This window comes from Numida meleagris, chromosome 3 (assembly GCF_002078875.1).
Source record: "Numida meleagris isolate 19003 breed g44 Domestic line chromosome 3, NumMel1.0, whole genome shotgun sequence".
Taxonomy (NCBI): Eukaryota; Metazoa; Chordata; class Aves; order Galliformes; family Numididae; genus Numida; species Numida meleagris.
Window position 1 is genome coordinate 108,585,151 of NC_034411.1, and position 69,634 is coordinate 108,654,784.

General features: G+C 48.8%; 4 protein-coding genes and 1 long non-coding RNA gene across 5 annotated transcripts; 3 read left to right on the top strand and 2 right to left on the bottom strand.

Annotated features, from left to right (window-relative positions):
- Positions 1,368-15,984, bottom strand: PAQR8 (progestin and adipoQ receptor family member 8). The gene is made up of 2 exons (XM_021392095.1): positions 15,895-15,984; positions 1,368-6,584 (listed from the first exon to the last, which is right to left on the bottom strand). The coding sequence occupies exon 2, from the start codon at positions 6,560-6,562 to the stop codon at positions 5,501-5,503; it is 1,062 nt and encodes a 353-aa protein (XP_021247770.1). The 5' UTR covers positions 6,563-6,584; positions 15,895-15,984; the 3' UTR covers positions 1,368-5,500.
- On the top strand, positions 28,922-39,111 carry MCM3 (minichromosome maintenance complex component 3). The gene is made up of 17 exons (XM_021392099.1): positions 28,922-29,153; positions 29,339-29,451; positions 30,027-30,235; positions 30,548-30,678; positions 31,164-31,402; positions 31,901-32,009; positions 32,620-32,773; positions 33,261-33,392; positions 33,852-34,060; positions 34,487-34,661; positions 35,027-35,153; positions 35,504-35,654; positions 35,895-36,035; positions 36,427-36,533; positions 36,797-36,879; positions 37,009-37,084; positions 37,712-39,111. The coding sequence occupies exons 1-17, from the start codon at positions 29,073-29,075 to the stop codon at positions 37,908-37,910; spliced, it is 2,436 nt and encodes an 811-aa protein (XP_021247774.1). The 5' UTR covers positions 28,922-29,072; the 3' UTR covers positions 37,911-39,111.
- Positions 44,903-47,280, top strand: LOC110396344 (interleukin-17F-like). Its single transcript, XM_021391952.1, has 3 exons — positions 44,903-45,086; positions 45,904-46,148; positions 46,757-47,280. Exons 1-3 carry the CDS (start codon positions 45,060-45,062, stop codon positions 46,992-46,994), a joined length of 510 nt encoding a protein of 169 aa, XP_021247627.1. The 5' UTR covers positions 44,903-45,059; the 3' UTR covers positions 46,995-47,280.
- LOC110396834 lies at positions 49,161-59,800 on the top strand. Its single transcript, XR_002437294.1, has 3 exons — positions 49,161-49,248; positions 51,483-51,541; positions 58,900-59,800. It is a non-coding gene; the product is annotated as an uncharacterized LOC110396834 (long non-coding RNA).
- LOC110396833 (interleukin-17A-like) lies at positions 53,080-54,839 on the bottom strand. Its single transcript, XM_021392700.1, has 3 exons — positions 54,813-54,839; positions 54,025-54,269; positions 53,080-53,335 (listed from the first exon to the last, which is right to left on the bottom strand). Exons 1-3 carry the CDS (start codon positions 54,837-54,839, stop codon positions 53,098-53,100), a joined length of 510 nt encoding a protein of 169 aa, XP_021248375.1. The 3' UTR covers positions 53,080-53,097.

Below are 69,634 nucleotides of genomic sequence, written 5' to 3' on the forward strand. Positions count from 1 at the left end.
AAGATTGCCTTGGGGTAAAAGAACCTCTTCTGAAGTAACTCAGAATATCTGCTGCAATATCAGGTGCTTGAGATCATAGCTTCTCTCTCATTCTCTCCTCTGCAACACGTGAAGTGAGCAGAGCAAAATGCTTTGTTCCTCTGACTTGGAAGCTCTTGTATGTTTTGCATTTGACTTCATCTGCTTGGGATAAGCCCATTCCCTCTTTTGCTAATAACTGTCCGTAGCTTTCCAGGCATCAAGGATTTCTATGCGTAAAATCAAATAGTAAAGGGCATGTAGTAAATGTGTTCCCTAAAGCAGCACTGCCAAGCAGCATACCACAAGCCTCTATTTTTGCTTCTTGTTAAGAAGGTTAACAGCCCTGTTGTTCCATTTTGGTATTTTGTCCCATTCTTCTTCAGTTTTTACTTCATGGAAACATAAAACCTTGGCCTAACTCGTCTGGCAAAATCCCTGTCACTTGCGCAGAGGGCGAGACGTTTGCAGAGCACATCCCTGGCTCGGAAATGCATCTCTTTGCAGGGCTGGCTGCACGCCCGCTTGAGTGGGAGCATTTTTTCCTAAGCCTGTCTGCAGAGCTCCAGCAGAGCCTGGAGGCTGTGCTTTCGTGGCACTGGGGCCTCGGCAGCCACCGAGGTGAAGGCATCTCGCCCTCTGCTGGGTGGAAGCACAATTGTGCAGATCATACGCAATATCATATTGCTCTGCATATGATACTAAGAAATAATGATTGAAATTACTCGTATCGTGCTAATAGAAGGAAAATGCGCAGACTTCTTAGGGGAGTGATATTCACACCGATGTATATCCTAGGGATGGGGTATGTATGTGATTGCATGTGATCCCACTGGTAAGGAGGGCTTTAAATCGGGAGTGATGGGAGAGAGAGAGTTACCAACAACCCAGTGAGGGAGTGATGGACAGAGCTGATGAGCGAAGGGCCTGGAGCTGTTGGAGCCACGAGGATGCTCAGAGTCTGGAACCCCTCTGCTACAGAGACAAGCTGAGAGTTGGCAGTGTTCAGCCTGGAGAAGAGAAGGCTGAGAAGAAGAGCGTATAGCCACCTTCAGGTACTTAAAAGTGGGAAAAAAAACCTTGAAAGATTAACACGGAGATGGACTCTGTCAGGGATTGAAGTGATAGGACAAGCGGAAATAGCTTTAATCTAAAGGAAGGTAGGTGAGAAAATAGTAACTATCACAGTTACTATGAAACCTGGAAGGTGCCTTGACAGCTAAAACCACATCCTATTGTTAATTATTGTTATAATTACTGTCCACTCCTACTGAAAGGCCAAACTTTCTTCCTAATGATTCATAACTTTCTGTATTTGTGCATTTGGGAACTTCACACCACACCAATCATTTTACTTTCACAGTTTGTGTTTTTTTTTTTTTTCACTAAAAGTTTTTAAATAATGATCAGTACAGTACAAAGCTTAAAATATTATCAATGTTTTCAACAATACAAAGTCAGCAGATGGGAGGTGGGAAGGGGATAGTTAATACCCATACCCTTCCCTACTTCCCAGGGGAAAAAAAAATACAAACTCTTTTGTCCTTCTGTTTAGTAACAAACAGTGCTTAAAAATAATCTTGTCAGTAAAAAATGTAAATTGCAAGGCACATGAGGAACCCGTCCTTGCCCTGCTACACAAATCAACTAGGCAAAAATACAAGTTTAAGGCAAGTTTAAGGTACCTCTCTCCGTCCTCCCCCTTCTGCTCCATACACCAGGGAAATCCTGTCCCCTGTTAACCACAGACCAGCAGATAACAAAGAGGCTGCCCCTGGTTCCTTCGGTATAAATCCCAGGAGGTAACAGCATAAGGCACATTGGGATGACTCTTCAGCTGACCTGTGCAGATCCAGATTGCGAGATCTGCTACAATACTGTCTTAGGACTAGAGATTTTTGGGGGAGAGGGTGAAGGCCTTCAGGATCCATAAAGTGCTCAACCCCCTGCCACCAGGACACCCAGCCCAGCCGCGCCTCCTCAGAGGAGCACCAGGATGGACAAAGCTGTACTCCAAGCAGCAAGCCCAAAGGAGAAGACCCTGGCAGGCTCTCAGTTTAGCACAGCTGCACTTTTACTGTCTCAGCAGCTCTGGTCTCCTCTAGATCAACAGCACGGCTCTCGGGAGGGCACTGGCAGCCACTTCCCAGTCCCTCCCCTCTTGAGGTGGAGCAGAGTGCTCAGCATGTTCAGTTTGCACAAGTAGGCAGCCAGGTGCATAAGGCACAAGTCCTGGGATGAAGGAACGAACCTCTTGGTTGGAGGAGGAGGAGGAGGATGGAAACAGAGATGGAGGAAGCTCCAGTGTAGACAAGTCCCATGAGACACCAAGGGTGCACCCTCACAGCAGCAGCGATCTGGGTGGCAGTTGCCTGCAAAATTGACCCATCATAGTAATGAGGTGGTCAGCTCCAGGTCTGAGTGCAGGGCCATGCACGCATGTGAGTGGCTTCACATGAGGGGTACCACAGGGGCATGCGGAAACACCACCGCTGTCACACAACAGTTGATTCAGAAGGAGAAGTTCCACTTCTGCTGCAGCAGGGAGGAGATGACATTTGACCAGAAATACCTCGGAAAATTCACGAAGCACCTCCTACCCTGCTGTGAACTGGACAGCATGACTGTAATCATCCTCCTTAGCCAAGGGCAGGACATGTCACATATTTTCACAGCCTTAGAGAAGCAAACGCCTGGGTGACCCCTGCCTTTTGTTACCAGTATTACTAAATGATAACAGCATGGTCTGCTGTTAACAGCAATGCCCACTCCCTCCGTTTTAGTTCAGAACAGAGCTATGGACCAGCCTGGAACTGGCTTTTTCTCCTTTATCTGCCACAAAAGCAAAGCAAATTTGTCTGTGAGAAGCAGCACCGCTCGCACTGGAAGTCTTCTCCCAAACTGAGAGGAGACCCACGTGTGCAGGCAGCACAGCTGGCCAAGTAAGCTGGCTGGAAGTTAAAACCAGCAGAAAATTACTGACATTTTTTCAGTAGGACTGGTTTTCTCCTGGTCCATCTCCCGGCCATTTTCTTGCTCCGTAGTCAGATTAACCTATGCACAAAAGATGGAGTATGAGGAGGTGTAAATCAATAAGCAGTGTAGAAAATGAAGTCATTAACAATTTTTAACTGCTCCTAAGCTGGGCTAGATGTGAACAAGGAAGCAAGCCTACAGTGATGGGAAAACGTGGACTAGATGACTTCTCCAGATTTCCCCTGTGATTTCTTCTCTTGTAATCAAAAATTGCTCTCCTCATCCTTTGCGCTTAATTTATCAATTAGGCCGGAGTTTCAGGTTTGTGCAGAAAACATAGGTTGCAGCAAAGAACCTATCAATAGGTGAGTTTTCAGAGATGTTGTCTGGCCACCATGCTTCTCCAGCAGCATGGCGTTACTTCCTTCAAGCTAATCTTGACCCAACTAGGAGGCTCTGTAGATAAAAAAAGCCAAAGGCAAAACCTTTCTGGATATTAAATCAGGCATGCATGCACATACACAAACACATCTAAATAGTTAAAAACCAGATCAAGTGCAGAAACCAGTGCTTGTCTTGACAAATCATATCCCCAACCCTAAAGTCTTCCTGCTCGGTACCAGCAACCACAATTCATTTGCCTGCCCTTGGATTCAGCGAGACTGATCTCTGGGTGGGGTAGATTCCACGCCTTCCTTGCTTTCAGCAAAGATTTATACGTCGTGGTATAGATGTCATGGCATTTGAGGCTTCAGGTCTTCTGTAAGAATACAGCTGGAAGGACTCAGAGTTTACTATGAAATGTGAACAGTAGGTTCAACAGAAGGTGTGTAGGCTGAATGAAATCTATCTGTATGGGCTCAGTGCATCCAGTCCTGTAAGTGCTACTATATTCAGTGCAATAATATGGCTCTATACCCCCCCAACCAAATACAGAAGAGATTCATCTAGCTGAGGACACCATAAACCAACCCTTCCTACTCTTTGGACAGCAGTGACCCATGGACACCAAGTGTCCCTGACCACTACATTTGCTACTTCACACTAGAACCACCAAGTTCCAAGGACAAACCCATTCCAAGATTACAAAAGACCTTAATTCTGTCAACCTGCTCCTGCCTTTAGCCATTCTACCTTCATCTAATGCCAATAAAAACATGCCAGATTCAAAGCCCCATAGGTCAGAGAACAGCACCCTTGCAGATTCGTGGCCAGCTTTCCCACAAGGCCCACCAAGGATTGCTTGGCATCCTGAAAAGAACCATTAAGAGGGGAATAAAGACTTAACATCCAGTTCATTTTCATCCCCTTTTGGCTATGACCATCCTAGAAGCCCCAGGAGGCCCAAGGCCCAGAGGCTGTCCCATACCAGACAGATCATACCCAAGTTACTTCTGCACTGCATGGCCAGAATTGGAGGTCAGTCAGACTCCCATGGCAGACGATACGGGATCAGTCTTTGCGGGAATGTATGAACATGTCACACAGGCAGACAAAAAGAGGCACTTCTCAGCCAACAAATGCATTTTCCCTCCCAGTGCCAGCATCTTGAACGCTGATGGTTGCGGGGGTGCTCAACCTCTACGACCGCTACTGAGAAAAGCTGTGAAAACCAGCTCCACACTAATCCAGGGCCAGCTCTTCAAAGGAAAGCACTTAAAATGGAAAGCAGGAGCCTTCGAAGAGCTGGGACAGCCTGCTTAGCTTTGTTAAGCAGTTCCACTGCAGATGGTGCAATTGTGCAGAAAGAAAAGATAGAGATGACCTAACATCCCCAACCGTGCCAGGGGTGGCTGAACCACAACAGTGCCTGGCAGACACAGAGGTCAGGTTCAGATCCAGCTGATCCTAGAGAACTCCAGGTCAAGTCTTGGTCTGCAAGCATGCTTTGCTGATGTCACCTCAGCAACCTGGTGTTGAGATACTCAAGAAGGGGATCACAGAGAAAATCTGTTTTAGCCCAGCTGGAGCTGGAAAAGGATTAGCCCCGCCACTGTAACACATACATCCTTGCAAGTGAACCCTAGAAATGAAACCTTGCCACTGCCTTTAATGTTAGCAGGTCTCCCCATAGACAGCAGAAATGGCAAAACCCAAAGAGGTCATCATGTCCACTCAGGGGCCTCATGGTGGTTTCTCCATTGTGCTGTGTGCCCTAGAAAACCGTTCTGCAGTTCCACAGCCCTCTGGCTACCTTCCTTCACGTTCAGCAAGATATCTCCCACAGGTTTACAAGAGAGAACAAGGAACCTCTGCCTATTCCAGTATCCTTGGTTAAGTGACTTTTGTGGCTTAAAACACCCCATGTCCCCCTGCATGGCAGAAGGCAGCCCCTGCTGTGAAAATGCATCCAGCATGAAGTGTCCAGCCCTCCACCCCAGTCCGAGGTCCAGGTTAGTCACAGTGTGTTAGGCAAATAAGCCAGTTATGCCTCTAACATGCTATGCCCCTTTTCTTGATTTTTTTTTTTTTTTTGGTGGTGTCATGCCCAACACCTTCACAACTCTCAGGAGTCCTTTTTAGCCAGGACGGCCTTGATCCTGCATCGCAGGATGTAAGCTGTGATGGCACTGCAGGCCACCAGGCCGAAAAAAGAGACGCAGGAGAGATAGATGGAGAAAGGCCCGTGTCTTTTTAGGAAAATCTCCTGCCTGTTCTTGTAATCCAAACAAATGGCCTCCAGCTGCGATAGGGTGCAGATAGCCAGGAAGGTGTGGAAGATCTGGTGGGCATGGCCAACGATATCGCAGGAGCCAGGGAAGTACTTCTCGGGGACTGGGCAGGAGAAGAAATAAGCACTGATAAGGAAAAACAGTATCTGGTACGTGTGGTACCAAGCAGCATCTTCCTCACAGCCCCCTAGGTGACACACGACCACCCGGTGAGCGACGGGACTGATATCCAAGATGAAGGCCAGCCCGGCTGGGATCACCTGGCACATTTTCCTCATGATGGGGTAAGGCCGTCGGTACCGGTATTTGGCGTAGCAGCAGCCGGCACACGACAGCCAGCCACAGAAAGCAGCTGCCGGGAGGAAGAAAAGCCAGAATTTGTCATACCACGCTTGGTCGGAGCTGTAGTAGAAGTGGGCCAGGGCGCTACCGTACTGGTAGATGCTGACTCCGACGTAGTCCACGAAGTAGAAAGTGTAGTGGTACAGCTCTGACTTGGACTGCAGCAGGTGGGCCAGGAGGCTGCAGGTCAGGTAGGTGACGGAGGAGAGGACAAAGATGAGCAAAGGCAGGGACCACGCGTCCAGGGGTAGCTGCTCGGCCTCCACAAACGCCTTGAACCTCAGCAGCACGGCCAGCGCCGCCAGGAGATGAGTCCAGACGTTGACCACCTCGTTGTGCTTCTGGAAGAGGCTGAGGAAGTAGTACCGCCAGTCCTGCCCGGTGGGACGGTACCCGGCGTGGATGTACGGCTCGCGGAAGAGCTGCGGCACCTCGCCCTCTGGGACGGTGCACGGCATCTTGGGGAAGCCATCCTCCAGCAGGCGGGGCAGGCGGCTGAGCTGTGGCCCGCTGAGGGACAGCGTGCTGAGGCGCTCCAGGATGGCCGTCATCATGGGGGAACGTCGTCCTCGTAACCTGCGGGGAGGGGAGAAGGAGGAAACGTTAATGGGAATGCACTGGGAAAAAAAGTGTGGTAGCGTTCCGGAGTGGGATACACCGTGGTGAAAATATCAGGAAGAATTTCTCCTCAGAAAGAGCGGTGATGCAGTTGGCACAGGCTGCCCAGGGAGGTGGTGGGGTCACCGTCCCTGGAGATGTGTCACTGACGGATGTGGTCAGTGGGTGTGGTGGCATGGGCTGGGGTTGTACTTGGTGATCGCAGAGGTCTTTTCCAACCTTCATGATTCTGTGGTGATAACGAGATGTGGGCCCTGCCTGTAGACGCAAAGAGCTTTTCTTGACTTGGCAGACCTAAATTCAGCATGGAGGAGGATGTCTCTGTGGTTCGGCCTAGATTAGACAGACACAGCAACATTACATCCTGCCCTTTGTCCCCGCCTCCTTGGCAGTCCCATGGGGCATGTTTAGGGCTAGCTGCCAGTAAGGGGGTGTGAGAAGCAGTTAGAGGAGAGTTAACAGTTCAAGGGAGATTTAGACTGGATATTTTTTTTACAATAAGGGTAGTGAAGCACTGGAACAGAGTTGTGGGTGCCCTGTCCCTGGAGACACCCAAAGTCAGGCTGGACGGGGCTCTGAGCACCTGATGGAGCTGTGGGTGTCCCTGTTCCGTGCAGGGAGTGGGACCAAATGGCCTTTAAGGGTCCCTTCCAACTCAAACGATTCTATGATTCTAAAGGACCTGTGGACCCCCTAAAGGACCCCTTCCGCCAGAACAAACCACTCAGGGACAAAACTAGAATATAATGGCTCATCTAAGGGGTAACTTGCTTTTCTTTAAGTGGATTTGCAACCAAATCATGGAGGTTGCAAATAAGACTGGCTTCCCTACCACACAATTTGCACATGGGTTGCATGCCCAGGGCTGCAGCAATCAGTCAGGCAGAGGGAAGAGGCGAGAAGTCGACAGCCCTCATCCCTCCCTATGGAAGAGGCAGCAGGACCGGGAAACGACAGAGAAACGAGGGGAGTTGGACTAGATAACCTCACGGTGTTGAATTCACCCCTAATAACCTCTGTTTCCCTTCCACTCAAGATGCTTCTCTTCCCTGCTGGCATTTACAGTACATTAAAAAAAAAGAAAAAAGAAATTACACATGACTGGCCTTGGACTGAACTCGATGCTGAGGGACCAGACTCTGTACTCCTGTCCAGCCAGCACATGCATACTTGCAGGACTGGGGCCGGAGTCCTAAGCTCACATACACCCAAGTGCATGGAGATGGCCAGAAAATAAGTAAGTGGTAATGAGTATTTTTGCACGAGTGTGGGAAATGTTTTATTTTTCTTTTGTAGCATCTGCTGCGAGAGGCAGAGGACTAGTCTGAGCGGATGCACAACAGGAGGCTCGCAGCAGGCTGGTGACACTGTATGATGTTAACAACCAAGAGGAAATGAAAGCAGAGATGGGACCTGACAAACAGCCCCAGGGTGAGATAGCACAAAGAGCCGAGTCTGAGCAGACTCCGCACTGGCTTGCAAGTCCCACTTCCCCTCGCAACCCAAAGCTTCTGATAACAGACAAAATATTTTCACTTTACTTCCTAGTTCTAGCGGATGGGAGCTGTCATAACTGACAGTTACTGCATTTTCCAGCCAGTACTTTCTCCTTGTGCTTTCCAGGCTTTCTTTGTTAGCATCTCTCAGGGCTGTTGGCTTTTTTTTCCTTCTTTGCCACGGAGAAGGTGACTGCTGCATCTGCTGGAGCCGCCCTACAAGAGTTGGAAGGGAAGGTGGTTCCTAAAATGGGGTGATTTAGTGTCACAGCTGTGTAAGGCTGAAGGTAGGGCCCTCACTGAGGGTTTGACATTGGCAGATTCCCTTTATTTCTCTCCTAAGAGGGCACATCTGTGATGGGACACGTACTTCACTCAGCAGCTTGTGTATTCCCAGGGGATACATGCCAAAATGTGGGAAGGCAGATTTGAACTCTGAGGCACCCGTACGAGGGGATGGCGTGAAAAATGGACAGCACTATCTGTCCCCAGTTCTAATGTAGGCACATTCATTTGACGCAGTCTGTTCTGGCTCCTTAAAGATGATGGAAAAAGAAAAAGCTCATTCATTCAACTTAATCTAGACCTCAGCTTCAGGATGAGGCAAAGCCCAGGCAAGGAGAGCAGCTCTGGCTACGCAGCATTGCAGTACTCCCCCTCTATTGCCCTATACGTATGCTGTTCTAGCTACAAGTACACAGCACAAGACTATATGGGCTGCTGTGGGGAAAGCTAACTCCATCCTAGCCAGACCCAATACAAAGGTTAATGGTTGGACTCGATGACTTTGAAAGTCTTTTCCAACTTCAGTGGTTCTCTGATCCTATATCTCCTGGGGATGAGCTGGACAGAACTTGAGGCTGAACACAATGTGGTGGGAAAGGCAGGGAGGTTTTATGCACGTCTCTGCTGAGATGATGTTTGACTTCCTGGTCTAGATGCAAAGAGGCTACAGGAAGCCTGTGTGTATTCACATCCCTGGGCAGGCTCTGCAAAACTCCCCAGGAACTGGCAGTGTCCCTCCAGAACAGGCAGTTTTGAGCTATGGTAAGCAGCTTCTTAGGGTATACAACACAATCCCATGACCTAGCCACGATGATGCATTTTACAGCAACATGCCTGCTTCAAGGACAAGCTCGTAGGGGTCAGCATGCATCAGGTAGAGCCCCAACCCATTGCCAGTCATTGCAAACACCACCAGGCTACCCTGGTGCTGCAGCAGCTGACTGTATCTCTGTGCACCAGGCATCTGGTGATGGTTTGCAGGCTGTAGTCATAGGTTTTGCCCTGCAGAAAGGTGTGAGTACGGACTCTTAAATACTCTGGGTGTCCTAAACTCATCTACCTGTCAGTCCACCTGCCCTAATGCGTTTTCTGCCTCTCACAGAATGTGCTCTGATACAATCCAAGCAAGAGGGCTTATCATATTTTTCCTTATGCCCAATTTAAATTTAGTCTGAATCATTTCCCTCCATCCTATCACCTGTCTTCCAGCATTTGCTCTGATATAACCCAAGCATGGTGGCTTGAATTCCATCTCCCAGAATCCTTTTAACTAAGCATGGTCCAAGGACCTGGGTTTCCTGCAGGGGTTTTCCACGCTGCATCTTCACCCCAACTCATCCCAACACAATGCTAAAAAACCCTCCAGGAAGGTACACAGGCACGAAAACTGGTGCTGGGGCTCACGACGACAAGGCAGAGGGGGAAAGGGCTCCCAAAGTTCCCCAAATGATGGAGGAGACAGACTAACACTCGTGCTGACGCTGGGACATCAGGAACTGAAAAACCACTTGGACGTGGCCCGGATTGGACAAGCAAAGTGCAAAGAGCAGGGTGCAAGGATGCACATGGACGTAAGGGGCACACTATGTTTTCCACTACCCCTGGCACGCCTGCTTTGCATGCTGATGAGCAATGTGTGAGGGACAGCAGCATCTGTACCAGGCGCAGGCTGGCTCTGGCTTGCACACTAGGATTTTGCCATGGTCTCATCTTGGATACCGCGAGCATCGCCCTTGAGCAGAGCTAGGGGAAGGCTGGGCGTTGCTCTGAGAGCAGCGATTCTTCCCGGCTAGGAAACGCCAGGTTTTAACATGCAGAGGGAGGGGCAGACATTTCCAAACTGACGGTCCAAAATCACAAGAAACGCATGTGGTGCTCAGGCAAACAGCGAGTAAATCAGGAATCCGGCAGGCTTATTTGAAACCAAACTTGCGACACTGAACAGCGAGAACCAAGTTGGCAATTTCCAGCGATCATGTGACGGACAAAGCAACGAGCAATTGAAGAAAAGGGAGAGAGAAGGGGAATAAGAATACAAAAAAAGAGAGAGAGAGAAACCCCAAGGTCGGCACTGGCTGTTTTGCATGCACAGAGCCCCTATTCTTTCCCTCCCGCGGGGGTGTCGGAGCGGCTGAAAGCCACATTCATCGGCAGGGCGCCTCGCTGCCATCCCGTCCTTGCCCCCATCTCCGGGGGATTCACTTATTTTGGCTGCTCCCAATTAACGGCAACCAAGTATCGTTTGTTCAGGGACGGAGCTGCCAGGAGGGGGTGGACGGTGGCCAGGCGGGATCATCGCAGCCACAATACGAACCGCGGCCCAGAGGAGGAACGATCCCTTTCCAATTTTTCTCTCCCTTTCTTCGGAAGTAATTGGAAACCCGAGCTTTTTCCCAGCTCTTTTGCTTTTGGTCACAGTCTAATGGAGGGGTTTGAATGAGAAGATTTCCTGCAGGGTACGGCTGATTTTCCCACCAGCCCGGCCTCGGTGTTTAACTCTGTAAGTCAGGCTGCAGCAGTACAATGCATTGGCTTGCAGGACGCTGTGTGGGCATCGGGCATTTACACACGCACATCTGCTTCCAGACAGGCAGCAATGCCTGGGAAACAAAGCAGAAGGGACCAGAGAACTGAGCCGTGGGGAAGTCTTTAACAAATGCACTGCAGTCACAAAGAAAAGTGGCTGTGTACAGCGTGAAAGTAACAACAAATTCCCGAATTCCACTCTTCTGAGAGTTGAGCAAAAGCCCATCAGCTGCACTGGAGGTTGCTGTTTTGGAAAGGCTCCAAGAGAGATGGGAAATGGAGATCCTAGAATGGCTCATAGCAGCAATTCTGCGCCCTCTCGGCGCTATCAGAAAAGTGGAAGTCCCTCGAGTGCTCAGGAGTTCTGCAAATTGGGTTTCGACCTCCCAGTCTATCAAATGAGGCTGCAAATCCTCACCTGCCTGATGAGAGCTAGGTATTGTGCTCCTAGTGCACTGCTGCAACGCACCAAGCCGTGCCAGGACTGCAGAACAGAACACCACACTGAATATTTTATTTTCCTTGACACGTTTGTGTGCCCAGTAACATCCACATCAGCCCAGCAGCTGTGTTACGAGCGCTCACCCAACAAGGACTCTGCGTGGGTGAGAATGCTTTGGAAGGAAACTGGTGATGTAGAATCATAGAACCATCTAGGCTGGAAAATACCTTCAAGATCATCAAGTCATAGAATCACAGGATGGTTTGGGTTGGCAGGGACGTTAAAGCCCATCCAGCTTCTCCCACAGCCCAGGCTGCCCACAGCTCCATCCATGGCCTTGGGCATTGCCAGGAATGAGGCACCCCCAGCTTTCTGGGCAGCCTGTGCCACTGCCTTACCACCCTCATTATGAAGCATTACTTTGTGACATCCAATCTAAGTCTCCCCTCTTTTAGTTTAAGGCCATTACCCGTAGTCCTATCACTACACTTTCTGACAGTCCTTTCCACCTTCCCTGTAGGCCCCTTTAGGTATTGGAAGGCCACAATGAGGACTCCCCACAGACTTCTCCAGCCTGAACACCCCCAGCTCTCAGCCTGTCCCCATAGGAGAGGTGCTCCACCCTCTGAGCATCTTCATGGCCTCCTCAGGATGTGCTCCAACAGCTCCATGTCCTTGTGCTGGGGCCCAGAGCTGAGCACAGTGCTCCAGCTTGGGTCTCATGAGACCTCACCACCAAGTCTAACCATCAACCTGACCTACCAAGTCCCATCACTAAACCACGTCCCTTAGTGACATGATGGTAAAGTCACTGTCCCTGGAGGTGCTGAAGAACCGTGGAGATGTGGCACTGAGGGATGTGGTCAGCAGGCATGGTGGGGATGGGCTGACAGTTAGACTTGGCCATCTTAGAGGTCATCAACCTTAATGATTCTACGATTCACTGGAGACCTTGAAGGGCAAGTTGGAAAGCATCTTGAATTCTGCCAAGAAGCAAAGCAACCTTGTGAAAAACTCACAGAGAAGAGTATAGTCCAAATTCTACCTTTCTGTATACACTCACAGCACAGAGCTGAAGCAGGGTTTGTCCAAGTGTGTGTTCATCAGGAGATTAATGCCTGATGATAGCGGGACAGCATCCATTGAGGACGGCAGGAGATGGCAGGGTCCCTTCACTGCTAGCGGTGCCATCTCCCCTGCAATTTCTGGCCAGGAAAGCAGCTGGGCTGGCTGCCAGTCGAGCTGTGCAGAGCCATGAGTCCCTTTCAACACGAGCTCGACAATGCATGCACCTTGGGCTGGATCCAGGGGATGAGAGCAGCAGGGACAGCAGCGTGAGCATTGTGCTCAGAGGGGATGGAGCAACAAGCTCTGCAGCAAAGCTGTGGGGACATAGCACCCTGCCAAGGTCCTGTGGTGTGCTGGGCACCCAACGTTAGGAAACCAAAGACTTGGCTGTGGGATTTACTAAAGACTTGAACCCAGAGCCAGGTATCACGTGCAGGGGTTGGAAGGGACCTCCGGAGACCATCTAGCCCAACCCCCACTAAAGCAGTTCCCTACAGTAGATTACACAGGAAAGCATCCAGGTGGGTTCTGAATATCTCCAGAGAAGGAGACTCCACCACCTCTCTGGGCAACCTGTACCAGCGCTCTGTCACCCCCACAGTAAAGAAGTTTTTCTTCATGCTCATATGCAACTCCCTATGTTCCAGCTTGTGCCCACTGCCCCTTGTTCTCTTGCAGGGCACCACTGAAGAGAGCCTGGCCCCATCCACTTGACTCCTGCCCATTAGATATTGATAAGCATTAATAAGCTCCCTCCTCAGCCTTCTCTTCTCCAGACTGAACAGCCCCAGGTCTCTGTCTTTCCTCACACAGGAGATGCACCAAGCCCCTCATCATCTTTGTGGCCCTCCGCTGGACTCTCTCCAGCAGTTCCCTGTCTGTCTTGAGCCGAGGAGCCCAGAACTGGACATGATGCTCCATGTGTGGCCTCCCCAGGGCAGAGCAGAGGGGAGGATCGCCTCCTCTCCCTGCTGGCCACGCTCTGTGCAATGCACCCCAGGGGAACCACGGGCCTTCCTGGCCACCAGGGCACACTGCTGGCTCATGGCCAACCAGGACAGGCAGACTTTTCTCTGCGGAGCTCCTCTCCTGCAGGTCAGCCCTAACCTGTACTGATGCCTGCAAGTCAACCTGCCCTTGTTCATCCTCATCAGGTTCCTCTCTGCCAACTCCCAGCCTGCCCAGGTCTCGCTGAATGGCAGCACGGCCTTCTGCTGTGTCAGCTGCTCCTCCCAGCTCTGTATCATCAGCAAACTTGCTGAGGTTGCATTCTGTTCCTTCATCCAGGTCATTGATGTAGCTGATGAATGAGACCGGACCCACAGGTTTTCCTTCTGACCTCACTATACCTTTGCTCTTTGCACTTTCTAGATTTGCTCACCGGTTTCTTGCCCCCAACCCCCAAACACACACACCCAAAGCTTTCAGGTACGTGTGAGATACCAGGGAGCAACCTACACCCACCAGGTGGAGCACCCTGACCTACAGGCTTTGGGCTCACCAGCACCAAAAGAAGAGCAGGGCGTACTCCCCATCAGTGACCTCTGCCTGCCAGCTTGTTTGCCCACTCCTGGCACGGATTTGTTGCAGCCATCCACATGCAATTCGGTAACTCCACCTTGCTTTGGAGCAAAGAGGGTTTAGGCATGCAGGCAGCCATGCCCTGCCAGCGAGCTGTCATTCAGTCGTGCAGTGATGGAGTGGGGTGGCTGACCTGACCCGCTTCACACGCCAGCACTGGATTGAGATGAATGGTGCCACAGAAATGCCCATTTTTTTCTTCCCACAGGCTGAAAAGGGAATTTGGATTTGTTTCAGCTGCGTCTTGCTCTCACAACCTACATCTCCTCCCGCGATGTCTGTGCAGCATCCCTCCCTCCCATCGGTGTGCAGACAGCATCCCTGGGGCCACCCACCACAGGGTCCCGCTGATGGGCCACATCCTCCCATGCCAAACTGCAAATCCCTCCTGCTCAGGTCTGTCTCCTGATGGGACGAGCACCTGCCTGCAGGCAGAGAACCCAGCACCCAACAGGCTGTGCATTTTTGGGGATCCTGAGCATCGCTAGAAGATGTCCCAGAGCCTCCAGGCTGAGGCTGCTTAGCTTTACCACAAACAAGCCATCACCCGCAAAAAGCCCGTTGCCCAAAAACATTTCGAAGGCGGCGGATTTTCGAGCTTGGCTCATCAGAAAAAAATGCCCATCCATCACGTGCGGCACCGCCGCTGCTGCAGGCAGGGACAGAGGGAGGGAGGCAGCGGGCAGAGCCTGCAGCTGCGTGCCAGCCCCGGAGCTGCGAGCTGCCGTCCTCCCCGCGCTCCGAGTCCTTGTCCCCGTCCTCCGAGGCGAGAAGCGCTGCCCTTCAGCGGCACTAAGGATTCTGCTGGGTGAAAAATAAAACCATATACGCCCGGGGGACATAAGGCATGGCCACCAGCTCGCCGATCTCATGCGCAGCCCCATAAATCACGGCTCCCAGCAGCATTCCACGGCAATGTTTTCTTTCTGTGCTCTGGGTTTGCTGCTCAGCCCTTCGTGCACGGTGCCGGAGGGACACAACCATCTCCCTGGCTCCAAGCACAAGCTTTAATGTCAATACATCCAAGCAGCAACGCCTGCAGAACGGCGATTCCCGCAGGCCAGGGCCGTTAAACACCACCTTTGCGGGAGGAAATGTGCAAGGGCGTGCGGTCGGGCTCGGCGGGGCCGTGCTTCTAGGAACTGTTTGCAATACGCTGCACCCCTCCGAGCTGAGCTGAGAGCTGGAGCGGTGCGCTTGGCAGCTCGCCGTCCCCTCCCTGCCCCAGCAGCGAGCACAAACAGCCCCGCAGCCCGCATTCCGCTCCCGCAGGCATCCCAATGTCCTTTTTCATGACCTTCCCGTGACTACAGCATCGCGGCGTCGCCCACCTCCTCATCTTCAGCCCTTCGGGTTGCTGGCCATGCAGCGATCTCCCAGCTAAGTGCCCCTCTGGCATGGAGGGGTTCCATATAGAATCGTCTGAGTTGGAAGGGACCCTTCAAGGCCATCTAGTCCCACACCCTGCAATGAGCGGGGACACCCACAGCTCCATCAGTGCTCAGAGCCCCGTCCAGCCTGACCTTGGCTGTCTGCAGGGACTGGGCACCCACCGCCTCTCTGGGCAACCTGCACCAGCGCTTCGGTGGACTCATGTCCCAGCTTCAGCCATCCCACGGCACCCAACAACCGACGCACACCCCCGTCCCACGGTGCAGAACAAAGGCACCTGCAGTCTCCCCGCGGAGTGAGATGCTCCCGTAAAGGAGAACGCAACGCCCGCGACAGACAGCTCCGGGCGCGGGGAGCAAAACCCCCAAACCATCACCGTGCAAACCCGAGTGGAACCGGGAGCGGTTCTCCTCCCTCTCCCCTCGCCCCATGCTCGCCACGAAACCCACTGTCCCCGAAGCCGCCCGCCCGCACTCACCAGCACCGCACCGCACCGCACCGCACCGCCGTGTCCCACGGCCGCCGCCTCCGGGCACCGCGCGCATGCGCACAGCCCCGCCCCGGGGTGTCCCCGCCGGGCGGGAAGTGCGGCGGGCGGCGGTTGTGTGGCCGTGTGGTACCGCGGGTGCTGCGCAACCGGAGCTTCGGGGGGGGGCAAGGCTTTGTTTCCTTGCCCCGTGACCTGCTCTTGTCCCGGTACCTGCGCTCCCAGCTGCTCTGCGCTGCCTGCTCGGGGTACTTTACACCCTGAAATGAATCACCCGCTTCCCTCCCTCCGAGGCGAGCCCCAGGCGTGGTTGTGTTTGCTCTGGAGATTGCTCCCAGCAGGTTCAAACTCAGCCGGGGCCGAGCTGGGCTTTGCCTGCCCGGCCCCCACCCTCAGACAGGCGTCTCTGCAGGGGTAAAATGGATGGGAACCCCCTGTTTTGGGGGTGGGGACCCTCATAGAATGGTTTGAGTTGGAAGGGACCCTTAAATTCCATCTGTCCCACTCCCTGCAGTGAGCAGGGACACCCACAGCTCCATCAGCGCTCACAGCCCCGTCCAGCCTGACCTTGGGTGTCTCTGGGCAACTTGTGCCAGTGCCTCACCGCCCTGAGTGTAAAAAACTTCCTCCTTATGTCCGGTCTAAGTCTCGCTCTTTTAGTTTGAAACCATTTCCCCTTGTCCTGTCACAACACACCCTGCTAAAAGAGTCTGTCCCCTTCTTTCTTACAGCCCCCCCTTTTAGGGGTCACTCTCAGCTCTCCCCGCAGCCTTCCCTTCTCCAGGCTGCACAGCCCCAGCTCTCTCAGCCTGTCCTCGTAGGAGAGCTGCTCCATCCCTGGGATCATTTTTGTGGCCTCCTCTGGACACACTCCAACAGCTCCATGTCTCTCCTGTGCTGAGCACTTCCCATCTGGACGCAGTGCTCCAGGTGAGGACTCACAGCGCAGAGCAGAGGCGCAGGATCCCCTCCCTCGCCCTGCTGGCCACGCTGCTTTGGATGCAGCCCAGGATACAGTTGGCTTTCTGGGCTGCGAGGGCACAGTGCTGGCTCATGCCCAGCTTTGCATCCACCTGTACCCCCAGGTCCTTTTCGGCAGGGCTGTGCTCCATCCTTACATCCCCCACCTCGCGGGTGTTGCCACGACCCATGTGCAGACCTCGCACTCGGATTTGTTGAACCTCATGAAGTTCCCATGAGCCCACTGCTCAGCCTGCCTAAATCTCTCTGTATGGCATCCCATCCCTTTAGATAAGGCACTGAGGGACCTGGATTAGTGGGCATGGTGGTGACGGGCTGATGGTTGACTAGAAGATCTTAGTGTTTTTTTCCCTACCATAGTGATGCCATGATTCGATGACTGCACCACACAGCTTGGTGCCATCTGCAAACTGCTGGGGGTGCACTCAACCCCACGGTCAGTGTCATTGAGGAAGATATTAAAGAGCATCAGTCCCATGACAGACCCTAAAGGGACACCAGTGGTCACCGATCCCCATCCAAACATTGAGCCATTGACCACCACTCCCTGGCTACATCCAAACACCCCACGTCCACGCTGTCTGCTGCTCCGGCAGAACACAGCGACTGTGCACCTAGTCAAGGAGGATATTCAAACCCCCAAGTGGGAATGCAGAAAGCAGAAGGAGCCACCTGCGTTAGGCTGCAGGAAGTGGTAGCAAAGTCTGGTGTCACAGCTGGGTAGAAGTCCTGGGTCACCAACCAGCCAGAGGGAAGCAGTGAACGCAGTGAGTTTTACCACCTTCCATTGTTCTCATCACCACGGACCACGTTGCACAACTTTGGGCTCAGGGCTTTTCTGTCTCATGGGGCTGAGCACACGCTGTGACAGTCAGCTGAGGATTGCTAATGTGCTGGCCTCACATTGCCACACATGCAGCTTCCCATCTTCCCAAGCCGGGCACCACTTCTCTAAGTGACGATCGGGTCCTGTGGCCAAGGGCTGGGATCACTCCTGGTAAGTGCAATCCCATCCCTGGTGGGTGCAGAACGATAGTGCTTTGCGTGCAGATGGGTGATTTCCAGGCAGGGAAGAAAATGAGGAATAAAAGGAGCCAGCTGTCACTGCCTTTAGTAACGGCCAGAACTCATGATAACAGATGAGCAGACAGAAATAGCAACGCGAAACCTCCGGGGATCTAAATTTGGGCTGTTCAGACCTCTCTGGAAATGCAGTATTATTCATGGCTCTGTTTTTCTTTTGCATGACAGGAGAAGGGAGCAATTCAGCCGCAGCATCCTGGAGGCACTGGGGGAGCTGAGCATCGGATGCAGGACCACAGGGACGCTTCACCAGCTGTGTGAACACGGAGCTGCACCCACCAGGCTTTCTGCTCTGGGAAGCAAGAATGTGGCTACAATGCATCCCAACCCGCTGGAGGTCAGAGCCTTAACTTTTTACCTCCTGGCTGTGCTCTCCTGGTGAGATACAAGCAGCTCTCAGTGCCCTGAAGTAAAGAAATCCTATTAAGATACACTGCTAGCTGTTTGTTTTCCGTGTTTTGCTTCCTAAACAACAGGGAAAAAAAAAAAAAAAAAGCCAGTAGCCTGTTTAAAGATTTACAGAGTGCATGGGAATCATAAATACTTCAAGGAAATGAGGTTGGAACTACCTGAGATGATGCAGATTCGAGCAGGTGACATTCCCCTGCCTATGGCATGTGAATGGTGTGGGAGGTAGGTTGTGTTTTTGCAATGGAAGTGTCCAGCATTTTCTGTATATAGTGGAGGCCCTTACTGAACTCATAACCTTCCTGTGAAAGAGTTAAAACTGAAGAATAGAGTGAAGCTGAGGATGGGAAGATTAGGAAGGTATGCAGGATGGGGGGAGCCCGGTACAGGACAGTATAACAAATGGGCTGACTTTGAAATGTTGCCTTCCTCTCAAAATACGACACAGAGCAGATGTGCTTCAAAGCACAAAGCGTACCAAAAAGACAGCAGTTTGGTAACAGTCCTTTTATGGAGATGTACCATAGCAACAGCACTGGGAAGATGGTCAGCCTGGGATGCTCGACCCATGAGCATCAGGAGAGTTATTACCTGCATCGGATCTAGGGTCTATAAGGGTTGGGTTCACCGACTAGGTGCGCAGTTTCTCCCTTGCCAGTAGGGGGTGTGCGCCCATGATTGCAATCATGAGTAAACTTTGCTGCTGTCGCTAAGATCTTCGCCTGAGCGGACCTGAGGCTGTTTTTTAAGAGGCAAGATCTGTGAACAGCTGGGGGATATAGAGACGGGCAGCGGGCACTGCGGCTCTGTGAGATGGAGCCGATAATTGCTGGCAACTCTGTGCACAAGACCGAGGTGAGAAGAATTATTTGTGATTTAGTGCTGCCTTGGAGGTCGGGGTCCGGGACTCTTACGCTGTATGCATACGTCTTGCAAGCAGGTTGCTTGATGGTACACCTCATTCTCTAGATCCGAGAGTTGGGCGTGCATGATGCTGCAGAAGGGCGGTTTGTGCCGTGGTATGACCATAGGTTGCTAAGAGAAATGGGGAATAATAGTTCCAAGGGAGGGGACACAGACAGTGTCCCCGGAGCAGTGCCTGCTGGGAATCCCTTAGGAAGCATGACGAGAAATTGGAAGAGAAATTTGAGAACTAGGGACAAGGATAAACAGAAAATGATTAGGTATTGTGTTGTTGTATGGCCTAAAGAGCCGATTGTAGGGGAGTCTGTGTTCTGGCCAAAGCACGGATCTGATGAGGATTGGATTTGGCAGGCTTTGAATGTGCACGTATACAGTAAAATTCCTTGTTCGGAGGATGAGGCTGCATATGCTGTGTGTTGGATTCAGGGAGTGCAGCACTTAATCACGGTCAGGTGAAATTCCCTAGATAAGGAGGAACAGAGAAACCCCAGATGGGATCCTTTAAACAGTTTACCCCTTCTTGGACCTGTCCCTAAGATGGGACAGCATCCTCCCCCTTACTCTCCTGGCCCCAGCTCAAGTCCTGTAACTACAGGAGAGAAGCTGGAGACAGCTGACAGAGTAGAGGATATTGCCCCTGATCACCCCCCTGACAGCCCACCTGAACAGAGCTCTGTGGTTAATGCTGATCCCGAAAAGAAACAGCTCAGGAAAGAATTGGAACAATGCAAAAGGGATATTGTAAATTTCCCCTTTCCCGAAACCAACTCCACTAACCCCCACTAACACTGCCAGGTATCCTCTTAGGGAAGTTCCAGTGTTAACAGGAATAGGGTTTGTGAACGCCCCACTTACCAGCGGAGAGGTGAGATATTTTAAAAGGGAAATGAAATCTCTAATGGAAGATCCTATTGGGTTAGCGGAGCAGTTTGATCAATTCTTGGGGCCACATTTTTACTCATGGGACGAGGTGATGTCCATCTTGAGTGTGCTGTTTAATGGGGAGGAAAGAGAAATGATTAGGCAAGCTGCTATGAAGGAATGGGAGAAAATGCACCCCCCAGGTCCAGATGCTGTCCCAGCTGGGGTAATATACCCGTTGGGACAGTAATAATGATGATGAAGGGCACGTATGAGGGATTTCCGAGAAATAATCATTTTAGGAATTAAGCAGGCGGTGCCTCGGTCCCAGAACTTTGCTAAAGCTTTTGAAGTTCATCAAGGTGAAACCCCGAGTGAATTCTTGGAGAAACTAAGAGACAGAATGCGGAGGTACTCAGGGTTGGATCAGGAGGATCCAGTCGCACTGGGCATATTGAGGGTCAACTTTGTCACTAAATCCTGGCCAGACATACAAAAGAGACTGCAGAAAATAGAAGGGTGGCACGAGCAACCGTTGGTGAATCTCTTGATAGAGGCACGGGAGGTATACGTTAGGAGAGAGGAAGAGAAACGAAGACAAAAGACAGAAATGACGGTTGTTGCAGCGGATCGAGTGATAAAACAGAAAATGGAGAAGTGGCCAAAGAGAGGTCCCCGAGGGAGTCAGCATTTGAGGGGCAGCTGGGATAAAGGGAACGAAAACAAAAATAGAGGAGTGAGGAGGTCGTTTCCTGGACCTCCACGACAGAAACAAACAAGAAAATGCTTTCGCTGCGGAAAAGAGGGGCACCTCGTAAGGAGGTGTCCTGAATTAGAAATGGAAGAGCAGTTACTCGCTGTTAGAAACGAAGACTAGGGGTGGCAGGGGCTTCCTGAAAGCTGGACCCACAAGGAGCCCTTGATGAATTTGGAAGTGGGGCCCAACAAGGAAGAAGCTGTATTTTTGGTGGATACAGGGGCAGCTAGGTCATCATTAGCTTATAAAATACCGGGACTTAATTTAACTGGGGGCACAAGAATAACAGGGGTCGAGGGATCGGAAATGGTAAGTTTCACTTTTTTGAAATCACTGAATTGAAATAAAATAGGGCAATTGTTATGTGTGCTGGAGGCTGGGACCAATTTGTCAGGGAGACATTTAATAGTTAAATTAGGACTGTGGTTGAAAACTTGTGAAACAGGAATAAAAGTGTCAGTGAATTTGTTCCCAGCTGAGGATGGAAAAGAAAGAAACCCAAAGGTGTGGGCAGGGGAAGGAAAAGTTTCAGGTTGAAGAGGGAGTTGTGTTGTTACAGCACGTGGATGGTTTGCTGATTTGTGCAACAGTCTAAAGTAAAAGAGACTACAAATAAACTGAATTTCTTGGGGGAACGTGGGCTAAGGGTGTCTAAAAATAAACTGCAGTATGTGGAAAAAGAAATCAGATACCTTGGGCTTCTGATTTCTGAAGGGAAATGGAGAATAAACGCTGAGAGAATGCAGGGGATTGTGCAGCTCCCTCTGCCCTGGAACAAAGAGGGAGTTACAAAAGTTTTTAGGTTTAATTGGATACTGTAGATTATGGATAGAGGCATATGCACAGAAAAGAAAAAAAAAAAAGAGATTGTATCTCAAAGTATCAGAGGGAGAAGCCAACATATTGAAATGGACAGGAGAAACAATTAGTAGAAGGATTGAAACGGGACTTCATCGCAGCACCAGTGCATATTTGTGTAAGCTATTAGACCCGGTATCTCAGGGATGGCCCCAGTGTGTCCAGGCGGTAGCGGCAACTGCCTTAATGGTAGAAGAAAGTAGGAAATTGAGCTTCAGGGGGCAACTGATGGTTGTCACTGTTCATCAAGTAAAAATGATTCTCGCTCCGAAAGCTGGGAGATGGATGATGGATTCTAGGATACTTAAATATGGAACAATATTGACTGAAAAAGATGACTTGACTGTAATTACCGACTCTATCACATATCCTGCTTCCTTCTTAACCAAGGGAAGTGCAAACACCATGGATGTGGGGCATAACCGCCTGGACTTCATAAATTTTCAAACAAGGATAAGGCTGGATTTGCAGGATGGACCTTTAGATGAAGGGGAGATTCGGTTCATAGATGGATCATCCAAAGTGATGAATGGGAAGCGGTGCAGTGGCTGTGCAGTCATCGAAGGAGCAGAAGGGAAAGCAGCAGAAATGAGAAACTTGCCAAGCAATTGGTCAGCTCAAACCTGGGAATTGTTTGCCTTAAAGCAAGCACTGAGACTATCACAAGGAAAACAAGGAACTATATATACAGATTCAAGATGTGCATATGGAGTGGTACCTACATTTGGAAAAAATTTGGGAAGAGAGAGGTTTAATAAACAGTAGAGGGAAAGAATGGGCACATGAAGAATTAATCAGACAGGTTTTAGGAAACCTGTTACTGCCTGAAGAGATTCCTGTAGTACATATACAGGGGCATCACAAAGGAGATTCCCTGGAAGCACGGGGAAACAAAACTGCAGACGAAAAAGCAAGGGAAGCTGCTTTACAGTCAGAAAGAGCAATGAAACTGTCACAGCTGCTTGGGATAAAGCCTCCTCCTGATAATCAAGTCTTCACTGAGAAAGAGAAAGCAGTTTTTAGAGAATTAGAAGTAAAAGAGTCAGGAGGACGGTGGATTCTCCCTGATGGTAGGGAAATGGTAAACAAGTAGTGAGAGAAATTTTAACTCTTTCGCATCAGAGAAGTCATTGGGGAGTTCAGGCACCGTGTGATGCTGTACTGAGAAAGCATGTGTGTGTAGGATTGTATACAATAGCCAAGCAGATAGGCAACAGCTGTGTAACATGTCAGCGAATTAACAAGAAAACCATGAGAAAACAACCCCCGGGTGGATGGGAACCAGGACTTTGACCCTTCCAAAGTATACAAGTAGATTTTACTGATTTACCTGAAGTAGGAAGTATCTGCTAGTATTGGTAGATCACTTGTCGGGTTGGGTGGAAGCTTTCCCCTCAGCATCAGCAACAGCTAGTGTAGTGACAAAGGCAATTTTGGAACGAATAGACCCTAGGTGCGGGATTGTGCAGAACATAGACAAGGAAAGTCACTTTACTTCACACATCCTACAGGAGCTAATGAAAACCTTAGGAATAGAGTGGGAGTTCCATACTCCATGGCACCCCCCCTCTTCGGGGAAAGTAGAATGAATGAATCGGACGCTGAAAAAGCACTTGTCAAAGTTGATTCTAGAGACCAAATGACCATGGGCAAAGTGTTTACCTTTAGCCCTCCTCAGAATACAAAGCACTCCCAGAAAAGATCTAGGAGTATCACCCTCAAAACCAAGGGTAAATTTCTTAAGAACTGTATACTCGGGTTGTCTGCTTCTCTGTTATCCCTCAAGGAACATGGACTGCTGGCTCAAACTGCACCTCTGGAATTTCCAGTGCACTCATTCCATGCTGGAAACTGGGTCCTAGTACGCACCTGGAAGGAGCTGAAGCTTCATCCCAAGTGGAAAGGACCATTTCAGGTACTGCTGACCACTGAAACAGTGGTGAGGGCTGTGGAGAGAGGCTGGACCCACTACACACGAGTAAAGGCCTCTGCACCTCTTGATATTAGAGAAACCGAAGAGTCGTCAGGAAGTAAGGATTAACAGACTAATGAATATAACCTGTGACTGGGAAGAAGTACTGACATACACTGAATGGGAGTGTCCTCAAACGGGGCTGTTAATGTTCTTGACTGTTCGTGTGTTCGTAGTTGGGGTGCTAAGTTGTAAACCTAAAATTTCCGAGTTTCTATTAAGAGAAGGTGTTAGAACAAGATATTGTAAACCAATCTGTTGTTTCAAACTACAAATTGTGAAAAATTGGACAAACTACATTTGCAGTGAGAGAGGCAATATTTCTGTTAATAGGGAAAGTTAGTAGTCAGAGAGATCTGACATGGCCATGGCAACATGGACATACACGATTCACTGCAAATACAATGATGATTAATCCAGCCAATACCAAATGCAGGGATTTAAGCTCAATCACTGTAGTCATGCATGGAAGTAAAGTATACTCGAAACAGGAATGGACTTGGGATAAAGCCAAGCACATAATCTCCTTCATTGGAAAGGTTGGAGAAGAAATCCAAGTAGGATGCTGAATGAAAAATGGAACTACTCACAAAAAGGCATCCCAGATAACAGTAATCTCTGTAGGGAATTTTACCAAAGACGAGATTGGTGACATAACTTCACACTAACAGATCAAAATTTGCAGTTTGTCACTAGTCTAACCAGAACTTTGGGCTATCGTTTATGTTTAAAATGGATGTTCTCTTAATCACCCCTGTTCCCTCCATGACATTATCCTTTTGGGAAGATATCTTACCCTCAGAATTCAGATCGTTCGGGTCATTTGTGACCAACAGAGTTTCTGAGTGGCCCTGCTCCCATGCACATATCAATCACACCAGAACTATGGGAATGCATCACAGCGATACAGATTTGAACCTCGCTATTGTAGCTATGCACGGGACTGAAACGTAATCGGAACAAGAGTGGGGATGGAATGATACCTATCAAACAGCCAAACTTCATGCGGCACTGGGAGAAAATACAAATTGGCTGCCAAGTGATTAATGGATCTGCCTATCGCAGACCCATTGAAATTGAAGCCTTGTGTACTGATGGGTTAGACCAGAAAATCCTAAGAAAGAATACTTCTATTGTTACAAGATGACAGAGCTAGAACAAGACTAATGATATAACTTCACTTATACAAAACCGCTATTTATATATTGCAAACGGGGATATAGAGGTTCAGAATTAATATTTGATTTCACGGTCGATACCCGAGATGTATGGCCCCCGTGTGCCACAGGATGGCCGTGGACTGATGCCTGTGTTGCCCAAGAAAGACAAGTGCCAATCTTGTCTGCAGTGGTACTGAGAAATAATAACACAGTCTCTAGACAGGAATGGAAAATAAAGGAGGAAGATGAACATGGACAGATTCCATCTTTGACTGGGAACAACAGAGAGACTCTTTCAATGGGGTGTCCGACTGAAAACAACACTGAATGTGCAGCTGTGTCTCAGATTACTATCAAGGATGACGAAGGCGAATTGGAAGATCAAATACACATTTGTCCTTTTAAACGTGAATGCTGGTATACCTTTGCCTCGTCACATCCAGTGTTAATAACATGTCTTTGGGTGAATTCCAAAGTTCATCCCAGTTTAGCATTACAAATGAAAATTGAAGTCGAGTCCCCCCTACCTACTCGACCTCCTATGAAATTAATTCCTCATATTTTTAATACAGCTCCTTATGTAATTAAAAATGTACGACAGCAGAAGATGCTTTTCAATCCTTTATGGTCCCTTAAGTGGATGAGACGCAATATTTCTGCCACCCAACCTGCCTGTGCACCATTTCTGAGGACCATTAGCATGGACAACTTGGATATGCAGGCAAACCTTCTCAGGGAGTGAGGGTAAGAGAGATGTTGGTGGTTTTCTAGCAACAGGACTGGGCATCCTATACAGCATAGACTCAGAACTGTTAATAAGTAAGATGTCTGCAATCACTATGGCCCTGAACCGACTGGAACAGCCCATACGCCCTGCTCTTTTAGCATTGGGAAATAATCAGTGGTTACTGTCAGATATACTGCCCCAGTGGGAAGAATTTAATGCACAAGATCATCAGCTGATAGCTAAAGCGTTGGGCACACTTCAGACAAACATCTCTGTGTCTTTGAGTTGCATACAGGCTCAATTATGGATACAGACCATGGGGTCCACATTAGTAAGGGAAGAAGAAGGTAACTTATCCAAGGAGGTTATAAAGATCATCTGGGACAATGCTAATGACTTTGAAAGAAGGTTCCAGTCTTGGTGGAATCTGGTTAATTTCACCAGTGACCCAATACAAGATTCAGTCACAGCCTTCGTGATGACCGTAGCCCTGGCATCGGTATACCCTATGTATCCCATAATTGCCTTAGGTATAAATCATGACGAATCTGTTCTTTACCCTATTGAACACCGGGAACGGGCCTATCATGAAGCTGAGAGATGGCAAATGGTTGATGTCATTGCCTGTACAGCAAGAACCCAGCAAGGATTCATTTGTGAAAGCAACACCAGCAGGGCCCGGGACATTTGTCTTGACACAGAACACAACCTGTGTCATTTTGAAATCCATCCTAATGAAAAACCTGAAACTGCACTAATATACATAGGTAGAGGTTGTGTTTGTATGAGAACCCATTGTCCGCTGCTACAATCTGGTTACGTGCTGATTCAAGACTTGTTCATATGGGGATGAACCTCACAATGGTGAAGGAATGGTTACAACATAAGGACTTGGAACAGTTATTGAACCAACCCAGAGAGAATGGGCAAAGAACCCTGATCAGGGTACGCCACGATGTGAGAGATACATCGAGTAATGGAATGAGTAACAAAAGGTGGAGGACACCAGGGGTGGGATGTCATTTTTGGGTGGTCGCCCACAGCACAAAAGGGTGAAAAGAGAAAGAGGGGGAATTGTGAGAGGTAGGTTGTGTTTTTGCAGTATTTTTCCAGTATTTTCTGTATGTAGTATAGGCTCAGACTGAACTTGTCACCCTCCTGTGAAACAGTTAAAGCTGATGAATAGAGTGAAGTTGAGAATGGGGTGCTCTGACTCAGAAGATGGGGAAGATCTGCAGCATGGGGAGAGCCGAGCCCAGGACGGAACGGCTCTACCAGCTTGGAAATACTGCCTCCCTATCGGAATGCAGAACACAACAGGTGGGCTAACTCTGAAACACTGGAGATATTTCAAAGCACAAAGCGTACCCAAAAGACAGCAGTTTGGTAACAGTCCTTCTATGGAGACGTACCATAGCCACAGCGTCGGGAAGATGGTCAGCCTGGGATGCTCGACCCATGAGCGTCGGATCTAGGGTCTATAAGGGATGGATTTTACCAACTAGGCGCGCAATTCCTCCCTTGCCAGTAGGGGGTGCGCGCCCATGATTGCAACCATGAGTAAACTTCGCTGCTATCGCTAAGATCTTCACCTGAGCAGAAATCTTGGAATGCGAGCGCTTCTCACAGTTCTCACAATCAGATTTGAGCACTAGCAGAAAGGCTCCTCCAGCACTGAGCTGTGTCTCCCACGTTCGGCCCCAACGCGACGAGATTCAGAGTGATCCCCCTCTTGCAAGGGCAAGCTCCCGGATTGGGGTTCAGCTCCTGCAAGTGCAGCTCCAACTGCTGCTTCACTGCACGGGATTTGGGGCACTCTTTCTGCAGGTTTGAAGTGTGCATGAAGCACAAGCCTCCCCCCCTCCGCGGGAGAGAGAAGGTTGCTCAACTAACAGATGGCAACTTGAAAACTGGCTCGAAAATCGATTTTGAAATAAAATAAGGGAAAAACACAGAGTCTTGGAGGGACCACAGGCTTCCCATAAAGGGATCTCAGAAGCCCTGAGCACATGAGGTGTAATGAAAATGCCCTCCTGGATATTATTTCTACGCTTGCCCGTGATTTTTCTGGGCTTTCATTCATTTCCCTGCGAGCTCTGCAGCCCTTGCTCTCCACGCATTTAGGTGCCTCATTCCTGTTGTGTTTGTGCCGAAATATCTCCGTAGCCTGTGCTTTGCTGCACCCACTACCAGCAGAACAGCGGGCCAGCAGCTGGGCGCTCCTGAAAGGCAGAGATCTGCACGAGCCCAGAGAACAAGCGCGTGCTTCTGGTAGTTGCCATTGCTTCGTTTTAATGTTATCCACTGTAAATCTGGAGTTCCTTCATCGCCACGGGGAGAGCTGCCTCCAAGCCCTTGGCTGACAGCGCCTCGTGGCAGAGCTGGGCACGGCTCTCCTGCACACCGTCTCCCACCAGGAATGTCTTCAGCAGCAACACTTTAGAACGTGGGATCTCTTCCCCAGCCACCACCGGGCTGCAGTGACACGGGGCAGCTCCGCCCTCCTGCTGCCACCTGCATCTCCTCGTCCCTTTGCATTCCCTGAGCCGTCGCGATGAATTATTCACCCGGCAGCCGCTGCTCTGCGGCAGTTGCTATGGGGCACGCTCATGAATAACAACGGGCAGCTATTTTTAGCCCTAACTCTTGTTACCTCGCTCCCCTCCGCTCACAGCCAGCTCCGTGTCCTCAGCAGGAGGAACACTGCAACACCGCTACGGGCCGGGACTCCCTATGGACTTGCACAGACCGGTTCCTTCCCAGCTTACGGGCTGCCCATTTCCATTCTCCTTGCTAAGATCTGATGAATGGGGCTGGGGGCTTTCTCTGGCACACCTCTCTGCTCAGAGTCCCCACTCTGTCACCTGCAATGAAATGGAGAAATCTCGCGTAAAACCATGGGAAGGGCTGGCTTGGAGCTCAGATAAACAGCAGGGACAGCGGTTCCGGAGCCAGAACAGCGTGGAAGATGAAAAAATAATAATAACCAGCAAAAGGGCACAAGCTCCTTTATCCCTGCCAACCTGCCAGGTGCAATAATACTCCATCAAGTTGTTCCAAAGCCGGCACGGGAGCTCAGATGCCGGATCCCAAGCGCCAGGCCCCCGCCCCCAGCCCATGCGGGCAGCGGGGAGCGCTGCCCTCCGCGCCACCCCTCCGCCTGCTGCGCGCTGATTGGCTGCCGCTGCTGCGCGTCAACTCCCGCGACTTCCCCTTTGCCCTCCCATTGGCTGGCGCCCGGCGGCGCCGCCCAATGAGGAGCGGAACTACCCCCGCGGTGGCGGGAAAGCGCTCGGTTTTGGCGCCAGAGGAGGAGCGCGGAGGCTGCTGCGATCGGGGCCGGCGTTTGGGCTCGGGTCCTAGGCGCTGCCAGGGACCTGTTAGGACCCTTTCAGGAGCAGGTCGGTGCCTCCCTGTTTGTTACCGCCTCCCGGCAGCATGGCAGCCCCGGCGGGCGGGCTGGAGGACGCGGAGCTGCGGGAAGCGCAGCGCGATTACCTGGATTTCCTGGACGATGAGGTGAGGAGCGGGCTGCTCGGGGGGCTGCGTCCTCCCCTTGCTCTCGGGGGTGGTCATCGTCTCCCCCCCCACCCCCGAACCCCCCAACGGTGGCTTTAGCTCTGGGACTGCCTTCTCCCCAGGGCGGAAATCGCCCTGCACGAATCGTGCGAAATTGAGGGTTGTGTTGTTACGTATCTGTGCAGGAAGATCAAGGGGTTTACCACGGCAAAGTGCGCGACATGATCAGCGACAACCAGTACCGCCTCCTGGTCAACATCAACGACCTGCGGCGGAAGAACGAGAAGAGAGCCAGCCGGTGCGTGGGGCAGGGCGGGCTGCGAGGGGCTCCGTGGCGGCAGAGGGCCCAGCCTCGTCCTGTGCACCCCGAGGGTCCCGTGGGGAACGTGGGCCTTCTCCTTCCCCTGTGCCATCCGTCCCTTCCAGGCTTGCAATCCATGGATCGGGCGTAACCTGTTTGTTTGAGTACTTGCAGTGAGCTGTTGGAACAGTTTCTTCTCAGAAAGAGCAGTGCCGCAGTGGCACAGGCTGCCCAGGGAGTGGTGGGGTCACTGTCCCTGGGGGTGTTCCAGAACTGTGGGGATGTGGCACTGAGGGACATGGTCAATGGGCATGGTGGAGGTGGGCTGACAATCAGACTACGCGATCTCAGTGATCTTTTCCATCCTTAATGACTCCCTGATTCTGTTGGGTTTTTCAGGTATAATTGCTCTTGGTTTCCAGGAGCTGGGGGGTTCTTTTTTCATAATACTCCCAGTGCTCTTTCAGAGTACATGGAGAGTCTGGAAGGGCTTTCTTAGAGCTGCCTATGGGGATGGCAGAAAGAGCTGCCAGCAAGCTGCAGCTCTCAGCCATCACCTCCCTCTGTTGCAGGCTTCTGAGCAACGCCTTCGAGGAGCTCATCGCCTTCCAGCGCGCTCTGAAGGATTTTGTTGCCTCTGTTGATGCCACCTATGCCAAGCAGTATGAGGACTTCTACATCGGGCTGGAGGGCAGCTTTGGTTCCAAGCACGTCTCGCCACGGACGCTGACCGCCTGCTTCCTGAGCTGCATTGTCTGCGTGGAGGGCATCGTGACAAAATGTGAGCCTGGGTGCAGCTCGGGCTGCCTGGGGTGTAGCTGGGCAGGGCGAGGAGCAGAGGGTCGGGGTGTTTCATACAGCAGGAGTCCACCAGGACCAACGGGAGGACACCCAGAGTGAGGGTAATGGGGGACTTGGCCAAAGATCTGAATGTTGGGGCCGTGGTGTGAGGAACTCTGCAGACCTTTGCAAGCAGTGGACTCTGGTTGCCGGCACTTGCATCCTGCACAAGTAGTGGAAATCTCTTTGGGGTTCCGTGCTGACAAATGGGTGGGACTTTTCTGCCCCTAACTCTTCATTCTTCCAAACCCAGGCTCTCTGATTCGTCCGAAGGTTGTCCGGAGCGTCCATTATTGCCCAGCTACCAAGAAGACTATTGAGCGTCGATACACAGACTTGACGTCCCTGGATGCTTTCCCTTCCAGCTCTGTCTACCCTACAAAGGTGAGGTGGAGTGGCCTCATGTGGGGAATATCTGCGTGTTCTTCTGAGGAGATTGTGCTGGCGCAGAGGGCAACCTGATCTACTGGTGGTTGGCATGCTTGTACGTGGCAAGGGAATGGAAACTAGATTGTCTTGAGGGTCTCTTCCAACCCAAACCATTCTAGCATCCCATGGTTGCTGTCCTGGAGGGTACATGGACCCTTGTGTGGAGAGATTGCCCTGTGCTTGGGAATGGAGGAAGGCTGACCTGAGCTGTGTCCATGCTGCACTTGCATTCTTCTGCATGGGATGTCTGCATGGGGAGCAGAGCTTGGAGAGCTCTAATGTAGCAGTGCTGGGTGCTGACAGCTTTAGATCAGGGGGAGCTTTAGAGCTGGTGAACTCCAGGATCTGGTAGTCCTGGTAAAGCAACCCTTTGTGTCTGTCGGGTGATGCTCTCTTCCCAGTGCAGCTAATCTCTTCATTGCTGTGCATTCCTCCTTCAGGATGAGGAGAATAACCCCCTGGAGACAGAGTTTGGCCTCTCGGTCTACAAGGACCATCAGACCATCTCCATCCAGGAGATGCCCGAGAAGGCACCAGCAGGGCAGCTGCCGCGCTCGGTGGATGTCATTCTGGATGATGACCTGGTGGACAGGGTAAAGCCTGGAGATCGCATACAGGTGGTCGGGACGTATCGCTGCCTGCCGGGAAAGAAAGGAGGTTACACATCGGGGACGTTCAGGTGAGCCTTCTTTTGGCTTGGAGGACAACGTCAGCCCTGCCGCTCCGTTTTAGCAGGATCCCATCTCTGGAAGATGAGATATGCTCCATTGATGGAGCAGTGTATTCAGAAGGGTTATAGCTTTGGAACTCTCCAGCCCTCTCCAAGACTTCCTAGAGTAAAATGATGGTTTTAAACTGGAAGAGGGTAGATTTAGACTAGATATCAGGAAGAAATTCTTTACTGTCAGGGTGGTGAGACACTGGAACAGGTTGCCCAGTGAGGCTGTGGATGCCCCCTCCCTGGAAGCATTCCAGGCCAGGCTGGATGGGGCTGTGAGCAACCTGGTCTAGAGGGAGGTGTCCCTGCCTACAGCAGGGGATTGGAACTAGGTGATCTGAAAGGTTCCTTCCAACCTAAACCATTCTATGATTCTATGAAATTTCTGCTGTTGTTACCGTGACCCCTGATGGCTCTGTGGGCTTCACAGACATGATGATGGCTATGTCACTTTTCCAGGACTATCCTCATTGCCTGCCATATCAAGCAGATGAGCAAAGATGCTCGACCTCTCTACTCTGCTACTGATGTGGCCAAGATCAAGAGGTTCAGCAAGAGTCGCTCCAAGGTATTTACATGGGTCTTATTTCTAAGCCCACCTTCCGTGATTTTCCACTTGCTTTCTTTGCATTTTCTGTGTAGCTTTTTGTCAATTCCTGTGATATATATATATGTATATGTATTATATATATCTGTAGTTGTGGCAGTTTCTTGATGGCTAGCAGCTCTGCTGCGCACAGCTGTTGAGATGGAGCTCTGGCTGGGTCGTGTGTGCCCTGACTGCCCGCTGGTTGTCAGAAAAGCTCCTCTGCAAAATTCTACTTTTCCTCCTCAAACCTAAGAACAGAATTAGGTGACAGCCTGAATTTCTGAAAGGAAACAAAGCAAAATCCCAGTTCTTGGGCAGGGGAGGGAATGGGGCTCCGCCCCAGCCTGGTCTTGTGTTCAGGTCTTTGTTCTTGTGGGGTTTGCTGCTTCCAGTGCTGGCTAGGTGGTCTAGGACATCAGAGCCCCATGGAAAGAATATTCCAACAGTTTTCTCCCTTCTAAATAATCTTCATCAGTGTAGTTCGGTGATAGGAATTAGCTTCCTTCTTTGGTGTTGAAATGGACTTGTGAAGAACTGCTCCTTGTTCTTTGGTCCACTCCTGGACTGTGCTTTGCCTCTTCTGCCTTAGGATATCTTTGACCAGCTGGCGAGATCCTTGGCGCCCAGCATCCATGGGCATGAGTTCATCAAGAAGGCCATTCTGTGCATGCTGCTTGGAGGGGTGGAGAAGGTCCTGGAGAACGGGAGCCGCATCCGAGGAGACATCAACATCTTGCTGATAGGTGTGGAGAGGCTGCGCTGAGGCTGGCCCTGTGGGAGTGAGATGAGGGAGGTTTTTCCTGGATGTAATTTGATAGAATAATTAGGTCAGTAAGGAACTCAGAGGGCCTCTGATTTGGTTGGGTGCACAGAGCAGAGCTGGTTTCATCAGTATATCATCAGATTGGGTTCAGTGAATTTCGAACATCTCTGGGGCTAGGATCTCACAGCCTCCATGGATCACTGGCTGAGCACCCTCAAAAATACTTATTAATATTTTTCCTCTGGCTGTTTAAATGAAATTTCCCACAATCCACGTTGTCTCAATTGCCTGTTCTCCTGTCACCTTTTATGTCTCCAAACCCTGGCTCTGTCTTCTTCCCATCAAGTTGATGGCGAACGTGATCCACTCACCTTCTTTTCTGAAGGGTGAACAAACCCACTTCTTAGTCACTTGTATTCATTTCCCCACTGACACTGTTAGCTAAACTCAGTCTTCTCTTTTTTCAGGAGACCCTTCTGTCGCCAAATCCCAGCTGCTGCGCTATGTGCTGAGCACTGCTCCCCGCGCCATTGGCACCACTGGCAGGGGCTCCTCTGGCGTTGGCCTGACTGCTGCTGTCACCACCGACCAAGAAACCGGTAAGGAACGTGCTGGTTCCCAGTGAGAGTTGGTGGAGGGATGGTAGTTAATACCTGGGATGGACTCTGCATGGTCCAGGGCTGTTGTTTGTCCTTCTTGTAGAGGCACTTGGAGAACGTGCTTTGTCCACAAGCTTTGGGGCAATGGTGATGGGGGGTATTTTCTCCACCTCTGGGGGGTGGTGGTCTTCAGTTCTATCAGGGGTACCCTGTGTTGGGGCTGGTGGGCAGCCAGGAGCCTGTGTCATTTCTTTGTGTGGGCTTGCTCCTTATCTTCAGTGTTCTTTCTCCTCCTACCATCAAGTTGGGTGGGAGATGGACATCCCTGAGACCGAGGGTGCTGCTGCTCTTTGAGATTATCCTCCTTGCAGGGATGCTGCTGCCGTGGAAGGGGACAGCAAGAGATGCTTGGGGCTGCCGAACGATGTTGACCTTCTTTTCTCCACCCTCCCATCCCAGGTGAACGACGGCTGGAAGCAGGGGCCATGGTGTTGGCTGACCGAGGTGTGGTGTGCATCGACGAGTTCGACAAGATGTCCGACATTGACCGCACGGCCATCCACGAGGTGATGGAGCAGGGCCGTGTCACCATCGCCAAGGCCGGCATCCACGCTCGCCTCAACTCCCGCTGCAGCGTCCTGGCAGCTGCCAACCCCGTCTATGGCCGGGTGAGTGCTGGGGTTTGCTGCTGTGAGCTGTCCTTGGAGAGGAGGTACAATCCAAAAGATCTCTCAGACTTGGTTCTTAGTGGAACTGAGGTGCTGGAAGGCTTGGTTTGCTTGGCTACTGCTGCTGCTCATGGATATCGTGGAGGTTGTGAGGGCTCCATCTAGCGTGGCCTTGAACACCTCCAGGGATGGAGCATAAAATAGCGTGTTTCTGTGCAAATGAGAGCTACACCCAACTTCCTGGATGGAGAAAAGAGGCTTTACCCCTTCAGCAGGCTGTGCTTAGCATGGTGTCTTTGGTGTTCAGCTGGCTGGGCATCTACCTATCCTTGAAGGCCTTGCTTGAGACAGTCTTTCCACCTTCCCTAGCATCCAGCAGTGATCCATGACAGTCTCTTGTAACCCCTTTTTTCCAACCTCTCGTAGTATGACCAATACAAGACGCCCATGGAGAACATTGGCCTGCAGGACTCCTTGCTGTCCCGTTTTGACCTGCTCTTCATCATGCTGGACCAGATGGACCCCGAGCAGGACAGGGAGATCTCAGACCACGTCCTGCGAATGCACCGCTACCGCAACCCCAATGAGCAGGACGGGGACGGTGAGTTGCTCTTGCTGTCTATAAAGCCCAGGAGTTACAGGTTTTCTTTACCTGTGGTTGCTTTCCTTTCCCTTGGAGCAAGAAGGGAAAAGTCCCTCATCCTCATTGGGGCCTTGAACATTACTGTACTGTGACCTTGAAGGAAAGAGTGTCCATCTCTCCTCTGTAGCTGGTGCCCATCTGTCCTGGGTGAGGTGATGGGGTAGCAGTTAGGTGGGCTCCTTGCACTGTGGCACAACCCCAGGTTGTCCCTTGTTAGCAGCTCTTTGGGTTCAGTTGTCCATGGCTTTGCTGAGTGCTGCCAGTAGGTGGCTTCTGGCTGTGAGAAGCTAAAATCCTGTTCTTGGCAACCCTCCCCTCTCCAGCCATGCCCTTGGGCAGCGCCGTGGATATCCTGGCTACAGATGACCCCGATTTCGCACAGGAGGAGGAACAGGAGCTCCAAGTGTATGAGAAACACGATGACCTCCTGCACGGGCCCAACCGCCGCAAGTGAGTCCCATGTCCCTTGTGCCTTGTTGCACTCTGGGGGGTTTCCATTGTGATGAGCTGATGCTGAGATGCTCTGGATTTGGCTGGAGCATCAGGGTGCTGGCTCGTTGCTGGGGACAGTCATGCTGTAGATGGTCCACAGCAAGGTGTGTGGGTGGGATGCAAAGGGAGCCTGCTTTGGGCTTGCTGTTCTCAAATGCCAGGCAGGTGGGGGAGCATCTGGTGCATAATTCTCCGTTGTAACTGGATGCCCCCAAGAGTATCACTCTCCCTGGGTGCAGCCTGCACGTGCTCTCTGCTTGTCCCCTGTGGTCCCCTCAAGGACACGGGCATGTGTACGTCCCCCGCAGGGAGAAGATCGTCAGCATGGAGTTCATGAGGAAGTACATCCACGTGGCAAAAATGATCAAGCCTGTCTTGACCCAGGAGTCAGCAGACTACATAGCAGAGGAGTACTCGCGCCTGCGCAGCCAGAACCAGATGAACTCAGACATCGCCAGGGTGAGCTCCCTCTTCCCTCCGATCACGCCAGGAGGGAAACTGAGGCACGCGCTCCTCTTTCAGATTACAGCCGTTTTCCATCCTGAATCGCAGAATGGTTGAGGTTGGAAGGGAGCTGTGGGTGCCAGCTCTTGGTGTTGCAAAGAGGAGTGAACCAGATGCCTGTGTGGATGCTACAGCGGGGGGCCCAGCGCGGTCTCTTGGGCTCCAGTGTCTCATCACCATCTTTCTCCACTCCAGACCTCCCCAGTCACAGCCCGTACCCTGGAGACACTGATCCGCCTCTCCACAGCCCACGCTAAGGCCAGGATGAACAAGACTGTTGATCTGCAGGATGCGGAGGCGGCTTTGGAGCTGGTGCAGTTTGCCTACTTCAAAAAGGTGGGGGGGAAAGTGTCCCTCAACAGACCTGGGGTCCCAGAGGTTTCGCTGAAAGGAGCAGGATTGGGTGATGAATGAGTGCAGGCTGAGCACTCTGGGCTGCTCGTGTCCACCTCTCTGGATGGGAAGGATGCATCTTGGCGTGCCGTGCTGGGGCACTAAAATATCACTGGGAAGCTTTGGCAGTGCAGTATAAGAGGTGTTGTGGGAGGTTGCTGAGCCCCTCAGCTCACAGCAGGTGTGTGTGAATGAAGCTGAGAGTTTGGGTCCTGTGCAGGGGACAGGTTTGTTTTGGGAGCAAACAGGAGTGATGCTCTTGGGAGGGGGGGGAGAGGTGAGGATCCTGCCTGCCTTGAAATGATGCTGAGTCCTGCTTGCTGTTCTTGTGCAGGTGCTGGAAAAGGAGAAGAAGCGCAAAAAGCAGGTGGAGGATGATGACTCAGAGACCGAGAAGGAGGAGGAGGAGACACAGCCCGAGAAGGAGGGCAGGAGGCAAAGGTAGTCATGGCAGGCCCTGGGGAGATACTTGTGTTAAATCCAGCGGGTCTTTTGGCCAACACTTGTAATAGTGGAGCCTCTGGGGACAGCTCCCAGACCCTCAGGGTTTGTAGCTGAGTGGTGGCAGATGAGCTCTGGGCTTACCCACAAGCTACAGCTGCCCTGTGTTGTCCTGGCCAGATGCTTCCCAGGAGCCCTGGGGGGTGTCTCCTGAGGTCTGTCCTTTGGCTGGATCAGGGCTGACCTTCTGTTCTCCCATGCAGGAGGAAGAAGGCACGCACAGAGGGCGAGGAGGAGTCCTACGACCCCTACGACTTCAGTGACACCGAGCAGGAGATGCCAGAGGGTGAGTCAGGGGTTTCATCGCCTGGGAATTTGGCATCACCCACCCCCATCCAAAGAGGCCATCTGCTTTTGCCTTTGCTCTCTGGCTGTTTGAGGAAGCAGGCTGAAGCAAATTTTCTTCCTCTTCCAGTCCAGGCACATACTCCCAAGACGCCCGAAGCCTCGGCCACTGGCGAAGTGAAGAAGCCAGAGTTGGCTGATCCACGGTGAGTAGGGGCTGGAGAAGCAGCAAGAGAATGTGTTTGTCCTTGCCTGGGCCTGTGGAGTGCTGGTTGGACATGGGCTGTGTTCCTTCTCTTGGCCCAAGCATGAGAGTTTGGGTGTATTTGTTTGTTTCTTGCTGTAAGTCATTGGGTTTCATGGTGGCACCTTTCCAGCTGTACAAGCCAAGCAAGGTCAACCTGGGTTAGACTCAAGAGTGGGAATTTCTGTTAAATATCTCCTCGAGGTTTCAGTCGTCTGCAGCTCTCAGTGTTTTGGGGCTGCTGCCATTTGCCTGGCATGCGAGCAGTGCTTCAGCCCCTTCTGCCCTGCAGCCACGAGGTGGTCCTAGCTCCAATGCTGCTTAGAGCTGAACTGGTGCGTCCAAGCTCTTGTCCCACTTGTTGGTTTGTGTCTCAGAGAGAGGCATTCCAGCTAGGGGATGTGCACCTCAGCTGGAGTGAAGTGTGTTCTGAATAATAATGCAGTGGCACAGGTAATGACTGCAGCCAGCAGGAGGTGCTGGAGATGGATGCAGGGATGGAGCTGGTGGATGGGCTGGGATGTCCTTGTCTGAGAAGGGAGGGGAAGGGCTTGAGCTTGGTCTCTGATGGAGATGACTTCTCATCCAGGTTGAAAGCATTCAAGGCTGCCCTGCTGGAAGTCTTCAAGTCTTCCCATGCTCAATCCGTGGGCCTGAAGAGCATGATGGAGTCCATCAACCGCGACAACCCTGAGCCCTTCTCGCTCGCCGAAGTGAAGGTTGCGTTGGCCCACATGCAAGATGACAACCAGATCATGGTGTCTGATGACATTATCTTCTTAATCTGAGCCTCTGGGAGGAAGAGCCCAAGTTCTCACGGGACTTTCAGTCTGGAGACTCTTTGTCTTTACCTTCACCTCTCTTCTGAATGCTTCATCTGGCTGAGCTGAACTTTGGGGAGCTTGAGTCGGTGCACTTTACAGTCCTTCCTGGCTGTGCATTGCTGGCACCAAAAAAGCCAGGAAAAGTGGAAGCTCTCTCACTTGCCACCTCCAAAATGGAATATTTGGGAAGAGGTTTGGTTCTGCAGGTAGCCAAAAGGAAGATTTTATGTGCAAGTTACTGATAGGCTTAATGTGTTTTTAGCTTAGGCTTGGGTTATGTGCAAGCTCAGGCTGGTTTTACTCCAAGCTAGTTTGTTTTAGTGCAGGGCTCCCAAGGGCAGGCTTCTGCCTCTGTAAATCTTTCTTTTCTCCCCATGTGGGGGCTTCCCAGGCTGGAATGAGCCTCTTCCCTCCCCGTTTTTCTTATTGTTTGATTGAAATAAAAACAGGCTTGGTTTTCTCAGCATAACCACATGCTGAGAAGCTCACCAGTTTGGTGATAATAGCTTCAGCCTTTGAATTAAAAAAAACGGGTTTAGGCATTCAATAGCAGTGCTGGTAAGAAGCAAATACAAGAAAAGAAAAAAAAGAGGGGAGGGGGGAAGTTTCACTGCTATTTCTCTAATTCCATAGCTTAGATCTGCTTGTCTTGTGAATGCAGATGCCTAATGCATGTTGTGTTGGCTGCGACCAGCCTCGTGGAGGGCAAGTTCTGGCTGTGCAGGGCCAAGACAAGCACAGGCCAACCTGTTCCATCACCCACGGGCTGCTCAGCCTGAGGGCTGCATTTCACAGCCTTGCTATGGGAATTCCAGCCACACAGTGGTGGGAAGGACCTCGGGTGCTCCAAGTTGCCCAGGTGCATCCCCAGTGCACGTGGGTTAGGTCTGAAGGCCTTATTGAGTCTGGAATGGCTCTTCTATGAAAATAAAAGAGGAGTTGAGAAAGGTCATGTTTTTAAGAAGTACTGCTGTGGGAAAGCTCTAGGGAGCTGGGATCCTACATCTCTTTGTCCTGTGGGTTAAGCTTTGGAGAAGGCCATGAGCAGCACAGGCTCTTTCTGTTGTCCTTGCTGGGACATCTGCGCCATTCAAGTGCCCTTGTTTGTGTCAGTGGCACCATCAATGTTAACTTGAATAATAAAACACATCTAGATACCATTTGATACCATTGCTCCCGTGACTTATGCTGACTTGGACCTAAGCTGTTCCTGCTTAGCATATATATGCCCCATTGCTGGAGGTGTTCAGGGCCAGCTTGGATGGAGCCCTGGGCAGCCTGGTCCAGTATTAGATGTGGAGGTTGGTGGCCCTGCCTGTGGCAGGGGGGTTGGAGCTCAATGATCCTTGAGGTCCCTTCCAACCCAAGCCATTCTATGATCCCATCTGAGATGTTTCTTTCATTTTCTTGCTACACAATGAAACCAACCCTGGCCCTCCCTGCTCTTGTGTTAGGTTTTCCTTTGGTTCTTCACCCAGAACATGCTGTGGGGACTTGAGTGCTACACCATAGGCGGCCGCTTCCTCCCCGATGTGAGATGTGGTCACCTCTTTGCCTTTGGCATCACCTTCATTGCAAGTGATTACAGAACCACCTGGGTTCAATCAACCCATCACACCAAAGAACCTTGGCTATGCCCAGGAGGAGCACTGGCTTTTTAGGTTTCCTCTTGTTGTCCATTTTCCCACCCCCACAAGCACCCAGCCAGCTTTTCTCTCCTGGAATGTTCCCCCACGCTCAAAGAAACAGCCCTGGTCATTTCTGTTGCTTCTCTTTTGCCTTGCTGTAGGACCGGAGTTGTTTTCATCTCTTCATCTCCCCCACTTCTCCATGAGTTTTGGAGGCTCTTTGTGGGTCACGGCATGTCATCAGTGGGGCTTTGGCTGGATCGCTGCTAATAGTGTGTCCCCATTACAAGTCACCAGGGGGAGCTCCAACGTACAGAAATCTGCTCGGTTGGACTCTCCAACAGCCTATGGGGGAAACTCAAGTCAAACTCTTGGCTCTACCCAACATTCAAACTGGGGGAAGGTATGAGGACTGTCTGTTGGAGACAGGTTTGTTTGTTTTATAATCATAATGGGGGGGAAAAAGCAAGGAGATTCTATTTGTGGGCTTCGTTCTTGCTAAGGTATAAGAACCCATCAAAAATTCCCAAGAGGGGGAAAATAATAGTAATAGAGTTTGTGATGCTTAGAAAGGAAGGGGTGGAGACCATAGAGGAAAGATCACAGTGCTCAAGAAGCACAGTTGAGTAATATTAGATGTTAAAAAGGTCTCATGGGAAGACATCCTGGGAAATATTTCTTGTATTTTGAAGAAATACTGTTAAATACAAACCCAGTGTAGGGAATGTTTGATTCCTGTAGGTTGTGATTCATCCCGTATGAATGAAAGGAGGTCTGAGCACCTGCAGGCATGACCATTAGTCGGGGTGATGTTTAATAGAAATTAATTGCAGCCTAAATGTGTCTGTTCCTCTACTTTGGGTCTAAGGCAAGCCTGAATTGCCAGGCTCGGCTCCGTGCTTTTAACCCTTCTGATAAATTTGTACATCACGATCTCATAAGCTTGCTATAAAAGTGGTTTAGAAGTGAAGTTATGAGTTGGTGGGCTGGTACGTGAGAAATCAACCGTGTTATAGTCAGAGACAGGAGGCTGATGGAGAGAGAACAGTCCTTTAGGGAGAGACTCTGCACTGACCACGTGGATCACAATCTAAACATGGGCCAACAGTGTCACTCATTCAGGAACAGGTTGGACTATCACTGGTCAGCAGTCATTCTGGTAGAGGTGCTGCTTCTACGCAGGTGCTGAGCTAAGGTGGCAGATGCACTAAGCTCATTTTCATGACCCCTTCCAGCCCAGTTTCCTACAATGCATGGGAAACACTGCACAGGGTGCAAAAGTCTACCAGGTTTCTGTAAGCCTCGTGTCTCATCACATCTACTTTGGCAATGTGCTGTCATTCCAAGACACCACGGGGTCTTGGGCTCTGACTTACAGAAGACCTCCAAGGCGTCAGTGTGTGTTTGTAGACAGAGTGACCTACATTATCTAAGAGCCTGAATGTGAGTGAGAGGTTGCTGGGCTTTCCCCAGGGTGGCCCTGGTGGTGTGCTGATTGGAACTTATCTCTGTGGGAGATAAACAGGCCACCAAGCTGGTTGTGTCAGCAGGACCACGAGCAGCACCTGACCTTCTTAGAATAATTCTGCAAAATAGGTAAGAGTATCACTTTAGCTTCCACTGGGAAATGGGGACTGTGTGATATTTAGAGGAGCATCATGCTTCAAAAAAAATTCAAAATCACAGGTAATAATGAGGTCTCAGGGCCAGCGAGTCCAACTTGAGCAACCAAAGCACTTGGTCTCATGCATTGCCTGTTGCCTCTTCTTGAACTATGGCCCTAACACTTTTTCTGCTCTCATCCACAATGGATGAGTGAGGACAGGAGACCCAGTGCTAGCCCTGATCCATGTTTTGGGGTTAGTGACCCAAAACAAAATGCCTTGGTCCCGTAGCATCAGGTAGCTCATCTGTGATGTCAGCAGGGCAGATGCAAATGCAGTGTTGGGTGGTAGAATCATAGAACCCTTCGAGTTGGAAGAGACCTCTGTGGGCCATCTAGTCCAACTCCCCTGCAATGCACAGGGACACCACAGCTAGATCAGGTTGCCCAGGGCCTGATCCAGCCTGGCCTTGACAGTCTCCAGGGATGGGGCATCAGCCACATCTCTGGGCAACGTGTTCCAGTGCCTCACCACCCTCACTGTAAAAAGCTTTTTCCTTACATCTAACCAGGTCATGCAACCAGGTACTGCTCTGATGTCTTTTTTAACACACTGCATCTTAATCTTGTTTCAAGCCCTCAGCCACCTGACTTTTGGCAGGGTTATTGCTGCTAGAAATTAAGTAATCTGTCTGTTGGCTGAAGGATGGGTGAGCTCCCAAGCACCGGCACCACCTAATCCCTGCCTCTCACTCAACCCACAGCCCTGGCCAAAGTGTGAAGCCAAGATGAATGTGGAACACGAAAGTGAGGTTGGCCATCACTTGTGGAACATGAAGGTTCTGCCGGTCCCTGCAAGGCTCCGATGACACAGCACTGTGGCTGCTGGCGTGTCGGAGCAGGACGAGCCGATGGCCCCATTCTGAGGTTTTTGCTGCGAGCACCTGCGGCACGCTCGGCCAACCACATTTCCTCTCAAAATTTGCTCTTTCCAGTTCACCTCTCTGGGCTTGCGGTCGGCATTTTGGTCATATGCAGTCATCAAACCCAACCAGGGTAAGCGCGGGTGCATAGCATCAGCTTTGAAAGGAGGAGGTAGGTGACTTATGGCGTGGCACGTAGCAAGGGGGAAAACCTGGGGTGGCCAGAAAGGCAGGAGTATGAGAGAGAGGTGCTTGTGCTCCAGCCAGCCTGCAGTGCTCAGCTCTGAGATATTCAGTCGTGAGATCTACGTGTAGATGTTACCATTCCAGCCCCGGTGTCTGCCTTGGGCTATAGAAGGTCTTCAGATGTGCTACAGCTGAGTTGGGTCATCTGTCCCCAAATGTTGTCTACACTCAACATGGAAATCATTGGGGCTTGCTTAGATGCAGACATCAACCAGACCCCATTCATATGACAAGGTAGGACAGAGAGGAGCAGAGAAATCAAATCAGTTTATACAATGTATGTAATATAATAAATATTAATTTAATACTGTGCCAGCCACTTCTAGCCTCCCTAGCCCATCCATCTCCATGGTAGAGCGCCCGCTTCCAAAGCAGAACGTGTTCATGCCATTGAAGCCTGACTGCTGACTGTTCTGTGCCCAATGTTTGTTCGTCTAGGTTTAAAGGTTTTTGAGTGCTTCTGGTTTCTGCTCCCTTGGTCTGCGTCTCCTTGGTGCCTTGTGTGTGGAATGAGACTGGGGGGTTTTGAAGCTGAAATGTTCAGAGGGGCTTAAAAGGATGCGGCATCCAAACAGAAAACAGCCAAGTTGCATGGCTGATGCCCCAGCAATGTCATTGCAACCTTCACCAAAGTGTGTAATTAATCCTACAGTGCAAACTCTTTCTTTTTTTTAGCATAGATCAAGTGTAGAATATTTATTGTACATGCAATGAGAGAAATCCAGGTCTGCATCCCCATCCCTGCTCCGAGCCCTTGAAAGGCAGGAATTAATAGGGTGTTTTTTTTTTTGTGGTAATGATTTTGAGATAATTTTTTTTCTCCTTTATAGCGATCCATGTTCGGTGACCTCTTTTTGACCAAAATTTCTGTGAGGTAAATTTAGTCATAGGAAATTTCTTATCAGGGGCGGAATCCTTGCTGAAGGTGCAAGCTGGGGAAGACAGAAGATGTGAGTGGAAAGTGGTGGTCAGGGCTAATAACCCAGCAGTTGGTGTGAATATGTCACTGCTTCATCGCATGTGGCAGTTTCCACTGAACCCCATACCTGCAAATCCACTCGTGGCAATGCCCTTTTCCTGCCACAGCAAAGCTGATGGTGAGGGGAAAAAAGGGGGTTTCTTGCTGGGCTATAGCAGTGGGTTTCTGGTAATTTTACCACCTTTTGGCCTTCCACACTCCATGCCTCAGTAGATGCATTCACAAATAGGTGGGTAAGAACAGTCAGAATGGGAATATGGACGTTACCTGACGTGAACTTAACCTGAAATACGAACAATTTCTGGGAGATGAGTTGCTGGTTTCTCAACCGCCGGTAGATCAGACCACAAAATGGTGAACGACATCTTGAAATGACATAACGCAGCGGGCAACGAAGCTTTCTGCCAGTCACACAGACAGAGAGGGCAGAGCAAGGAGCGGGTTGGTGCCTTCTGGCTTGGCAGTGCCACCAATCTGTAAAGCAGCTCCTGATTGACCTCCGTGGTCCGGAGGGCTGAAGACAAATCTGAGTGATGAGCCCTGTGCGTCCGTCCTCTCCTTTCAGCTTGGTCACATGGCAGCAGAAGAGGCCCCTCCAGTTTGTGGCTGCTCTCTGGTGCTTCACGAGGTCCTTGCTCCTGCTTGTTCTCATCTCTCTGGTCTCTAATTACAAAATGGGGAGCGATTGGCTTGTGATTAAATGCTAATATCCTCTACGAGGACAGTGGAGCAGTGCCAGGTGGAGGGAATCCAACAGCGTAGTGCCAATGGAGCCCCCAACCCAGCTCCTCCTGCTGGCACAGGAGGATGGGCATGCCAGGTCTGGGTGGGAGCTCCAGTGATGGAGTCAATGGAGGAGGGTTGCCCCGCATCGCCTTGTGGATGCAGGGCATGGGGCTCACTGGGATACCCTGGGGAGAACGCTTTGGCGTTGTGCAAGGCTTAACTATGGGATGACTGGGGTAATAGCAAAGATAGGGAAAGAAAAGGATCAGAGTGGGTCAGTGAGGAAGAAACATTCAGTGTCTAGAGGGGGGCTATCAGTACCTAAAGGCAGGCTGTGAGAAAGGAGGGAATAGACTCTTTAGCAGGGTCTGTTGTGCTAGGACAAGAGGGAATGGTTTCAAACTAAAAGAGGGGAGATTTAGACCGGACGGTGGTGAGGCACTGGCACAGGTTGCCCAGAGAGGTGGTTGCTCCCCATCCCTGCAGACACCCAAGGTCAGGCTGGACAGGGCTCTGAACACTGATGGAGTTGGGGGTGTCCCTGTGCATTGCAGGGAGTGGGACAGATGGCATTAAAGTTTCCCTTCCAACTCAAACCATTCTATGACGTGCATACGCATGTTTGGGGTGAGAGAACATTGGTATTAGAAAGCAGGGAGGGAAGGGGAAAAACAAAGCTGTGTGAACAGTTTTTTTTTCTTTCTTTCTTTTTCTTGTATCATTTATCTGCCTGAATGCAATGTATTGGTTGATCTAGGATTCTGATGACATATTCGCCCTTCCTTTTCTTAGGTAGTCAGAAGGAAGTGGGCTAGAAAAGAAAACCTCAGCTCCTAACTGTGGGTCAGGTAGTGATCTTTATGCTGCAATGGGAAGGTTGATTGATAGTATATTTTACTATAAATAGGAGACCACAGCTGGCTTTGAGACCCACAGACTGAAGGAGGTCTGAGAGAAAGAGAACCCTGTCATCACTGCGTGCGCTCACCTGTAGCAGAAGAAGCTGCAATGGCTTTTACCAGCTATGCTGCAGGGGTAGGTATTTACATATGGTGTAAGATCTCTGATGCAACTTTCTGTCTTGAGCAATTGGAAGCGGGTGTGCTTCTCAATGGACAATGAAAGCTGTCACATCTCCAAGACGTGACCAGCCTGGTGTGGGAAGCAAGGGATTATCTGTTATGCATTTGTAAGGGCAGCACTGCTGGTATGGGATTGAACGATGCAGGCTATTTTAGACAGCTGAGAAGAGAAAGGGAGGAGACACTGTGAAGTGAATACCTGCACATTTAGATTCCAAACTCGGTAGCATTTGCAGCACTGTCAACGCTTTGGGTACTCCTAAATGCTTTGCATATCTGTCTTTTTTTTTTTTCCTGAATACCTTGCTTCTGGAAATGGTGGAAGACTCTCAGATTTCACCAAGAAAAGGGTTATTTCCAGCAGGTGTCTTCTAGGTGGCTTACCTTTCCTGGTCTGGAGAAGCATACGTCGTACCTAGGATTCTAAGCTTAGGTTGGTTTAGTTCTTAACCCACCTCCTAGAGATGTTTGACTCTGGAGGAGGAGGATGCTTTGCAGCTTGTTGGAGAGATGCTCTACTTGGGGCAGTGCCAACTATGAATCAGAATTAGCATCAGAACTTAGCATCCGTTATGCTGAGTGTTATTCAAATCTTGCTCTATTTTCTCCTGCTGATGCATCTCACCGAAATGCAAATGTGAAGATCTGCTGCCCAGTGCTGATTCATAGCAGTGAAGGAGTTCAGGATGCTGGTTGCTTGGTCCATTGCTTGGTTCAGCCGCGGCTCCTTGTGGCTTGAACTGGGACAATGACACCTTTCCCTCTCCTAGTTCAGGTCACTGCTTTTGGTGCTGGTCCTAGCACTCACCATAAGGAGCTCAGCCCATGGGAAGGTAGTTCGTCCTCGTCCCAGAAAGGATAGTGGCTCTGTGAGGCTTAGTGAAGACTGCCTGAACCACAAGGATCCCAACTTCCCTACCACGGTGAAAGTTGACATTCGCGTTGGCAGCTCGGATCCTGCCTCTAGGATGATCCATGACATCAGGAACCGCTCTCTCTCTCCTTGGAATTACAGGTAACTCTATAGATGTCATTTGAAACGCAATGGCCATGATGCACACTTGTCTTTTGGGGGTGGAAAAATGTCTCATTCTCAGCACATGCCTGCAGTCTTGTGAATACTGAAAGCTCTTTTTGACACACACGTTCATTTTGGTGTTGGGCGAGTCTTCTCCAGGTAAACTGTTTGCAGTGCAAAGGGACATCATTGGAATGGCTTCTAATTAACATGTCGGTCAAAGAACGGTCAAGGAACAGTTCCTTTAGGAAAAGAAGAATATCAGGAAAATGTAAAACTACAATGTACTAACAAACATTTTTTGAATGCTGATATTAAAACAAGCGAACATGAATGGTCCGTTTGTTATCAGTTATTTATTTCAACCAAACCCACTCCATTCATCTGCCGAAAAACAATATGGCAGCATTAGCCTCCCAAAATCGATTCCAGTTGCAGGAAATCATTTTAAAAACCGTTAAGGATTGCGAAGTTCTTTGGCTTTGTCTCCTGATGAGGAGAAGTAGGTGAATGGTACAGTGGAGGAAAAAAAGAAGATCTTACCATGGCATACACACGAGAAAATAGCAAACATATAAAACCCTTTTCATTGTCCCCATCCCCAGGCTCGATGAGGACCCCAGCCGCTTCCCCCAGGTGATAGCGGATGCCGAGTGCCGCCTTTTGGGCTGCCTGAACCCAATGGGGCAGGAGGACCGCAGCCTCAACTCCGTCCCCATCACGCAGGAGATCCTCGTCCTCCGGCGGGAGCAGCGGGGCTGCCAGCCCACCTACCGCCTGGAGAGGAAACTCATCACCGTGGGCTGCACGTGCGCTGCTCCGGCCATCCAGCACCAGTCCTAGGAGCAATCAGCAGCCACGCTGGGAGGAAGAGCTGTCTCCTACGAGCACCTCTTAGGAGAAATCCCAGTCGCTTACCTTGCATCCCAAGAATGCGGTGGGACTTTTCTGAATCTGGGCAAATTAACTCTTGAGAGTACTGATTCTTGCTGGAGTTCCTTTATGGGTTTCAGCATTGGAATCACCATTAGCTATTGATGGAGGGGAGAAAGGGAAATGTTTATGTTTCTATTTATGACTCTGTTTATGAGAGTCAAGACATCCAAAAATTGCTGAATGCTTATCTGTATTTATTCAGTAATTTATCGGCTTAATAAAGCTTGTATTTTATTTAAAAGAATGTCGTTTTGTGCTAGCTCAAAACGAAAGCAGACACCCGGCAGAATGGGTTTGTACTGCCGTGGCACTGCAAGGTTTCAGCAAAGCGAATGGGAACTTGCAGTCTAAACAGAGGGAAAGATGAAAAGAAGGGCTGAAAGCAGTGAAGTGAGGTTACATAGGCAGCACTGAAGGAGCTGGAAATGGAACCGATGCGAGGGGCTGGGATGGGGGGAAGAAGGAAGTGTGACACTGCCATGGACTGTGGCAACCGAAATTTGGGTTGGGGCCTAGCCCCATTCACATGAGCTCAGAAAACCTATCCTATCCTCTTCCAAACAAGACATCATCCTTGAAAGTTCCCTTCACCTCTACCAGCTGGGTGGTTACCTGAGCAGGAATTCAGGGGAAAGTGCAGAGATGGATTCATCTCACTGCTCCTTATCCAACCTGACCTTGAAGCGGTGGGTGAGGAGCCCTCCATATCAAGAGAACAAGCCAGAACCACCTGCAGGGCTCTTTGCTGGTGTTTGGTTTCATTTTTCCTGTTTTGTTTTTAGCTTTTTTTTTTTTTTTTTTTTTTAAGCATTACTCACCTTTCATGCAGACCTGGAGAAGATTTGATGTTGCCTCTAACTTTAGTTTCTACTGCTGAGGCTGTGAAGTCTCCATTACCTGGATCACCTGCATTTATCCCAGGTGAAACTTGTGTGCAAGCATTCTTATATTTCATTTCAGCTGCATTTAATTCACTTTATATTAGACATACTGGTGCAGGAAGACTCTGAGAAACATTCTCATTTCTTCCCCTGAGCAGCTCATGCCATCGTTGCGTCCAACCATCCCCTTCCACGCTTGACTTTCAAGCGCCATGCACTCCCTGGGAGCCTACCTGAGCAAGAAAAAACAAGCCATGGGCAGTGTGATGGAGAAACCATCTCATTCAATTACAAGCACTCGTACTCATTTGTGGCAGCAGCTGTTTCGTTATGACCGCCGAGCCCTTCATGTGGTGGGGAGCAATCCCACGGAGGCGTTCTCTGCGCGCTCTCGCTCAACGCCGGCGCTGCTCTTCCAGTAACCACTGACCAGGAAGCCACACACTGACACCCAGCTCTTGCTGGTGACCCATTTCTCTCCCTCTCAATAAGCCTAGCCTGTGGGGTTGCCCTCGTTTGTTGCGTGGAGAGAAAATGAGCCTGACGCTCTTTCTCCACTCATAATTGCGTTGGCATTGGGTTCACGGCAGCTGAATGGGTGAACTCTCCTGTGCTGTTGCTTTCAAACACCAATCACTCTACCCTAAGGTTTGTTCTAACAGGAGGAATGGTGAAGCAGCCAATTAAGAAAATTCAAAAGTACTTAACTAAGGAATTAAGGAAGTTAATTAAGGACCTCACCCATGGGTCATGAGGCTGTGGCTCCAGCTACAAACCACACATCACTCAGTAAGGGATGCAGTCATCTGTGGGGATTGTTTCCAAATAAAACCAGCAGCAAGGGTAATTTCCTTCTAATGGCGTTGTTCTTAGAGAGTTGTTTTTCAGCTGCTGGCTTTTAAGTTGAGGTAGGTTGGCTTTGATTCCCAGCAATCTAAGAACGTGGCAAACAAGATCATGCTTCCTGTAAACAGCACAGTCATATCACCACCAAGAGCTGATACACTTTGAAGCCAAGCACCAGACTTTGCTAAAGGCTCTACCTATTTTTTCTCTCCTGGCAGCAATCCACTCCTTTAGTCAGTGCACCTATCTCAGCACTAGGTCAGGCATCGCCTCTACTCCCAGCACAGCTGTGGATCTGGCTCTGAAATAGAGCTTAGGGCAGCCTTTAGGGACTTGGTTATTTGGCCAGGAGGACAAGGCACAGCTGTAGGTGTAGAAGCAGCTCCACAGTGTCTCCTCATATCTCACTGGGTTAAGTCAACCTATGCTAACAGGTTGGTGTCTGAGCCTCCGAGCTTTTCCTTTCTGCTCACCTCTCCCTGACCTCCTTTTGCTGTGCTTCACTCGCTCCTGCCCTTGGCTTTGCCCAGCTGGGAGCTCAAGCAGGGGTCCTGCTGGGTAGCAGCTCTTGTGGGAAGGTGAAGGAAGCATAGAGAACCCTGCATTAGCAGAGACATGGAGGCACAGCAGGGATGTGAGTCCAGGCAAAATCTTATTCCCAAATCTGTGCTGTGATATATTTTCTTTCTGGTATGATCCAGGCTTCTCTGGACCTTTAACAACAGGCAGAGGTTCTCAGTCTGCAGTCCTTTTGAAAACCTATAAGTCCACCTGTTGCCCAAAAGTGCTACTTTTAAATGTCAACAGAAATTAAATATGTAGAAATACAGATGTTGCAGCCTTAAGGGTTCAGGGGACAACCGGAGAGCTGTGCAAGCCGTGTGTTTAGTAAAGCAGAGGAGCAATAACTTGAAAATCCAGAAACAGTCGTGGCTTGTTGGGAATTAGAGCTAACAGGCCAAGTTCTGAGGGGGTGAATGCTTTGCTGATCAGTCCTTTGGGGATCTACAGTTTGGTGACAACACTGTGAATATAGATGAGGAGATGGCTTTTCACATCAGCTGTGGGTCCTGGTCATTCTGCAAGGCGACCTGACAGCTCCAGAACAGAAACTACACTCATGTCACCATCACAGGATAAAACATGAGATGTGCCTCCATCTCCCCCCCTTGTCCCTTAACCTTCTGCCTCTTACTTTTTTGCTCTCTGCTATTTTAAATGTATGCTTCAGAACACTCGAGGTGAGCGGGCCAAGACTGTATCTTCTACAACACTGCTCCATTTTTGCTTTTTGTGATTTTTTCCCCCCTTATTTAATTTTCCTAGCCAGAAAGCTAGCTTAGTTCTTCTTCTTCTTTGGTAACTCCTACACAATATTGATAATACACCTGATGCTCTTTGGGGTCGTGTACCAAGTAGGTTCTACTCTGCTGTGTCTGGACGTGGCTTTCTACAAGTGAGTTTTGATGGTTTTACTATCACGTACAGAGTAATGTTTCTATTTCCATCCTTACTAAGCACAATTTATTTGTATCACAGTCAAGATTTCTTGTTCCAGTAAATGAGCAGAGATGGTTTATCTTCTCTCTAAGTTGCCGCTATTATTTTTTTGGTTTGCCTTTTCTTTCAGACTTCTGAAATCTGCACTGTACTCCCTTACCTTGGCCCCTTTCTCATAGTAAGGTTTGCAAAACTGTTGAATCTTTCACCTCTCACAAGCGTCTGGCATCTTCCCAGCTTGATTTGATAACTGGCACCAATGAACTTGGATATCTGATCATCTGCCACACAAATCACAGAATCACATGGGTCATAGAATGGTTTGGGTTGGAAGGGACCCTGTGCACTGCAGGGGAGTTGGGCTAGATGACCTTCAGAGATGCCTTCCAACTCTAAGGATTCTATGATTCTAGTCATAAAATTAAACGCTCCTAATTGGGCAACATTAGTGATAGGTGGGCAGTTGGACTAGGTGCTCTTAGAGGTCTTTCCCAACCTTAATGGTTCTATGATTCTATTCTGCAGGAGCATGTACGACATCCATGCACCTCGCAGAGGAGAACGTGAATTTGATAGAATTAAAATGGTTGTGCCTGAAGGAAAGAATTTCATTGGGTTGATAAATGGTCCAAGGGATAATGACCCTGCTGGAAGAGGGGCTGGAGCATCTTTGCAGCAGAAAGTTGCACTCATTCTGGTACTTCAGCTGTCTGACCTGGTTCTGACTTCTTCCACGTTGTTGCTCTCTCAGAATTGCTAATAAATCTGCAGTTCTCATGTGCCAACCCGAGCTAAGCTTCATGCCTCTACCAAATGACTAAGGGTCAGTCCTTCATTTTGGCTGCTGGAAGTTACTGGGGCTGTAGCAGTCAATTTGCCAAAGCTCCTCCCATAGCAAGCGGTAGGACACTGAGAGGATATTTAATGGACAAGGCAGCCAGCTTTATTTCAGTCCTCCTGGATTGAAATTAATTGAACTTCATGAAAACCTCAGAGTTTTTCACCTCCCGGAGAGCAGTATAAAAACATCCGGGTCTCGGCAAAGCAGCCTGCCTTTGAAAGACAGAACATTGTCATGTTCCTTGCTGTATTTTTTTTTTTTTTTGGCTTTTTTTTTTTTTTTTTTTTTTTTTGCAATCTGCTCCTGTGCTTGATATTCTTGGCACAGCCAGCTGGGTGAACTTCAGGACCTGCAGCAGACCATGAGGAGGAACTGATGGAGATAAGGTAAGAAACAAGCGAGTTAGGATCTTGCGTACTGCTTAATACCTACATATGGGCAGCGTTATTTCAGGTTGTGTTTGATGACCATTAAAGCTGTCAACAAAACTGTTGACTGTCACTGTTTTTACTGCAGATACTGTCATGTCTCACAGTTAATGTTTCATAGGCCCAGTGTATCTCTGCTAGGTAAAACGATGGTATGAAATCTCTGGCTGTGCGGTCAGATTAGTTGGTGCAAGTTGATGCACCTGGTTTTGCCAAGAGCTGATGAGGGAGGGCTTGTGCTCATTGGCACAGCTGGAGGGAATATCTTCCAGCAAAAGTTGGGCTGATGACATCTCCAATTAGCACAGCTGGGTATGGGGAAGACGCTTTCACCTGAGGGGAACTTGCCTCTTTGGGATCTGCATTCCTGAGCATTTTTTGAGGTTCTTCCCTTCCTGTTGCTCTTGTTGGTGCCCAGGAAGGTAACACCTCCCCAGCACTACAGCAAGGCAAAGAGCCGGGTCCATGCAAACCATCTTTCCATTGAAACACGGAACGTTTTCACCGAGCTCCTTCAAACGGACGCTCTTGTGTTGCGAGATTCCCACCTACGCAGGTGTCTTCGCAGCCGTGTAGAAGTGCTGTGTCAGCGTGCTCTATATCTGGAGCACTGACTGCCGGCAGCAAACGCATTGGAAGGACACGAGCGTGGAGGAAATGACAGCGGTGGTTAGCAACGTGCATTCTCTCTGAGCAGCATTTGATTACTGCAGTGATCCACCTGACTTGCTCACGCTCCGTTCCCTACCCACGCAGGAATAACCCAAGTTAAGCTTCACGGTAGAAAGGCACTCTCCGTTTTGGGGGTGTAAGTTTCTTTTCTGAAGCATTTCGAGTGTTGTGCTGAAGCTTTCTTTGCAAATCCCTTTTCAATCAGATAGTGAAGTGCACTGGGTAATGACCCACAGCTTTATTTTTGCTGATTTGAAGTGTCTGTCAGTAAATTATTTCCCCCCAGGTGCCTTTCTTTCTCCACTGGTAAAACAATACTAAGGATACGAGTGCTAATTGTTCTGTATTCTTTATGTCCTACTGCAAGAGAGCTAGGTTTTATCAATAGAATTTCAGTTTTTCGTATCATACAAATCCCTTACATGGTCATAATAGAATGGAGTGATTTCTTGCTGTATGAGAAGTTTCTTCAGAAAGAAAGGAGAATACCACAGAAGTGATTTGCTGTTCGATTTCTTTTTTTTTTATTGCGTGGAGATAAATAAACATAGATAATTACAAACGTGTTTACCAGCATAAATAGAATTAAATAAATAGGCTTTTCAAAGTGTCGAGTAAGGACGTGTGAAGCGTTCCGATCAGTTTTCACGGCGCACATGAAAGGGTCCATGTTCTGAATTCAGAGTTTTATAGAGGAAAAGGATTTAAAAAAAAAAAACAAAACAAGCACAAAACTGAGATTCTTGCTAATCGTTGTGGCTTGGTTCAGCTCTGTGGATTTTCATCGCTGTTAGGTAAGGGAGTTCTCCTGCAGCTCCCTGCTCTTGCGCTGTGGACTCCCTTCAAGCCTGGTGCTGGATCAGTGGGGTGACACACGTGCATCCCACGGTGATCATTTTCTTCTCCAGGCGGTATGAGTGTTGGCAGCCCCTTGGCTCACGGCGGAGGACGATGATCTCCTGTTTGATGGGCACGGAGTTGACGCTGTGGTCCAGTTGCCCAGCTGAGTTCACGCACCTGGAATGGCGGCACTGGGCATCAGCAACCAGCCGGGGGAAGCGGTTGTGGTCCTCACTGATCCTGTAAATTGACAGGGAAGGATAAGGAATCATGGGCAGTGGAAATGCCGCTGCATCTCTGGAGGCATGTTAGTTTGGAGCTCGATGAGCTCCCCAGGTGGGAACCCACAACCCCTGGAAGACTGCCTATAAAGGAGCAGAAGACCCTCTGCTATTGCTGGTTTTTGAAGAACGAGTCAAGTATAAGTACTGTGTGTTTCTGATTGCAAGACTTGCATGCAAGGGGCTTGATTCAAGCAGGCACTGACTTTGAAGGACTAGTTAGAAGTGGCCTGGCCTGACTAATGGACCCAAAGAGGGTCAGCTCTTCCCCAGAACAGAAATGCTCTCAGGGCCTGATGTTGGTGTTACTAAAGCACCACTGTCTTCAGTGCAATGTCAGGCCTCCGAGGTTTTTGACGATCTCTTAGGTGAAGAATGCATTTGAAGGTAAATCTTGCTCCAGTATATACATCAATTAAATTACAAGGATAATTTGCTTTTTTTTCCCTGTATATTGGCCTATACCATACTTTTGCTCCCTCCCCCTTTACTCATTGATTAGCTTACAAAAAGGGTTATATGGACAGTGACTATCCTTACGTTTCCAAAATCTCTCACCACTGAAGTACTTAAACTAAAGAAATGGACGTAGCCTCTGCATTTCTCTTAACTCAGCACATTTCTAGACCACAGGGACAGAGCTGGTACCTGTAATCCCATGGAGCCAGTGAGCGTTTGCTGATATCAAGGGTCACTTTGGTATCCTGGTTCATGTTGCTGATGCTTATGTTGACTCTCACAGTTTGAGGGAATTTTCCATCTTTTAGTATTGGGCATCCAGCATCTGGTCTCTTGAAGAGGCTCTCCGGCTCGAGTCCTGCCCATATCACCTTCCCGTGGGCAGAAATGCTGGCTGACAGCATGGCCAGCAACACTAACAGCAGTGGTCTGAACTGGAGACAAATGGTGTATTTAGCACGGTGCAAGTACAGCTGCTATAGCACCACACAACTAATAATTCTTCTGTGGGGCTGGGAAATTCTTTCACACTCATCCTAGCTGGTAGTTAAAGCTCATACTGTAGGTTGAGGTAATTATGGAAAAACCTGCCATTTATCATATTCATGTTTGCATGGAATAATTCTTACTGACACCAGTGTATACTCAGTTGCTACTTGGTGATATACAAAATCTCAGTTATACCAAGTAATCTAATATTTGAGGTATTGGGAGAGTATAGCAGCAAAAAAATCACTCTAAGGTTGAGTTTTCAATTTATTCCTTGCCTTAGTTTAGGTTGCAGTATGTAGTTCACCAGCAAACCTGTACAATCTGTCCCATGCTGGTGCTACTCAGCAGCCTCTTGTTTCAATTCTTTTCAATAATTCAATGTTTTAACAGCTGTTTTGAAAATGAGTGCCCCATTCCTGAGTGTCATCTATGAGAATTGAAATACATCGAATTAGGGGAAAATAAAACACAAAGCAAGTTCTTACCAAAGGAGAACAAGGGATAGGAGACATCTTCCTTTTCTTACTGCAGCTGATGCTTGTGCTGGGCTCTGTCAAACTGAAGCTGACTGGGTGCATTTGCTGCTTGTCTTTTTATAAGGGCTTTCCTCCTGTCCTAGTTAATGGGGAGTGAGTGGTTTTTTTTCCCACCCTAACCAGTAGTTTCTTATATGAAGTTGAAAAGTGTATGTATATATTCCATTAACGCAATTGGAAAGCAGGATATAGGTTCCTTCCTTTACAGGTTTGTAGATGGTATCATTACGTAGAAACAAAACTCGATGCTGACGTTAAAAAACAACTGAAATGTTACATGCACACCTCAGCGAATGTATGCAAAGTGTGAGGTTTTGAGCTGGGACTGGAGTCGTCAATTGTAAATAAGTGTGCATCGTGGTCTCAGCTTGAGATGCTGTAGGTATCACAGACACTAGCATCGCTGTCATTGATGGCTTGGATCCAGTTGTTGGCCACTCTGATGGCTTTTCATTCTGAATTGGGCAGATGCTGGACAGCTGGTGCCCATCCTATTGCTCTCCACAGTTATTGTGTGCAGTCACTTGCCTCGATGTCTGAGGACCCAGATTTCTTCTCAGTATTCATTTTTCTTCCTCAAATTTCCAAGTCTGGATCAGGTTATTTTTATATATGTGTATACCTCACCTGTTACATTTCAATTTTAAATAGAATGCTTTTAGTTGGCGTGTTCCCAAATTCGGTCATCCTCCATCTAGGAAGCAAAGCCCAAAAGGCTGCTTTTCTTTGATTTTGAGATTGCCAACTTTTTATTCCACTTCTAGATCTTGCACTATGAGGCAGGTCTGTACCCCTAAGAAAGGGACTCTAGGAGGTGTGATGGATGTAGTTAAACCTTCAGTTCCTAAGTTAGGGAGAAGACAGAGAGGTTCAAGAAAAAAACCCTTTGAAAGCTGTGAGATGAAAAATGGCTCCTCTTGTAGGCAGGAGAACTGGAAGGAACTGCAGGCATCTGCTCCATGGAGCACCACGGAAGATAGGTGATACCATGCTACGATTGAAAATATTGGGAGCTGAACTGTTTCTCACCATGTAGCCCCAAGGCTGGCTGTATCCCAGCCCTGAATTCTGGTGATAGTAATCTGTGATCCCATGTGGTTCATCAGCCCACACTGCTGTCCCTCCATCCTTGTAAGAGCAGGGTACTGCAGCTGTGTTGTACGGTACCATGAAAGTATTTAAACACGCAGTGCTTAAATCCATGTGTTTGAGTGGACAGACTCTGATTGACATGGTGATGATCAGGATCCCTTTCTCCTGTTGAGGAATTAGTATTTTCAGTAGGACACTGTAAAGGAGCTGCAGGCCTGGAGGTGCTGGGATGCTTCAAGGCTGTCCCTCCTTCCAACTATAAATGCCTTGGAAACTAACAAAGGGAAGTCCTAGTATTTCAGTGCCAGCTCCAGCGAGATTCTCTACCTGAGCTTCATCACTATGCTGTTATCACAGCTGCCTCAGTTTCTTCTGAGGTGGAAACCTTGACTGTTCATTAAAAGCAGTGGTCTTGACTCTCAAACAGACCTTGCCCACAGAGAGATGGCTGCACTAACACTCCTCATCTGCTTTCAGGGGTTTAAACCAACAGGTCGTCAGCAAGTGTTTTGGTCACTGGGATGTATGGGTGGCTCTGGGACAGGGTGCTCCTGTGGAAGCATTACATGGCCTCTGGTAATTGCTCAGAACTTTGCAGTTGTGCCATCCAGCAGCAAAGTAGGGATGTGAACATTTTGGATAAGACACATACTGGACCAGGAACCAGAAACTTGATTTTTTTTTCCAAGCAAATGTCCCAACCAGCCTTCTTCCTCGTTCTCCCTAGCAAATACTTCATGTTGTAGCTATACTGGACAACTCAACACCTCCCAAGGAAAGATGCTTCACCCAGCATGCTGCAAAACCTGGCACATAGAGCTATATCTCAAGCCTCTCAGGCTGCAGTTTCCCAAGTAGGGATGCTGATCCTGATGAAATATGGGATACGGGAAGTCAGCTACCACTGTGTTCTCTGATGAGGATTTTGAGAAGCTGATTGGAGAGTTGGTAATGGACACACGCAAGAATGTTGATGCTTAGATTTTTAACGAAAGTGCTTACATTCTAGAAAAGAGGGGAGGAATGTAGTATCTATTCTTCTCTTTATCATTTCCCTCTTAGGAAATGAATTCTGGTCACTTTGCTCTGATAGAAGGTTATAAGCTGCTAGGATGTGTCCCCTGAAGCAATACCTGGTGTAGAAGACGTGGCAGTCTGACCCATTCCTCTTCTCAGGTCTAGTTTTGGTGATGTCTGCAGATGAAAATGTCACATAAAAGATGTGCCTAATATTTAGTTCCAAGTCCAAATTTTGCTCACCTTGTGCCGTCCAAAGGAGGATGTCAGCAAAGGCAGAATTTAGCTTGCAGTTTCTGCAAGAGCCATGACCTATATGAGCTTGTTTAGAAGATGCTGACACTTGAAAAGTTACATGTATAATCCAGTTTCCCTCTTAGAGTTAGAGACGTACAGGTTAACGGAAAAGGTTCCCTCAGAAGGGGTTTTCTCTAATGCCCTTTACTGAAATATCCATTCAAAGTGGGTCAGTTAAATTTTCAATTTTAGAACTAAGAAAGGTTTCAAAAGCCTGCAAGGAAGCGGAAGGTCAGGTTAAACCAGGCTGACCCTAAATCCAGCCTCATCTACTCTAAATGTGTCAGTGGTTTGGGTTACCTCACCACGTGAAAGGTGAATAGTCAGGCAGTCAAACACCGCTAATGTAACGCAACCCTGAAAGGGTGAAAAAAAAAAAAAACCCAAAACTTTCCATGGTTTGCTTTGTGCCATGACCACAATCATCTACAATTTTCGTAGGCAAGATGAGAGGGTCTCAGGAAAAAAATGCACATCTTGAAACGCTTCCATCAGATCTAAATTATACAAATGAAACCGCCACGTTTCTGACCCTAAGATTTCTACAAGCTTAAGTAACTTTCCATTTCATCCTGGTCTGCGTGGAGGAGAAAAACCGAATTCATTTTTTTTCCGCATGACATTATTAACTTCATGGGATATGCTTAATTCTGATGCTCAGCTCTCTTTTAACTGCCGGTTTCATTTCGGTATGCAAAAGGACTATATATACACGTACGCATATTTTTAATTTGACTGTTTTTTTCTACAATCGTGCATAAAGACACATGCAACAACAGTTTTTATAACCCACGCGTATATTATTTTAGGTATTTGCCACAGGGGGCGCTGTGGTTCACAAAGACTTCCTGTTAGGGCAGGAAACAATTAGTGCCGCGTTCAGCAGACCCCGCAGTTACTTGTAGAGCTGAGAACAAGGATGCTCAAAAAATTCACTGAACAAAAGATAGTGAAAGATTACCTAAAACCATCTGAAATCAGAGCTAGCCCTCTGCTGGGCTCTGGTGGAATTTTTCTCATGGTTAAGTAGTTACTGAAGCACTTTACCCAGCTGATATCCCTCAGGCACCCAAATCTGGTTATATTGGTCTCCGACACTTTCTCCACTCAAAGTCAAAGTGTGAGTCAGACGGCAGCGCTCCGGTGTCCTAACGTATTTTGCTATAAATTAAAACAGAGAGACCTTTACATTGGCTGGTTTGGCTGAACAGGGATTTTCTAGAACTTAGGTGGAAAAACAAAGTGTGTGGCTGCTGGAAGCAAGGTCAGGAGAGATGGCAAGGGTACTGGGATGCTGTTTGCCTTTGCAGGCAGAATATTTGGAGCAGGTCCCCTGGGCAGCGGGCACAGCCCCAAGCTGCTGGAGCTCAGGGAGTGCTGGGACACCGCTCTCAGCCATAGGGTTGGGGTTTGGGGGTGCTGAGTGGGGTCAGGGTTTGGGCTCAGTGATCCCTGTGGGTCCCTTCCAACTCGAGGTATTCTATGAGTCTTTGAAATATTTTAAACTTTTTTTTTTTTTCCATCACAGTCAGTTAATTTTGCGTTTCTTTTGTAAAATGAGTTTTTCTATTTACCTGTAGGCAGACATTTATATATTTTTTTTCTTTCTTTCTTCTTTCTTTTTTCTAAGTTAAGGCAACACTTCCTTTTAAGTGCAAGCACCACATGACCACTGTGCGATGTGGAGGAGGGTACTGGATGATCCGTGGTTACAATACTTCTGAGGCCTGGAGGTATCTGAGAGAAACTCCAAACCCAAAGAAGAGAAGCTGAGAGCACCTGATTCAACACTGAAGTTATATTTCAGATTAATACAATTTAATTCCTGCTCTGAGTGGACATTTTGTTCGGGAACATCCAGAGGTCCCCTCCAAAGGGGTTGAATTACTGCTGCTTTCTCCTTCTCCTTGATCATTGTAGGAGCTGTCATAAAAGATAAAAGAACCTTTTATCTCTGTTTAACAATTGCCTCTCCAGCTGCTGCAGTAGAAATTATCATTTCCTACAGCACCCCTAAATTCTTCAAACACAGCTCAATCGATATCGTAGTTATTCATCAGCTGTGGTTGCTGTCAGTGGTTGGCGCATCTGTTGCCTGACTAATATCTAATATCTAGGTAATCGAGAAGTTGACTTCAAGGAAGTAGACAGCTCACTTTGGTTATGGACCGCCGTTTTGGAGGATGGGAAAGAGAGGGCTTGCAGGTGTGTGAGCTGGACTTGATGAGATGCAGGATTTTTAAGCCTACCCTGTAGTAATTAATAGGTGATTAAAACAGAACTGTAATGTGGTTTGGATAAGTGGAAAAGGGCTATGTTTGCTCCCTGCAGTCACATCCTGATCAGCAGCGGTGTTGCTATTAATGTTATTGCCCAGGGATTCACTGCAGAGCTGAGCCAAATTAGCAGCTAGTGCCCAATGGAAAGGACGGTATCTCTTGTATCTCTTGGCCAACACAAGGTACATGCTTTCACGTTGCCTAGTGAGCAAAGACAGCAGATGTTGTGGTTTAACCCAGCAAGCAGATAAACAGCACTCAGCCTTTTGCTCAGTCCCCCCACTGTGGGATGGGGGAGAGAATGAGAAAGAAAAAAAAAGTAGAACTCGTAGGCTGAGATAAGACTATTTAATAGGACAGAAAAGAAAGAGAGAAATAGCAGTAGTGATAATAAGTTCCCTCAGGAGATGCCAAGATAGGGGTGGAAGAAGCAATATGGGACTGGGCAGAAGAAGACAAGGAGGTATTCCTTTTCTTGTAGCATTTAGCCTTTGGATAACCTTAACTCTAGAGTGAAACTGCATCCTCCCTTGCCTATTAGGGCCCTGATCTACAGCAAAGAGAAGGAAAAAAAGTGTGGTTCTTCACCTAGGAGGTTTGGCTGCAGTAGAAGAAGAAACATTAGGATATGTGCTGAAAGGCAAACTAAGCTGAGCATGAGATTTTGGAGAGCAGATCTGAAGGAGAACACAAGGGGATGCCTTTGAGGACATTTATAAATGAATCTTCAAAAATGGGAGCAACTTACAATCAAAAGTTCAAAGAGGGTGGACTGGAAATGTAAGAACTGTGCTATGGAGGACCAAGTCCTGAACTGCAAGACCAGCACAGATGTTTGCTGAGAGTATCATAGAATCATAGAATCACCAAGGTTGGAAAAGACCTCCAAGATCATCCAGTCCAACCGTCCACCTACCACCAATATTTCCCCATTCAACCATGTCCCTCAGCACCACATCTACTCGTTTCTCAAACACCTCCAGGGATGGTGACTGCTCCACCTCCCTGGGCAGCCCATTCCATGCCACTCTTTCGGAGAAGAAATTTTTCCTAATATCCAACCTGAGTAACCCAGGGAAAGACACAATGACAGCTGGGCTATGGCTAGAGTGGGAAAATAGGTTTAGAAAGGAAAAAGACTTTGTGGGACACTCTCAGGAGTCCATCTGTGAGCCCTTTCCAATCTTAGCTGACACAAAAAACATTAAAAGAAGTTTTGAGAGGTGCAATGACTGTCTGATGAGAGGGAATCGAGGCTGATACTAGATCCCCAGAGGAGGTGAAGATCTCCCTTTAACACATGCTTTATTGCGTCCCTCGTTTATTTGCTTCTTTGGTTATCAGTGATGGTAATGAAAAATAGATTTGTAATCTCTCTCTCAGATTTGTTTTCATAGTCTCTAAGACATCCTGTGGTTCACATTCAATTATAAAATATATGTGCAAAAAAACAACAAAAAAAACCGCTTGAAGCATAAATTGGCTCATATTCAAGCTGACAGAATGCTTTATACAAACAGTTAACTCATTTTGAAATTCTCACTTTGCTGTGTTATCTGCTCGCATCCTGTATCTCGCCCACACCTCGACCCAAACGAATCACAGCAAGCAAGGGGAAAAGGGACCGGGGTCACTGCTGCTGCCCCACAGAGCTCCAGCGCTCTGATCTCTGCATCCTCATTGTCCTCCTCTTCACATCCATCTCAGATTTCACCTGTTAAACGTGTCAACATTTATTTCCTATCCCCAGGGCATACAGTCACTGCCTCTCCAGCCAGGTTTCATGAGCCTTGATCATCTTTCCTTCTGCTTTGCATGGGAAGATCTCCACTTGACCCACACCTCTCTCGCAGCGTGGTTCTCGAAGCCCCAAAATGTTTTCCATGCAGGGCTTTAATGTCCTGATGAAGAGGTACACACCACCTCTTCACAACCAAAACAATGAGGACCACAAGATTGCTGCCAGGTTACCTGGAACTCCCCATTCCCAGGTGGTATGCATCCTTCCCTTTGGATAATCTTTCTTTTTCCTTCTTGAGATCACTGTAATTCCATCTATCTGAAGAGAAATAAATACCAAAATTTGTCAGCTCGTCGTATTCATCCTTACCTCAAAACCTGTTGCCAGCTGCAGATTTGTCAGCTTTTTTTATTTCCAGCTACAGATACTTCTCTAACTGATTGTGCAGCAGATTAAGACTAGATGGACTGTAGTAAATCCCAAAGAAAGGAGAAAAACATTTTGCAGACCCACGTGGAGAACATTAGAGGGTCAGTTCTTTGCAGCATGCATTAGAAAAGAAAGGGAGAGATGAATTATTGTGTATTTTTAACAGCTTTATTAAATGGTGCAAATAGAAGTTTCTCATTTATGGACACAGACTGTGGTTTTATGTTTGTGTACCATCTCTAACTGCTGTTTGATAGCCCACAAGCCAGTGGATTGGGGGTTTACTTGTCCTTGTCTCCATTTTTCCTTTGCCAGGTCTGTATCTCAGCATTTCCCTTATTGTTTCCCTGTCTTTACTCCTGATCCAGAGGTCCTCAGGCAGGCAACACTGCTTGAAGCAATGTTCTGTCTCTTTGCTTATCTTTCCTTCAACCAACCAGGTTTGATTCCCATTGTTGCTTTCCTTTCCTATTATCCCTTTGTTATGCTGGAAAGAACCTTGACCAGACACTTCAAAGGAGCAAAGTGTCCTTCTACCTACCCTTACAGTGAGGCTAACTCCTTGGGAAGATGGAAGGGCTTATGAAGGAATGTTGAGAAAGCTCAACATAAATGAACATCTGGTCCTGAAGTGTGAGCCTGGATGGGGGCTGAACTGGAGGAAGGATGAGGCAGCACTGTTGGGCAGCAGCCACTTCCCTGCAATCTTGGTTTTCATCTGAGGGATGTGGTCAGTGGGTGGTGATGGGCTGATGGCTGCTCTGGATGATATTAGAGATCATTTCCAGCCTTAATGATTCTGTGGTTCGATGATTCATCTGCAAGAGGCACTCGGTGTCACCCTGGGCTGGGGCAATGCTGCTGAGGTCTGGGATCTGCTTCTGTGCTGCAGGGAACTCCTTTCCAGTCAAACCAGGTCTCTTCAGAAAACTAGTTTTATCACCCATGCGCTCACATACCTGGGTAAAATCCAAAAAACTCATTCATCATCTCATTTTAAGAACTCAGGCTCCTTTTTTTTTTTGTTCTCACAGAAAAAATGACTTCTGCCCATGACATTTGGTGTGCGAGAAAGTGTCCTAATTCAAGAAGTATTAGAGAAGTGACTCAGAGTGGTTTTAATGCGTTTTGCAAATATGCAATAGGATTCCTAATTTTCAGGACCGTAGCTAGGGTTTGAGTTGATATTTTTTTTCATAAGAAAAAAAGATTCATCTTTTTTCCAAACGTATGCAAATGTTGACCTTGGTGCAATGCAGTTTCCAGAAAAATCCCAGGCAGAATTTTCAGAGAGTGACTGCTGCTGAAGTTCTCTCTCTCCAAGACGATTCAGTGGTGGGGTAGAGGATGGTGGGTACACGACAGAAGCCCACAGTCCTATTGTACCCTGAACGATGCCTCTTAACCAACTGGGACCTTTCTGAGGTGCTAACAGGGTGACAGGGTCAAAGAGAACAGTTGGATGAAGTGATTGTCCTGGATCTATTTTAGCCCATATTTTGACCAAGGTGCAATACTGCTCCTTCTAGAACAGCTTCTCCACTGATGCTGGAGGACGTAATCCGTTCTCCACTGCTGGTTTGCAGGTCTTCCTCTCTTAATTTTCCTGTGTAAAGAGTAGGCAAGGAGCTCACAAGTTGGCTTCAAAGAGGATGTAGGGATGGGAAGGGCCAGTATCAAAACTTGGCAAACTGCAAAAGCCTGAGGCTTGGCTTTCTTCAGATACGTTTGAGCACAAAGTAGCTGTGACCACCTGAATGCATGTGTTCCCAGACCTAAAGGAAGAATCAAAAAGTGAGTCTCATCTTTGAGATTATTAATTTTTCTGTGGCCAAACTCTTCCTCAACCAGGAAGGGAGCAGTGGGCTTCAAGCAGCTGGTGTCTGTATCGCATTGTCATGACAAGAAGTTAGGATGTAAACTATGCGTGTGCAAGAGGCTCCATCTGATTAACTGTTTCATCAGATGATTTTTTCGCAAAAGACAATTCAAGTAGCTCTGCCAGAATGGAGACTTATTTGTAGCTGTAGCTCGAAAGCCTCCATTCCCATGGATATCATGGGTATTTTAATTCTGCGTCAAGGAACTCTACCTCACAGGTAGAGAAACTGATGAAATGTTCTTCTGTGGACTTGAGGAGTTGTTCACATAATTATGACAACATGACAACATGACATCACGGTGACAGTCCAGGAATTTCATACTTGCATCCCACATTCACCACAGAAGATCTCCACAGTTTGAAATGTGCACTTGAAATTAAGTCTTTTTAGGTATGCTGAGCCTGAAATAGTATATATACACAGTCAGGAAAAGAGAAAGTCTTAGCATAAGAGGGAGCCAACGAAATGGGATAGGACCAATGAACTCTTATCTAATGGAGCTTTGGAGGGAATTAAAAAGTTCTGAATGATTAGAGGTGGGTTTTCTGATTGCTCTGCCTATTATCTGTACAGATAACGTGCTGAGCTTTGAGAGAGTTGTATAAATATAGAGGAGCTGTACGCATACTCCATTGTCCCTTGAAATAATAATTCAAGAACTTGCTAAAAACTCTTACGCAGTAGCTGAATTTGCTCTCCTTTTTTTTGGTCTTTTCATTACTGTGAAGACTGAAATACTAAACTAAAATGCGCCTACATTTCCAGCCAAGGAGAGAAATCCTCTTGCTCGTTCCCAGCACCTTGCAAAGCCTGGAGGAAACCATGTCACATCCCTGCAGAGAAACAGCCCCACTGCACAGCGCTCTGTTGCCTCCCCCAGTGCTCAGGAGATGGAACCCAGCTCTCAGAGCAGCAGTGCAGAAGATGCCAGATGCCACCAGGCTTCTGCAGCATGCTGATAGCTGATAAGCAACCGATGCTAAACAAGCGGAAGGAGACCAGCAGGCAAAGTACTCAAATGTCTCATCATCCCAATCCTTTGAGTCAAAGGATTCAAGCAGGGCGTTACCATATAAAGACGCACCATGCAAAGGAGGATGTTTATCAGATGGAGGAGCGATGGCTTGTTTTTTGAAATGTTCTTTCTTTCAGTGAAAGACAGGCAGGCAACCTTTCTTCCCTCAAAGGAGAGAAATGGAGATTTTAAACCTGGATTGCGTGGCCTCACGCCCTGGCAGAACATGGTTGAGGCAAGAGCAGATCAATGGTGGTTGGTCAAGAGGTGGGTCATGGTCCCTCTCCCCATGGCAGAATCATGAGCAGAAAGGGAAAATGGTGATGCTCTTCCCTCTGGAAAGCAAGAACTGAGCAGGGTCCCACTGTCACAGCCTTCTTGGCAATGGTACTTGGAAGCTTTGGGGTGATCTGGTGCTACAGGTTGGCTCGTGGCAGGGGGTTGGAACTAGATGACCTTTGAGGCCCCATCCAACCCAAGCCATTCTATCCTTCTATGATTCTATACGTGTCTGATTTTGAGATATTAAGGTGATGGACTGGATTACAACAAGCTTACAGAAGTCTTATGTGCTGAAATCTTCAGTGTGAGTGTATAGACGTGTAAGGACTTCCTTTAAAAACGGCCCGAAAATTGTCGGCTGTGAAAATGAATGCCCGATAACATTCTGTTTTATTTGACATCCATAAATACTTTGCCAAATATTTGCAGGGTGGGTTTGCGCCGTGTTTTCGTTTATTGTGAACAGGAAGTTTGCTTCGTGCAGAATTGCTGAAGGCTGTTTCTAGAACAATTTGGACCTTTGAGCGTCTGTTTCAACAGAAGTGGGTCACGTTTGCACTTTCTGCACAGAAAGGAACCTGTTTATTTCTAAGAATTATTGCTCCCAGTTATCTGATAATTGCTTGGCTAAAAAAAAAAAAAAATGCAGTGGAAAAGTATGTGTTTTCACTGAAGTCAGTGGAAAAAATCACGGTAATGGGGATGAAGCAAAATGAGACGTGCTGACAGTCATACCGTGCCTGTGACATACGTGTGAAAATGCTGTGGAGCACAGGGGGGATAGGGTGCTCTTGTGTTATGGACAGCAGAGAAGAGAGTGAGATATCATCCTGCTGTGCTTACAGCACGATGAAGAAGCCGAACCGCGCTCTGCTCAATGTAGCTTGCTCTGAAAGTAATGCCTCCTATTTGTTTCCGTGGAAACAGATACAAAGAGCACAATAACACTATTTGGTAGAGACCGTTTTCAGCTGCAAAACACTCATTTTCAGCATAGTCACTACCATTAGCTATACATTTTCACCAGTGATGAATGAGAGCCTGCATGCAACGCTCATAAAAATCTGCACCAGTGGAGGTGAGCTACTGTTGCTACTGCTGAAACTCACCACCCACTCCTCACTGTGCTCAGGCCCACTGGTTGGTCTCCCTAAACACTCAGCATCGATGAACATCAGTGGGTTCCATTTTTTCTGCATGGAGGAATTCAGTGACACACCTTTGCTTCATACACGCTTCCACATCAGATGCCATTCTGCCAGAGTGCCCCTCTGCTGCCATCTGTCACATGGAAACAAAATGTAATGGGATGCTGGTGGGAAGGTTCAGCCTCTACTGCCATGCCACCAACATCCACCTCTGACGTTGTGGACCAACACCATAAAATAGGAGGCATTACTTTCAGAGCAGGCCTCCTATTTCTTGGTTTCTCAAAGCTATCTAGGGGAATAGAAACGACCCACAGATCCACTACAAAACAGAACAAAACGGTTTTATTTCTTTTTATAAAATAATTCAGCATGAAATGAAACTGCATTTTTGATCTTTCTGATCCTGGCTGCCTTTTCCTCTTCAGGGAAAAAAAAAAAAGAAAGAAAGAAAGAACGACAGAAACAATAATCCAATTTTTGTTTTGGATTAAATCTCCAAAAAAAAAAAAATTGTAACTATTTCTAAAATTATTTGCCTTCAAAATCCAGCCCATCATCCATCAGGGGGGTCCCTCCATTGGCGTGAGTCACAAATGGGCAGGGTCACTCAGGGGTTTCCTTACCCCACCATTGGTCACCCACAGCCACAGCCTGGTGACCTGCTGGCCCAACTGGCCTTATTCAAGATGGTAGCCATGGGCTTCTGCCCCTCTCCCAGCTGGTGTTTCCCCTGTTGGTGCTGGGCTCTCATTGCAGTCATTGCTGGTGCTGTAGGACTCACATTACATCAGTCCCAGGTCTCTACAAGACCTCGTGGTCCGTGGTGGAGGTACCAGGGAATAGCTGAGGATCTCCACTGCCTGCCTGTTGTCAGCAATCGTGGGGCTGGATTCCCAGCATGGGAATGGACCCTGGCCCAATTTTATTTTGTTTATCCCATAGTTATTTGTGTCCAGCAGACATACAGCTTCTATGTAACGTGCAGGCACCGTTGCCTCTTCTGTTAGGGCCTTTTTTCTTTTTAAATTTTGGACGGGATCATGTTTTCAGAAAACATTTCCGACTGCTGTGGAAAATGCAACCTGCAAAGCTGAGGTCTGAATGTCCCTACTCTTGCTTTGCCCACTGTGTTGGGTGGCTCTGACAATTTAATTCAAAACACATTGGTATATCCTCCAGGTGTATCCTGTGTAGATTTGGAGTTCCTAGAGGGCAGTGCTGAGAAGGGGCAAAACAGAGAAGCAAAAATCACAAGCCCTTGCATTTGCTCTTATGGGCTACACTGCCCACAGCTGTCTGTGAAGTGATACATAGTGATACATAGACACAGTGCACTTTCAAGGGTGTATTACTCTTGTTCTTTCCAAAATGTATTTATTTATTTGGATTTTAAATGCAGATCACTTGGGCTTGCAGTGCTCAGTAGAGGGGTGGAGGTGGATGTGTTTGGCAGGGAAGGGAGATGCAAAAGCTTTGGCCAGGCTGGATGCAGCTGTGAGCAACCTGGTCTAGTGGGAGGTGTCCCTGCCTATAGCAGGGGGTTGGAACTGGATGATCCTCCGACCCAAACCATTCTATGATTCTATGATTTTACATGGGGATGGTGGGGATTCTCCTGGAGCTGGAAACCAGCCAAATGCTGCAGAGCCTGCAAGCCCTGTACCTTTTGGTATTTTGGGTCTGTGGTAATGCCGAGCAGGTAGGGACACGTGAACCTTGCAGGGGCAAGCACTCTTGCAGAGAAGCTTAGTAAAACCCAAACCTCTCCCAAATCTTTTTTGGTAACTCATCTCCTCAGGGGCAGCAGATCCCTGCAGGAGGAGAGGCTGTCGGTGTTGAGCTGAGATGGAGGGAGGCACGCTTTCCCGGTGTGATGTTTTCAACACTGCTATAGCTGGTTGAAGGGGACCAAACCTCCGAGGAAGACGGGCTTGGTTCCGTTTGACCAGCCAGAGCAGAGCATAGCTCCTGAGCACGCAACTTGCTTGGCTTCTCTGCATCTTACCTGCAGGAGGAAGCAGAGAGGTTAGAGAGGAGCACTGGTGCCAACCACTGCGTCAAGGTGGGGAAGGCTGGCGCAGCACTCGGAGGACACCAGCTTAGGAGAGCTCTGCTTTGTTCTGCTTTCCACTTTGGGCATCTCTGTTCTGGCTGAGAACTGGTCCTTGCACTGGGTCTGTGGGATGCCCCAGCTGGGCGGTTGTATGGGTGAACTTCTCACTCAAGGAGAAATGTACAGTGCTTAAGGATGGGGCTAAGCTGCAAAAACCGACTTCTGAGTTCCTATCTAGATGTTTAATGGGGTTAGTCTTGCTTTGGGGTCAGGCCCTTGGTTCATGCGGAGCTCAGCTCATGAATGGGGACATGGGTAATGTGCAAAGCCCTTCAAAGCTTAGGGGATTGGTATTTTCCCATCCTGAGCCACGGCAACGTGTTCTCAAAACTGGCTTTTCACACAGCTGATTCCTTCCTGCCTCTTTCTTTCTCCCTGCTTTTCCTCTCTCCCCTTAAAACCAAATAAAAGAAAAAGGAGAAGCTGGCAGGAGGAAGGGAGGAACGCTCCCTCCTTTGTCCATTGAAGGGAAGTCACCTGCCAGTTGTCACTCAGGCATCACTTTTCAGAGCCCCCCAGTCCCTCCAGCTGTACCTGGGAGCTGGGGCGAGGAGACAGCTGCAGGAGAGCACGAGCAGCGGGGTGCAGGGCAGCTTCCAAACGGGACAAAAGCAGCATTTTGCCAACACTGTGCACAGGCCCCTTTCCATGTGCACGTGGTGTCTTAGGGGCTTGGTACAGTTTTTTTTTTTTTCTCTGAAAAATGTCTTAATTTGGAGGAGGGTTTCTTCTCTTTCTTTGCTTTTCACTCTGCTCCCCCATTCAGTGCTCAGGAATATTAAACTGTGCAACCTTAGGATTCTTCTGTTCTCTTCCCTTTGCTTCAGGCTTTCCCTTTGCTTCGTCAAGGCTACTCATTAGCAAAGAAAACATCGACAACACAAGCTCTGTATTTCCTATGGAGACATCCACCTTGCTGCCAAAAGGACATCTCAGGCAAACAGCTGCAACATTCACTTCATGCCCTCTCTCATCAGCACTAGACTACTGCAAGCTTGATGGAAGGGAGGAGGAATTAGAGCAGTCCTTGAAAAGCTTTTCTTCAATCAGGGGTGAGTGCAGACATTCAACAGTTGGACTTTTTTTAACCAGAAGTAAAACAGTGGCCTTGACCCCCAGCCAGACTAGAAGCTTTCCTGAACCTTAGCCCCATATCTGCACAACGAGTCTGAATTATTTCTTCTCGTGTGTCCCTGCAAGTGTGTGCCTGTAACTTAATCCTGGCTAAGGCCGTGCAGCAAGTTAGTGCTTCTCGCAGGATCCGGCAAGCTGGGGACAGCTGCGGAGAGGAAATGAGGGGTGGGACTCAACTCCACATTTAAAACCCAAATTTACACAGACTACGGAGAGATTCAGCTGACAAGCCAGAAGGGCAGCTTCGTTTGCCAACGCATAAGCATCTGGCATCATCTGAGGGGCCATGGGCTGCCTGAGACACTCACACGTGACGTGTAGGGGTGGCATAGGATATA

What these genes read in the sequence shown, in the direction of transcription:
- MCM3 (XM_021392099.1), top strand. Translation starts at nt 29,073, where the DNA reads ATGGCAGCCCCGGCGGGCGGGCTGGAGGACGCGGAGCTGCGGGAAGCG. An exon ending in TACACATCGGGGACGTTCAG is followed by an intron (nt 31,403 to 31,900) that starts GTGAGCCTTCTT and finishes TCACTTTTCCAG; the next exon opens with GACTATCCTCATTGCCTGCC. An exon ending in AAGGAGGGCAGGAGGCAAAG is followed by an intron (nt 36,534 to 36,796) that starts GTAGTCATGGCA and finishes TCTCCCATGCAG; the next exon opens with GAGGAAGAAGGCACGCACAG.
- PAQR8 (XM_021392095.1), bottom strand. Translation starts at nt 6,562, where the DNA reads ATGATGACGGCCATCCTGGAGCGCCTCAGCACGCTGTCCCTCAGCGGG.
- LOC110396833 (XM_021392700.1), bottom strand. Translation starts at nt 54,839, where the DNA reads ATGTCTCCTATCCCTTGTTCTCCTTTG. An exon ending in CTATCCCTTGTTCTCCTTTG is followed by an intron (nt 54,270 to 54,812) that starts GTAAGAACTTGC and finishes ATTTGTCTCCAG; the next exon opens with TTCAGACCACTGCTGTTAGT. An exon ending in CTGGCTCCATGGGATTACAG is followed by an intron (nt 53,336 to 54,024) that starts GTACCAGCTCTG and finishes GTCAATTTACAG; the next exon opens with GATCAGTGAGGACCACAACC.
- LOC110396344 (XM_021391952.1), top strand. Translation starts at nt 45,060, where the DNA reads ATGGCTTTTACCAGCTATGCTGCAGGG. An exon ending in TTACCAGCTATGCTGCAGGG is followed by an intron (nt 45,087 to 45,903) that starts GTAGGTATTTAC and finishes TCCCTCTCCTAG; the next exon opens with TTCAGGTCACTGCTTTTGGT. An exon ending in CTCTCTCCTTGGAATTACAG is followed by an intron (nt 46,149 to 46,756) that starts GTAACTCTATAG and finishes CCCCATCCCCAG; the next exon opens with GCTCGATGAGGACCCCAGCC.